The 69539-nt window shown below is 53.6% G+C and overlaps 2 protein-coding genes across 6 annotated transcripts; one reads left to right on the top strand and one right to left on the bottom strand.

The window, feature by feature from the left end:
• The first annotated feature begins 15876 nt into the window (after positions 1–15876).
• On the top strand, positions 15877–46309 carry Brd3 (bromodomain containing 3). Of its 5 annotated transcripts, XM_078048616.1 has the most exons (14): positions 15881–16032; positions 22489–22565; positions 23159–23238; positions 26832–27157; positions 28123–28260; positions 29329–29476; positions 30178–30392; positions 32152–32523; positions 34447–34575; positions 36662–36853; positions 37968–38200; positions 41109–41401; positions 42340–42465; positions 43365–46309. In XM_078048616.1, exons 4-14 carry the CDS (start codon positions 26945–26947, stop codon positions 43478–43480), a joined length of 2175 nt encoding a protein of 724 aa, XP_077904742.1. In that variant the 5' UTR covers positions 15881–16032; positions 22489–22565; positions 23159–23238; positions 26832–26944; the 3' UTR covers positions 43481–46309. The 5 variants fall into 5 exon arrangements, with proteins under 5 accessions (XP_077904744.1, XP_077904741.1, XP_077904742.1 ...); XM_078048617.1 differs by lacking the exon at positions 23159–23238; XM_078048618.1 differs by lacking the exons at positions 22489–22565; positions 23159–23238 and having other exon boundaries at positions 15877–16032; positions 29383–29476.
• A 1451-nt stretch (positions 46310–47760) lies between these two features.
• Positions 47761–49492, bottom strand: Brd3os (BRD3 opposite strand). The gene has a single exon (XM_040286591.2). The coding sequence runs from the start codon at positions 48915–48917 to the stop codon at positions 48663–48665; it is 255 nt and encodes an 84-aa protein (XP_040142525.1). The 5' UTR covers positions 48918–49492; the 3' UTR covers positions 47761–48662.
• Between the last annotated feature and the right edge of the window lie 20047 nt (positions 49493–69539).

Here is a 69539-nt window from a genome sequence, read left to right as displayed (position 1 = left end):
ACCCCAAAGAAAAGTTAATGGAACCCAGGAAACAGCCCCCAACAGATTTGGAGATAGCCCATCCCAAGAAGTGATAATGAAGTCCTTCCTGCCCAGACTACTTGTTTGGCCCACCTGTGTCCCACCCCTGGGGCCTTCCAACCTACATTCCATCACCAAAACTACAAAAAGGGGAGACAACCGCACTTCCACGGATTCCACCTCTTGGGTCCCCTTCTTCCTCCGGGAGAAGTCTTTTCTGCTGTCCTTTAATAAACTTCTAATTTCTACTCTGACCTTGCCCCAGCATGCTTCTTTGGTGTTATTCTTCAACATCGGGGAAGCAAGGACTCCTCACCGGTCAACAGCGGTAACAATGTCACATTCCTCGTGATAAAAACACTCAGGATCACTCCAGGGGAACTGGGCTGTGCGAAATAACCACACAAGAGACAGAGAGACCTTTTTTTTTTTGGGGGGGGGGGTCCTGTGACGGCTCCTCTGACCTTAAGGGTCCACAGGAAGAGAGAAAGCGAGAGCACCCGCTGACCCCTTTTATTGAGGAGAAGCTACTCAAATGAGGCAAGGGGTCAGGTTCAGGGGGCTGAGTCTATCCTCATGATGTCCACTGTCAGCAGGTTGACTGACACCTGGGTAGGCCACACCCAAGGGCACAGTAAGAGAAGGGGACACACACAAGGCACTTCCATGGAAGATTCTGTCCTAAACAGGGCAAGGGGTTATATCACAAAGGAACAGGTGAGTGTAGCTTGATCCATTGGCTGCAGGAAGGCGCACCTACGCATGAAGACACATTCTGCTACTTCGAGGATTAAGGCAGCCATCTAGGGCCACTGTGAAAGTGACCAACAGAGTCTCTACCAATCCCAGGAAGGAAAACGCTGGTCACTCAGCACAAAGACCCCCACTCCTTGACTTAATTAGGGGCCTTATAAGGAGCCTGAAGCCGGGGCGGGGTGTAGCTCAGTGGCAGAGGCCCTGTCTAGCGTGGCAAGGCCCTGTGCTGGATGCCAACGCTGCCAAAGAAGAGAGGGCCCGTGGCTGCTTCATAGTGCATGAAATCCAAACACTAATAAAACAGGATTATAGCTGGGCACGGTAGTGCGCGCCCGTTATCCCAGAGGCACAGGTGCCTGAGACCGGAGGATCTCGAGTTCAAAGCCAGCCTCAGCAAAAGTGAGGTGCTAAGCAACTCAGTGAGACCCTGTCTCTAAATAAAATAGAAAATAGGGCTGAGGTGTGGCTCAGTGGTTGAGTGCCCCTGAGTTCAATGCCTGATACCCTCCCCACAAAACTGGATTATTAATGCCTTAAGTGGCTGGTGGGTAGATGGAAGCAGGTAGCTAGTGGATGGGTGAGTAGATGAGTGGATGTGGGTGAATGGAGCAGCAGGGGACCCCAGACCTGCAGTGGCTGTGACACAGGCAGCAGCTACTGAGCCCTTCCCGTCTGCAGACGCTGGGGCAATATTCCACCACAAGATCAGGTTCAACCCCAGGGGAGGAAGCTGAGGGGCAGAGAGACACACTGCCCAGGGGATCCAAGCCCAGAGCCCTCGGAGTGGACCAAAGGTCCACAGCTCTCTGTCACTCAGCCACCCGGTAGTGCAGTGGAAGCTGGGAGCCAGTGGCCAAAGGCAGAGCACCCTGGGCACTCGTCGGACGAGCACATGCTGGATCAATGCACCTGGCAAGTGCTACTCGAGGGCTTGCTTTTTGCAGAGTCTCATGCCAGGTGCCAGGTGCCCAGGGGTCAGTAGTCTTGAGCAGCAGGACAGACAGACACCAAGGGGTGTGAATCTCCCTCCCTACCCTGGCCTCAGGGAGGACACAGAGTCGGCTTCTGTTGTTCTGATGTTCCACCCTACAACCCACCCTACACTCAGCCCTTGGTCCTCAAGATTCAGTCAGTAGTGACAGATAGCAGAGTGGACACTGGTCACAGGAGGGGAGGAAGCGGGGAAGATGCCCAGGGTCTGGGGGTGTCAGCTCTGGTCACAGTCTCAGGCCAGCAGGGAGGAAGGGCCCCTCCCACGTGGCCCGCCTGCCTATGTGCTTGCAGGGTACAGTCATGTCCCCAGCAGGCTCAGTTGCCACCAGACTGGCATTCAGCTCTTCTGCGGGTCCTCAGACTGCCTGAGCCCCCTCCCTCGGTTTCCCCAGCTCTCAGTAAAGATGTATGCTCACACCTTCACATTCCCCACCTCTCCCACCCCCTGGCATGGTGCACTCGAAGGCCACATTGCTTCTGTGGCCTGAGGCCCCAGAGTCCTCCATCTGTTGGGGTGGGGGGACGGGCAAACCTGTCCTGCCCCATGTGACCCAGACTCCCCATGCGTGGACACCGGGAGCCCAGGCACTGCCCTGCCTGGCACAGATACTAGCCTCCCTCACTGCTGGCTCTGCTGACCTGTCCCTACTGCCACTCAGGCTCTGGAGGTTGGGCCACTTGCAGCCCAGGGCTGTTGAGGAGGCTGGTTGCCATGGTTACACCCATCTGGCTGCCGAGCCAGCCTGTGCCTGGGAAGTTGACTGCAGCAGATGCACACACAGGCTCCCTCTACCTCAGTGTGCGTGTGGCCACACAGAGAGCACCCACCGAGCGCCTACTGTGTGCCAGAGCCCAGGGTGCCCTGCACCAAGCCCACCATCTGGCCGGTCTCCAAGTCAGCCTGAGAGTCTGACTGCACTGGCACAGGGATGCTGGCCAGCTCATGTCAACTGGAGGTGTGTCTGGGGTCGGGAATGACACCTGCTCTGACCCCCATGGTCATCGCCATTCCCTGCGCCAGGGCTGCTGACCCCCTGCCTTTCTGCCTGGAAACCTGGACCCAGGCCCCCCCCAGAAGAGGGCCAAGGGCACTGAGGTCCTGGACACAGCCTCTGTGTCCCCAGGGGTGTGATGTGGGGAGAGATGCCCCGCTCCCACCCTGGCCGCTGCAGAATGAGAGAACTTTCTGGGCAGGTGGTCTGCACACCATCAAGTGCCTTGCAGCCACCCAGAAGACGCCAACAGCAGCTCCAAAGGTTCAGGCACAGCTGAAGTTTCCTGGCTCTGTCTACCTCAAAAGGCTCAGAGCCCCTGACTCCCTCCTGGTAGGCCTCCTCAGGACACTGACCACACAGCTCTTCAGTTAGGTCTTCTGGTTCGGCCCCCTTGGGCGTGCCTTATGTGGAGGCCAGTGACGGTCCGTCACGTTCTCCAGAATTCCAAGCCTGGTAGGATCCTGGGGACACAGGGAGCACTTAGGGAATTGTTGGGGGTTTTGTTTCTATTTTTTTGAAGAGATGGCTCTCACTATGCTGCCCAGGATGGGCAATCCTGGGTTCCAGCAATCCTCCTGCCTCAGCCTCCTGAGGAGCTGGGACCACAGCTGTGCACTACACCCCCCACCCCCGGCCTTGGCTGGACGGAGAACGGTGGCGGCTTGCCTGAGAATCGCTGGCTGTGTGCCCAGTGACATTATGGGACCTCGCTGCTGTGGCCGGGTGTGGCTCGTCCCCTCTGCAGCTCTGTTGAAATTTGGTCCTTAGTGTACTTGTGCTGAAAGGCAGTGGGACCTTGAAGGGAACAGGTATTAAGAGGGATTCAAGCCGCTCGCATGCAGCTGAGCAGTTGCTGCCTGTCAGAGCAGGTTGCTAGGAGGCAGGGCTGCCCCTGGTGCTCCTCCTGCATGCTGCCTCTTGCCCTCTCTCTTTCCACTGAGAGCTGAAGTGGCAGGAACCCCCAGCCAGATGTGACCACCTGACCCTGGACGTCCAGCCTCCAGAACCATGAGCCAGATGAACTTCAGTCCTCTCCGCCTCTGTAACTAGGTGGACACAATGCCTTTATTTTTATTTATTTATTTTTCTGTGGTGCTGAGGATCAAACCCAGTGCCTCACCCATGCTAGGTAAGTGCTCCACCACTAGCCACAGCCCTAGCCCCTAATTTTTTTTTTAACTGGGGATTGAACCCAGGGGTACTCTCTCACTGGGCTACACACTCAGCCCTTTATATTTTTCTTTATTTTGAGACAGGGTCTCAGTTGCTGAAACTGGCCTGGAACTTGTGACCCCCTGCCTCAGCCCCCAGGGTCGCTGGGGTCACAGGCTTACGCATGGTGCCCAGTTTTACATTTCCTTTTATAGATACGGCAAACTGACTAGTACGCCGCCCCACGGGGATGCTCGGCAGAGATCACCACAGAATGGCGCGAATTGGCAGGGGAGTTGGTGTGACAGTGATCAATGCAGCCTAGAGCATCACGCAGTGAAGCAAGGAATCCTCAGAATCCACGGAGGAGAGCAAGTCACAGGGACCCCGGAGCCAGCCTCAAGAGCACCCAGCAGCCAAGGCTGGACCCGTCTAAGCAAAGATGAAATAAATAACAGAATTGGGTTACGACCCTAAGTAACAAAGAGATTAGTCCCTGCTGAAGGAAACAGAAATGGCTCAACATGTGAGGGAGGAAGGACAAATCTTCCTCGGAGAGGGTCCCAGAGAGCATGTGTGGTCACTGTCCCCCTTCCAGGAGGTGGCCCAAGCCCTCTCCCCTGGGGTGGAGTGGGAAGAGTTCTGCCAAACCCCGTCTCCAGAATGCCTCGCCAGCACCTCTCAAAGCTGACAGTCTGGATGACAAGATAGGTGAGCAGCACTGATGGGGTTGTGACCAGAGGACGCCGCCCAGGGACAGTGGTGCAGTCCTGATGCACTCCAAGCTTAGTTAGTGGCAACATACCGATGCCAGTCTTTTTTAAAAAGTGATTGAACACATGCTGTTTAATATATACCTAATACCTACTATTTAAGGTGTATAACTCTATTTTTAGAAATATTGTTTAGAATGTTAACTGATGCATAGTAATTGCACATATCAATGAGACACAGTGTGACATTTCAATACAAGTACACAGTGACCAGACCAGGGGACTGGGGTGTCCGCCACCTCAAGCATTCATTATCTGTAACCTTGGGAGCCTTCAAACCCCCTGCACTGCCTGTTTGAAGTGTAGATAAACTGCCGACCCTGACTGCTCCACCAGGCTACAAATGTTACAAGTAGCCCCTCTTGCCCGCTGGGCAGTGCACACCTGTGTTCCCCGGCTGGGGAGGCGGAGGCCGAAGGATTGCAAGTTCAGCAATTTAGCAAAACTGGGGACATGGATCAGTGGTTAAGCGCCCCTGGGTTCAATCCCTGGTACAAGAAAAGAAGAAGTTGCTCCTGCTGTCCAGCTGCGCCCGTGCCTGCAGCCATCGCCTCTCGGCTGGCACGTGCGGCGTTTGGGACCAGTGAGATGGACACTAGCCAAGCACATTGGCCATCATCATGCAGCTGCCCCCTTCCTTGCATGGCAGGGCCTCAAGTGGCTCCTGGCAGTTTCCAGCAGGTGACGTGCCCTTGTTAGCTGCAGTCCTCATGCTGCTCCTAGCCCTAGACTCCCTCAGCTGCTCACCTATAGCTCTGTTTCCTGGGCCTGCATCCCTCCCATGTCCCTGGCCCTGGCCATGTGGTCCTATACCTGCTCCTGGGTGTGCTTCTGATTTTTCTTTTTAGGATGCCACACACAAGTGAGGCCATCCAGTGTCTTTCTGTGCCTCTCAAAGCTGACAGTCTGGATGACAAGACAGGTGACACTCCCCCAGGCTCACCCATGCTGTCACAAGAGGCGGGGTTGAGTGATACTCCAGGACCTACTCACACACTCCTGAGTCTCATCACCACAGGTGGACGCCAGGGGACTCCAGGAGTAGCCCTGCTCCAGCAGAAGTGCAGGTGTCTCTCCAGGCGCTGGCCCCGGTCCACCTGGATGTGTCCCAAGAGGTGGCTGCTGGATGGTAGCGCATGTCTATTTCTTTCTTTTTTCATTTTTTAGTTGTTGATGAACCTTGATTTATTTATTTGTTTCTATGTGGTGCTGAGAATCGAACCCAGTGCCTCACACAAACTAGGCAAGCCCAGCCCCAGGCCCACCCCGGGCAGGTCTGGGATTTTTTTTTTTTAATATTTATTTTTCAAATATCTTTATTTATTTATTTTTATGTGGTGCTGAGGATCGAACCCATGGCCTTGCACATGCTAGGCGAGAGCCCTACCGCTGAGCCACAACCCCAGCCCCCACTCTAGGTGGGTATTTTTGGTTTGTTTGTTTCACTTTTTGTGCTGGGGACGGAACCAGGGTGCTCTACCACTGAGCCTCACCCCAGCTCTTTTTATTTTATTTTTAGATAGGGCCTCCTAAGTAACCTAGGCTGGCCTCAGACTTGCTATCCTCCTTCCTCAGCCTCCCAAGTCTCTGGGGTCATAGGCTTGGCCCTAGTGACAGATTCCCTTAAACCTGTACATGGCCACACATCTCTTTGGGGAGAATGGCTCTCACGACTTGATCACCCTGGCAACCCCATTTCTAATTCTGTCACCTGGGGCACCAGGTTAGTGATGGGGTTACCTCTCACACACCTGTTGGCCATTTTGTAAAAAATATTTTTTGGTTGTAGTCGGACACACCACCTTCATTTATTTATTTATTTTTATGTGGTGCTGAGGATGGATCCCAGTGCGTCACCCGTGCTAGGTGAGTGCTCTACCGCTGAGCCCCAGCCCCAGCCCCTGTTGGCCATTCTTACATCTTCCCTGGAGAAATGCCCATTCAGGTCTTTTGCTCACTTTTTAATCCGATTTTTTTGGTAAGTTTGTACTTATTTTTTATTTTTTGTGGTGCTGGGGAAGATTCTTTGGTTTTATTTGATATCGAGTTAGGTGAGTTCTTTCTGTATTTTGGGTATCACTCTTTTGCCAACTATGGTGTTTTTGAATATTCCCTCCAGTCTGCAGGCGGCTCTCGGTCTTGTTGACGGTCTTCTCTGGTGGGCAGCAGCCTTTGAGTCTGACCTCTCGCTTGCTTACTTTTGTCTTTGTGGCTGACCTTTTGTCCTTGCTGGGACTAAACCTGGCCTCAGCCAGGCAGCAGCCCTGCCACCACCACCACCTCGGCTCTTGGGGCCTGAGCTCTTGGGGCAACATCCACAAGATCATTGCCAAGGCCAATGTCAGGAGGCTTTCTTCCTTTCTAGGATTTTAATAGTTTCAAGTCTTACATTTGAGTCGAGTTTGTGTATGTGTTAGATGACAGTCCAATTTCATTCACGAGATGTGGAATCTACCTTTCCCATCATTTGTTGATACCCCTGTTGAAAATCAGTGGACTGTACAGGTTTGGGCTTATTTCTCAGTTTGCTATTCTGTTCCCTTACTCTGTGTGTCTCTTATTATGCCAGGACCACCCTGCTCTAATTATAATAGTTTTATAATATAATTTGAAATCAGGTCACACATCATGGCCAAGGGAGATTTATCCCTGAGATGCAAGGTTGGTCCAAATATCTACAGACCAATCACTGTTATATATGACACTAATGTGATGAAAGATAAAAACCACATGATTACCCCATAAGTGCAGAAGAGGTGTTTGACAGAGTTTAACCATCCTTTCTTGTTAAAAAGTGTCAACAATTCAGGTGTGGAACACAGTCTCGTAAACATGATAAAGCCCATAGTCAGCAAGGAGAAAAACAGAAAGCTTTTTCACTAAAACAAGAATAAGAAAAGGATGTCCACTCTCATCACTTCCATCCACTATAGTCAGTTCTAGAAGGATTAGCAAAAGCAATCATCTAAGAAAAAGAAACAGAGAGCATTCAATTGAAAATAAAAATTTTCTTTCAGTGTGTGTGTGTGTGTAGTGCACACGCACCAGACAAATGCACTACCACCGAGCCACATCCCCAGCCCGCACCATCCAAATTGGAAAGGAAGACGTCACGTTATTCTGTTGCATATAATATGACCCTATATGTAGAAAACCTTAACTCCAGAAAGAAAAAAAAAAAACAACTATTAGAACCGGTAAGTGAATTCAGTAAGTTTGCAGGATACAAAATAAACATACAAAAAATCAGTTGTATTTCTTTACAATAATGAAAAACCAAAAAAGGAATAAAGAAAATCTCATTTACAAAAAAGCATCAAAACCAATAAAATTCTTAGGAGTAAATTTAACTGAGGACATGAAAGACCTATACACTGAAAACTAGAAAACATGGAAGAAAAAGAAAAGATGTACAAATAAATAAAAAGTATTCCTTGTTCATGGACTAAAAGATTTAATATTGTTTAAATGCCCGTCCTACCCAGGGTGATCTACCGATTGAACACCATCCCTATCAAATGGCATTTTCCACAGAAACAAAAAAGCTCTAAAATTCATACGAAGCACAAAGGACTCAGACTAGGCAGAGCCGTCTTGTGAAGGCAGAGCAGGTGGAGACCCCACCCGCCCCGGGTCCAGCACAGGGGCTTGTTGGGCCCAGGTCGGAGCTGTCACTAGGGAGGAGGCTGGGTGAAGAGGGTCTACAGGAACTTCCCTAATACCTTTGTAACTTTCCTGTAAATATAAAATCATTTCTAAATAAAAAAGAATTGAGAGCCTGACCCGTGTGTGGCCAGGAGAGATCTTGAAGGACTTTTGCTCATTGAAAGACGGAAGCACATCCACCCTCAGTCCTCTGTCACAGCTGACATCACTGCCTGGCTGGCTCTGGGCACAGGTGGGGACTGAGGGGGCCAGGCTCCCAGGAAGACCAGCAGGGCTGCAGCTCCCTCTGCTACGTGGCCCGGCCTGTGAAGTTATAGGATCCCTGTGGCTATGCCTGGTCTCCACTGTGATCTGTTCCTGATCCCAGGGGTCTAAGCACCTTCCTGCCGTGTGGGCCCAAAGCAGGGGAACCTAACGGCAACCCCACAGATGTTGGTGTCAGCCTGCGGTCGATCCCAGCTCTGATGCTGACTGCCACACGTCTCCTCTCAGCTCCCTTCCTCGTGTAAGGGTGGGACTGTGACACTGCCACCATGTTGAAGGCACACGTCCAGGTGGCCAGGCCAGCAGGCCAGGGCATGGTGCTCTGGGCCTATGTGCAAGGAGGGAATAGGAATGGGGGCCCTGGGAAGGGGAGCCAGATACGAGGCCTCACCCCTTCACCCTCCCTCCCCGCACGTCTGCACTGTGTTCTATCCCAGGGCTGCAAGAAGCAGCACCCGGGCGCATCTCTCTCTCTTTGCACACACAATCTCATCTTCCTGATAATTTCAGAGACTCGTCAATTCATTGTCATTCCCTCCATCCCGAAAATACAGATACACTGACGGGGTATAAAGCAATGTGAGCAATGATGTCTTTTCCCACTAAGGAAAGGTATGGATAACTGTTTGACCAACACTTAAGGCATCAATTCCAAGTATTGGAAGTCTCCTAAAATTGGCAGTTAAAGTGAAAGACCCGTGCCTTCACACCACCCTGGACTCCATCTGCTCCCGGACCAACCTGGCCTGGCACTCCCACGGGCAGGTGGAAAGCCCTGTTGCCTCTGGACCTGGAGGGTTGGCCCCTGGCCTGTGCTGAGCACGGGGAGGGAGAGGCCGACTCAGCGAAGAGCCAGCCACAGCCCGCGGAGCTGAGCACGGGGCAGTGTAGACTCCTGCCCAGGGACAGGTGTGCAGCGGGCCATCCTGCGAGGGGTGGTGCAGCTGTGCCCGTGGAGCTGCAGTGGGAGGGACTGGGCCTCCCCTAATCCCCAGGGGATGTGAGCAGCAAGAGCCAGCAAGAGCAGGGCGTTTTCTGTGTCCTTTAATGACTTCAAAGTCACCCATTCTGTTACCGTATTCTTTAAAACTTTAAAGGCATACTTCCTTAAAGATGAAAGTGACTCTCCTATTTCCCTGAGCGTAGAGAGTATTTAGAATGTGAAACTGTCACCTCTTCCCTACCCCCTCGTACTTGTTAGACCAGTTGGGGTTAATATCAGCTTCAGCAGAAAGCCAAAATAACAAAATGAATCTTTATCTCGTCCATGGAAACAAAGTCCTAGGGAAGGAGCTGGCCAATGGGTCCTTCTGTCCAGGTGATGAGCATTGTTCCAAGATGGTGGCCCTCTGGCCCACTCAGCAGCACAAGGAGAAAATGAAGAACACTTCCCAGAAGGCACCGGGCCTTCTCCCACCCTTTTGGACACTTCTAGTTGCAAGGGAGGCTGAGAAATGTGATCGTCATCTGGGGAGGCCTCATGCCCAGTGCAGATAAATCAGGGATTCCATGACCAAGGAGGGGGACCATGAGTATTTGGGGTTGTGTTAGTCAGTTCTTCATTACTGTAATGAAATGCCTGAGATCATTGGTTCACAGATAGGAAAGGTTTATTTTGGTTCATGGTTTTGGAGTTGCAGTCCATGGTTTGTTGGTGCATAGTTTTGGGGGCCCTGGCAAGGCAGCACATCACAGCAGGAAGCAGATGGTGGAACAGGCCGCTTGCCTCACAGAGGCCGGGAAGCAGAAGCGGGAAGAGAAGGGGCCAGGGTTCCAGCGTCCCTTCAAGGCATGTGCTAGTGACCCAACTCCTGCCCACCAGGCCCCACCTACCTCATGAAGGTTCCTACCACCCAACAGTACCAAGCCAGACAAAGCCTTTAGCGTGGGCCTCTGAGGACATTCAGACCAGACCCATGTCACTGAAGGGTCCACCTGCAGTGCACCTGGCACAGGCAGATGGGCCACTCAGCTGCAGAAGCCTTGGGGTTTCTGATTCCCCGGCTCATCACGCCTTCTCGTTCTGTTTTTGTTTTTTTTTTTTTTTCTTTTTGGTTCTGGGGATTGAGCCCAGGTGCACTAAACCCTGAGCCATGTCCCCAGCCCTTTTTATTTTGAGGCAGGGTCTTGCTAAGTTGCTGAAGCTGGCCTTGAATTTGTGCCTCTCTGCCTCAGCTTCTTGAGACTCTGGGATCACTCTGAGGGCACTATGCCTGACTGCCATGCACATCCACGTGCCAGTGTTTGAAGGCCTGCCTCGGCCTCTTATGTGTCCACCCGGACGGGGCTGCTGGGTCAAGCAGTACCTCACTGCTGGACTCTTCAGAATTGCCCCCTTCCATTCCTCAGCAGCTGTCCTGCTACTGACATGCAGGGTCCCTGTTCGTCCCCAATCTTGCCAACACTTGCTCTTTTCCCTTCCTTTAAATTACAGCCACTCTGCAGAGGTGAAGTGGTGCCCCTGCGTGGCTCCTCTGCCCATGGTGTGCGATGACACTGAACCTCCCTGTCTACCCAAGTCCTTCCCGTTCTTAAATCAGCCTGCTCCTCTCGTTTGCCACTGAGTTGTGTGATGTTTTTACATGTTCTGGATACTACATCTTTACTTATCCACTTATTTACTTTTCCATGCTGGGGTTGAACCAGGGCCCCCACACGTGCCTGGCCAGTGCTCTGCCTTCCTGGTCCAAGTTTCTCGATACTGTCTTTTGATGTACAAAGGTATTAATTTTGATGAAGTTGAATTTCAGCCCTTTTTCCTTACGATTTAAGGATCCACTGCTAAAACCAAAGTCTTATAGGTTTATCCCTATGTTTTCTTATCTTTAGGATCCAATCCATTTTGTATATGGTATGAGGTTGGGGTGCACTGTTTTGGGGTTGAATCCAGGGCCTGGTGCATGCTAAGAGTGAGCACTCTCCTACTGAACTCTCCTACCCTCCTGAGGACAGCCCCTACCCCCAGGACATTCTTTTGCACGGGGATATCCTTTTGCTCCAGTACCACCTGTTGAAATGACCCCCTTCCCCCTTGCTGAAGTCGACCCACAACTGCTGATTCAAGGTTTCTTAGGAATCCCCACTTCTGTCCTGTACCTGCACCCGATCTTCATGCCTGTACCTGCACCTGAACCTCACTGTTCTGCTCACAATAACTGCAATTTTGAGACCAGGAAGAGTGATGGGTCTAGTCACTTCCCTATGAACTTTAGGATCAGTTTGTGTCTTTAGAAAAGCACCTGGAGTTTTTATAGAAATTGCATCAAGTCTGTGGGTGAGGCTGGGTGGTGTTGCCACATCAATCACATTGAGACTTCCAATCCAGGAACACAGAATGCCTTTCCACTTATTTAGCTCATTTCTGATTCTCATTACTATGTTTTGTAATCTTCAGTGTTCAAATCTTGCATTTTCTTGGTTAAATTTATTCCTAAGTATTTTATTCTCTTGTAAAATGGAGTTGCTTTCTTATTTTCAATTTTGGAGTCTCTACTGCTAGCGTACCAATTACAGCCTTTGTTTTTCTTTTGTGGTACTGGTCTTGAACCTAGGGACTCACACATGCTAGGTAAGTGCTCTACCATAGAGCTATACCCCAGCCCCTGCCCCCAGCCCTTTTTAAACTTAATTTTGAGACAGGTTCTCACTAAGTTGCCCAGGCTGGTCTTGAACTTGAGATCCTCCTGTCTTGGCCTCCCAGGATGCTAGGATCACAGGTGCACCGTGTCGCCTAGTTTTTTTTTTTTTTTTTTGGCATCTGCAAACCACTGACTACTTTTCAGAGTTTCTGCTATAGAAAAAATGGAAAATACTCATAATCAAAAAAGAAACATAAATGACAATGGATCACAGTTCTATTGCCCATGTTTGGCTGCCCTGACTCACCAGCCTCACCTGGCTGCCCCCCTGCTTGATTCCCACTATAAGATATTCTGTCTTGCTGATTTATGAATGTCGGGCTGTCCCTGGGAGTGTGTGGGCTCTGTGGCGGCTGAGGGTCAAGTTCATAGCAGGTCCCCCAGCATCAGGAGGGTGGTGCATGTGTGCTGCAGGGGGTGATTAGAGGGAAGGCTGCCTGAGGGCCTCCAACTACTCAGGCCTCACAAGTGACCTTCGAGGCAGGGCCTTACTGTTCTAGTCCCACAGGTTGGACACTGAGACACCTGTCTTCCAGCGACCAGCTTCTCCCAGCTGTGGTATGGCTCACTCTATGTTCACCTGAGCCCCAGGCTGAGCCAGAGAGAGGCCTTCCCACTCAGGGCTTTTAGGGGCTTCTGCACAAACAGGCTTCCACTGGGGGGCAGAGAGAACTGGGGTGTGAGACAGCTCATCAAGTTCTGTCCCTAGCTCCATGGCTCCCACCCTGCTGTTTTGTTTTGCCATGCCGAGGCTGCAACCCAGGGCCTTGCGTGTGCAAGGAAAGTGCTCTGTCACGGAACCACGCCACACCCGCCCTCTTCTAAGAGAACCAAGTTATATGTTCTGGATACTATAACGTGTCTCCCCCAGGAGAAAGGTGAGCCCACATCTGGCTCAAGTCTCAGCCAAGGTTTGCAAGGCCACCTTCATTTTCACCTGGACCGTGGGTGTAACAGTTCCTATCTTGGAGGACTTCTCAGGGATTCAGCAAACTGACAGTGCCTGGCACCCAGAAGCTAGTCTTTAATTATATACATAGAAACCTCTGCTCCCTGAGCCCTCCAGTTTTCCATAGCCCAGGCTTTGCTTGATGGATAGAAATTTATTACTAATTACTATTATGAGTGATCAGTTTCCTGGGGCAAGGCTCATGATAACTGAACTTTCAAGAAACTGAGGTATAAACTGTAATGTCACTGCTGTGTGTCTCAAGAGGCACTGTATATGAAGCTGGGGGAGTCAGGTGAGGGCCTGGGCCTTGTACTGGCCAAAGCATGGCTATGTGGCCTCCAGGAGGGTCTCAACAGCAGGAGGACAGGGTGGTGTCTTAGCTGGTGGAGGTCTGGCTGCAGTGAAGTCTACAGATGGAGGCCGGAGGCACAACCATCAACCAAGGGCTCTGCTTGCATGGAGCCGTCATAGAGGTTGAGGGGAGACAGTATATACTTCCAGGGGAGGGGTGAGTGACATAGAAGGAGGGGATGTCACAAGCCTGGCTTGGGCGTATGGCCCAATCCCTTCCCAGAGCTGCCCTTTGACAGAGGAAGAAACCAGGCTGCGGAGGTTAAGTGGCTTCACTTGGGGCATTTGTCCCTTTAAAGTGGCCCTGGAAGCCTGACTTCAAGCCTGTGGTGGTGGAACTCCAAGAATTGGAGCCTGGGAAGGAAGGAGGGTCATGGCTGCAGAGGCCATCACACTAGCCAAGGTATCAGCACTGGGCCTAGATGCTCAGATGAATTTCTGAACCACCCCCTTACAGATGTGGCCTCCTGGGGACTGCTGGCCTCAGGAAAGGACCTGAGCCACCCAGGTCACACGTGAATGGGAGGCATTGGAAGGGAGAGCCAGGCCCTATGGAGGAGAGGGGTCCTGCCCTGGGGGTTTCTGTCAATGGGAGGCCTAGGATGGCATCAGGGTTGTTGGTGTTTGGACAGCAGCCTTGACATCCTGGCTGGTCAGAGTGGCCTACCCTGTGCCCTTTGCCCTTTACCCAAGCCCTAGGAGGGTAAGACCAGGTTCAGGACCTATTTGTTTTAGCTTTGGGGGAATGGCACTGGCATCTCTTAAAGTGCTATGACAGCCTGTCCTAGTGACTAAAGAGCCCCGAGAGTCCCTTCTACAGCAGGAAGAGGGTAGCCGCCAAGCAGGTTGGGATACAGGCATGTACTTCTGCAAAGCATTACATCAGGCTGGGGTACCAGGGATGATGATTTTAAGTGACTTGCCTAGGGTCCCTTTTTCCTAACTCTCCTGCTTCCAGGATGTTCTCCCTCCACTCTGCAAACTAAAAAGGCAAAGCCCCCCTCACTGGCCTCCCCCTTGCACACAATGCCTCCCACCTCGCTGAGAAGCTCCAGAGCTCCCAGCACAGGGAGGAAGGGCTGGGAGTTTTCTCCACAGAAGGGTTTTCAAAGCCTGAGGCTTTAGAGTCTCAGCTCTCCTGCACACTGGCTCTGTGATCTGGGGTTAAGTCCCTTCACCAGCTTGAGCCTCCGTTTCCTTACCTGCAAGCCTGGGACAGAACGCCTCGCCGCCTGCCTCTGGATGCGTGGGAGAGCTCGGCTCAGTGCGCTAGCGCGCTTCAGTATTGTGAAGATCTATTTCCTCGGCCAAACTCCTGCTCAACCTGAACCAAACTCAGTGACCCCAAGGGCGTGGGGTGGGTCCTGCCCACACCAGGAAACGCGAACCCTGCAGGTGGCAGGCAGAGGGCCTCGAGGGAAAGCTTTTGTTTTTGACGTTTTGTATTAGGGTCTGACATACGTAACATGTACCTTCAGGTACAGCTGGATAAAAACTGACTTACATACATGCCCGAGTAATCTTCACACAGAACAAGTTTCGAAACATGTCGGTGAACTGAGCCTTTCAAAACTCGGAGAAGGAGCTAGCAGTCCTTGTTTTCATCTCGGTGGCCCTATCCCAGAATCTTAGGCTGAGAATTCTCTCGCGCCTGTCTCTCGGTGGAGAGATAGGGAAACTGAGGCTCAAGAAAGAGAAGGTCCCCAGACAGAGCCAGACCCTCCCGTGCTCCTCCCCAGCGGAGGACTTGGCGCCCTTTCCGCCGCCAGCGAACTCGGGTCGGGGCCCCCGCCCAGCCGCCGGGACTTTGCCCGCGCAGCGCGCGGGGTGGAGGCGAGGGCGCGGCCGAGCGCGGCTCCTCCCCCGCAGGCCCGCCCGCCCGCGCGCCCCCGCCGGACTAATTAGGCGCGCGGTTTGTTTACAAACACGGGCTGCCGGCAGGTGCGCGCTGGCCTCCTGAGCGCGGCTGGGGTTCGAGGGCAGCCCTTGCGGGCTCTAGGGCGGGGCGGGGCCGCAGCGCTCCCGCCTTTTCCACGCCTCCCTGGGGCGCCTGGAAATCTGCCCACGGGCACACGTCCTCTGCGCGCGGACTGGAGGGCGGCGCGGGCCCGCGCGGGGGAGGCCCCAGAGGGTCCCCGTGCTGCCACCAGGTCGGGGCGGGCGGGCGCCGAGCCCCGCCCCGCGCGCCCCCCGGGCCGGGCCCGCTCGCGGCCGGGTCGGCGGGGCGGGCGGGGGCGCGCGGGGCGGGGCGGCGCCGGCGGGGCCGGGACATGTAGTCCGCGCGCCTCGGCCTCCCCTGGGCGGCCCCGGCGCGGGCCCGGGCGCGGACTACGACTCCCGCCAGGCGCCGCGGCGCAGCGCATGAGCCCTGCTCGGCTCCGGCGCGTCTATTATGCTGCCGGGGCCGGCGAGCCAAAGAGGAGCCGGCCGCGCGGGCCGGGAGGGGACGGCTCCGGAGCCGCCGAGGCCAAGTACGCCTTTTTCTTGATTCCTTGCGCGCGCGGGGCGGCGGGCGGCGCGGGCGGCGGCGGCGGACCAGGCTAGGCAGCGCGTCCCCGAGCGCCCCGCTCAGGCCGTTGGCGCGTCCGGGGAGCCCGGCGCCCGGGGCCGCCGCCGCCGCCGCCTTTGTGCGCGGCCACGAAGCAACAAAGCGCGGCGGCCGCCCGGGGTCGCGGCGGAGGCTCGGGTCCCGCTCCTCTCCGCCCTGCGCCGCGCCGCTCCGGCCGCCTCTGCCCGGGGCTCGGGGGCGTCGCCGCGGCCGAGGCGCGCATCCTGGACTTGGCACGGCCCGCGCGCCCCGCGCCAGCCCGGCCTCCGCGCGCCCTCCCTCGCGGAAGGGATTTTTTTCCCTTTCCTCTGCCCGCCATCTTCGGAAGGGGGGAACCCGGGCGGACGCGGTGGGGGAAGGTGTGTGCGGCTGCTCGGGCCGCAGCAGTGCGTTCCGGCACCAGTTCGCCCGTGCCCGACTGGGGACCTTAGTGGCCAGGGCGGGGGGCCGGGCCTGTTCTCTGCGCGGCCGCCCAGAGGAGCGGCGGCCAGGCCTTGGGGGCGACCTCCTCTCAGAGTTGTGGGCCCGGAGTCGACTTCGCTCCCCTACCAGTTGCTGGATTACTTTAGCAAGGCCAGGAGAAGACCGAGTTCCCGTTTTGAAATCAGCCTGAAGAGCTCTTAATCCGGCCCAGGTCGAGTTGGATCGGAGGGGTGGGGGCGCTTCCCTCCTTCCTACTTGGGGTGGGCACCGGCGTGGCAACACGGTGCAAGCCCATCTGCGGAGTAGTGCGCACCAAACCTTCTCCTACGTGGGCTTTGGAGGCTCCCTGTGAATAAAGCTGGGGGCCTGGGGACGTCCTTTCTCCACCGCTTGCGGTGTCCGGGGCAGGGCCGCAGTGAGGGCCAGGGGCAGCGCGCTTGGTTCGCCAGGACCCACTTGAAGCGGACCAATGGTCCACCGTGAGTTCCTGCTGTTGTACCCAATCCCGAAGTGTGTGCGGTCCAGAATTTTGGTTGAGATTCTGCTCAGAAACGCACAGTTGGTGTCCCCCGCCCCTCTAAGTTAAACTTATTGTCTACAGAAGTTAATGGTAATGGGGGGGGGCATGCATTTCTAGACCCGCCAACAGGGCTGGACGCCTGGAGAAACCTAAGCTAGGGAGTCTCCCGAGTTCTCTTTGTGCCCTGCTCTCCTCTCAGGAGGAGGTAAGTTTTCTTCCCCTGCTGTTTCAGACCTTTTCTTACTCTTTCCTTTACTATGGAAATTCTTCCTGAGTCTATGCCCCGTTAGCATTTTGAGTGAGTTTTTTTTTTTTTTTTTTACTGGCATTGCAGGGGGTCTAGGAAAGGGTGGGCCTCAGGTTAGGGACCTTCTAGGTGTGTGTATGGGGGGGGGCAGGCTGCCTTTCTTCCCCAGGGGCCCCAATGAGGCTTTTCATTTGCAAATAAAGGTCTGTTTGCCTTATGTCGGGCCTTGATGTGTGCTGGTGGTTACAGATCAGGAGAGATAAGGCACAGCCCAGACGGTGTCCGGAGGTGGGGGCATTTTTGACCTTCCTGGTAATGGCAGGGCACTGAGTGTCTGCAGAGACAGTCCAAGCAGCTGCAGAGATCTGGTGCTTGCCCTGTCACTGAGAAGTTCAGGGAGGAGGGATTTGAAAAGCTTTCTTAGGGTGGACAGTAAGCACCATTTTGACTTTTGGTTTTAGAAAGTAGAGCGATTGCTTTCCTTCAGCAGTCCTGCGCTTGCTTTGGAAGTGAGATTTGAATAGAGGACAGATTTGTAAAACTTCTCCCTTGATAGACTCCAGGCAGTCTTCCACAGAAAGTGAAAGTGGGGGAGTGTCTCAAGGGAAGGCCAAGGCCCCTTGGCAGGGGCTCCTGCCTGCCTGAAGCCCTGTGTCCTGGGCCTCCCAGGGTTGCCTTGTGTTTCTCCTGGTTTACTGTGGCAGAGCTCTCCTTGAGAGCTGGGGGCCCAGATCCTTCCAAGCGGAGTGATTGGTACAGGATGGTCAGCCCATCAGGTACATTTGCCCTGGGGATATGTCAGAAACCAGTCGCCCTCCCCAAGTCCCTGCAGCTGGGGGAACTTGCCTTGACTGCTCTGCAAGTCTTGATTTTGGAAACCATGAAGGTATTTGGCTCAGTGGTGAGGCTGGTCAGCAGTGGAGCCCTCTTGCCCTCTGGACTGGTCATTGGTATAGGCAGACTTATCATACCTGCAGAGGAAGCCAGTATGTAGTTGTGTCTGATCCTTGCTTCAAATGAGAAACTGTGGCAGCCAGCAGCATTCCATCCCCTAAGAAAGTCTCTGGGTTTTGTGGGGTTCTGCTGACCTGGGTGAGCCTGGGGCTCTGCCCCTTGCTGGAGCACAGGAGATCAGGCCACTGCTGCCACACATAGGTCCCCAAGGCTGGAGCATATATCCTCAGCATCCTCTTTTCTGTGAAACCTGGGCAGCTGAGGAGTCCTTGTCCTCTGCTGCCTGGAGTGGTGGGGCTCTTATCAAAGGAGGCATCCCATTTTGATCATGTATGTGTTGGTGGCTTTGAGTGTGAGTCTTTCAGCCAGTTCAGGTCTGAATTCACAGTGGAGCTGGGAGCCCCCCCCTCCTTTGTGTGTGTGTGTGTGTGTGTGTAGCTGTTGGCTGTCTCTGGCCAGTGCTGTCTCATGAGGCATTCAGTTCTTAGGTACTTCCTCTGCAGGACCCTGTAGCCTGGAATTGGAGGTGCATTTTGGAGAAGGTTCTCCTTTCCTCAGAAGGCTCAAAGTCCTGCAGAATCCGCAGAAGCTAATGAGCTGTTGGGAGGGCACTTCAGCTTCTTGGGACGTGTCATATGAGTGCAGTAACATCTAGGTGTCCCTGGTCAGGTGTCTCCTAGTGTGTTTGGAAGTTGGGCATGACAATGAATGTCTCAGGCATCTCCATATCCATTGGATTCCCAGCGTGATCTGCAGAGGAGGGACCTGTGGAATTGGAATCTGGGGCAGAGGGGACCTCCATGTCACAAGGAGCTTGGAGTCTGTCGCTGGGAGCTCTGGGTCCTGGGGGCAGAATGTCCTCAGCTTTTTCACAAGGACTGAGAGAGGTCTGGTGTGCACGTTTCTACCTGCAACGCCCACCTGCACATGAAGGCTGCTGCCCTCGTGGTGGTCACTGTGTGTCTCTGGTGGCACGGCAGAAGGAAGAGGAGTGAGCTGGGCAGTGCAGTGGGTTCCCTTCCTGGATAGTGCTGCCTGACCATCTGGGACAGATCTAGGGGATATAGTGTGGCATGCAAAAGGTCCGGGCCTGGTTGTCTTCCAGACAGGAGCCGGGTGCTGCCTGGCCCCAAGATGCTTACCACCTACTTGCACCACATGACGGGGCCCTTGATTGTGCCCGCCCCACACTAGGGTGGGTATGGACCACTGTGACTTCGGGAGCTGCGGACTTGAAATGAGGCATGTACCTTTGCTGGAGTTCCTAGCTCCGCCTCACTTTGGCCTGCACCCTGTCTTGAGGGGTGGCTAGACTGAGGGCAGGGCAGGCCGGCTGCCCCTGAGTATCAGTGCAGGGCAAGGTGGCAATCCTGAGCTCCTGGCCCTCCTACCACTGCTATTCTTCTTGTTCCCAAGTCTTCCCAGCCTGTGACTTCAGTCTGCCTCACTTCCCGTCTGTTAAATGGGATGGTGGAGCTGGCTCCTTCTTAGGGCCATTGCCCAGGGCCAGCAGGTGGGGAGGGCTGGGGTGGGGGTTGCTCTTGAGCAAACAGCTGGTGTGCATGGCACCTCCCCTGCTCTGGCCAGCACCTGCATCAGGTGCTGGTGGGAAGGTGTTCAGGTCAGTGGTTCTGAGCCAAGGGCGGGCAGCATGGGATCTCCCAGCAGTCCTGGCGGCTGATCTTGCTGGAGTCGGTTGAGGGGCAGGTTAGAGAGGCAGGGCCTGCACCCAGCCAGGCAGGGTCCTTTCCTAGCTTTCTTTTACTATATGAGTGGGGCTCTTCAGGCCACCCTAGAGGGGAGTGATTGTAGTGATTATTCTTTGATCCCACAGACCAGGGTGCTGGGTAGACTCCAGCCTTGCTCCCGAAAGTGCTGAGTGAGGGGAGTGTTGGTCCATCTGAGCCTCAGTGCTCACCACGCCACTGCAGTGTTGCTGGGCCACCTGACTGGGGACAGTACCCCCTTCCCTCTCCAGGGCGAGTGTCTTCCTCTGTGTCCTTCTGGGGAGAATATCCTTCTGGGCTGTGGCTCTGTGGTCACCCCCACCCATGCAGGGGCCCTTGAGTGCAGCAGGTGGCCGGGTGCATGGCCACTGAGCTCTCCAGAGGGACGGCCCTGGGCCTGGCCTGCTGGGCCCCTGGCCAGGAGTCCTGGTTTCTCAGCACGAGTGTGAAGGGACTCAAGTGTAAGGTGTCTGCCTGTCCTTGATGTTGTGGCTATGGTGGGGGGTCAGGGTCTGTGTTGAGGTGGACGTCCCTGCAGCAAAGGAACCTTCAAAGGCTGGCTCTCAGGTGGGCTGCTGTGGCCTGAGGAAAAAACCTGGATTCAGAAAGTGGGGGGGGGGGTTGGAGGAGAAGCAGGGACCGCAGCTGCTGCCTGGGGAGTGCCTGCATGCCTGGCCGTGGGACAGCCCCGTGGGTCCAGTGGAGTAGGGCACATAGGATGGGGCCAGGGCTGCCAGACAGGGCTGGGCAGCTGTTGCAGGGCAGGTGTGATATGGACCCGACAAGCATGGGGCGCTGGCCAGGGGCGCCTAGACAGCAAGGGCCCTGCGCCTCTTACATGGGAGAGTCTGTCCTGGACAGGGAGGCCCCGCCCATGCTGACTGCCCGCCCTGGGGCCGCCTGGAGGCCCCTGGCCCTGGTTCCTGCCCTGGCTTGTGGAAGCAGTTGGCTCCGTCTGTCACTGAAGCTGGCCGTCTCTTATGGATCCAGTTTCCCGCAGCCTGAGGGCTGGCCCCAGGGTGGCCGCTCCAGGGGCACTCATTCTGTCTGCCAGGGCAGAAGGCAGCAGTGCCTGTAGCATGGCTGTGGAATTCCCCGGAGATGGCATGGGCCTGGCGTCCTGGCTGGGTCGGCCTCACCCTTTGGCTCTCCCCACCCTGAGCCCCCCTTACCTGGAACCCCATGGGTGCCACACTAGGATGGAGCAGCAAGGACACTAGGCTGTGTACAGCTGCATCGGTCACTCGGGGTACAGGAAGCCATCAGTATGGGGTCCCCAGGGCTGCCCCAGGGGTGTGAGATACTGTGACAGGAGTCCTCGGGAATGATGACCCCAGGTAGATGGAGAGAGCGGGCCACCCTCCCGTTGGAGGAGCTGGCCTCCTTGAAGGCTGTTTTGTGGCCACTGGGGACAGTGGATCTGAGCAATAGGGGAGACTAGGGCCACTGAGATCCAGAGGAACCACCCCACCCAGCTTCCTTCCCACTCTGCTGCCCATGCAGCCTGCCCTTCTGGAGCTCTGACTGCTGCCCTCTGGGGTGTGTGCACCCCTGGAGTGACTGGGGACACGTGCCCCTCCTCTGCACCCATTGTCACATCCACCCGTTCCTGAACACGCCCAGAGCTGTGTCTCTGCAGATCCTCCAGTGCCCCAGGTGGGAGCCCCATGAGCATGCCCCCTGCCTGGCCCTGTAGGGTCCCTGCTCCCCAACCCCCACATGGCTCTTGCAGCCTTCCCATCTGTCTGCTGAAACACCCCAAAAGGGTTCCTGCTCTGGGGCCAGGTGAGGCTAGAGATGCCACCTGATGTCCTCCAGCTGGCCCAACCAGGGCCAGGGAGGTGCCCTCTATGTTGGGTGAGTGGACATTGTCCTTGGGCTGTGGTGCTGGCCCTCAGTACCTGCTGCCCATCAGTGTCCAACTCCAAGAGGGGATCCTGAGCTTACGGCAGGCAGCGTGGCAGGAGGAGGCCAGTGGGACTACTACTGAGTTTTCGAGGGGTCTTCCGTGGGGTGATCCCTGCTCCCGCTCCATCTGTCCAGGCCCTGAAACAGCACTGGCCTCATAGCTTTGCCGCTGGCCCTCTGCGAGCTCAGGGGGGCTGAATTTCTACTCGAGGTTCAGTCTTCAGCTCCTTTGGAGGAGGAAGGCAGAGCCTGGGTGTGGGGGCCCCACCCTTGCTGCTGGCTCCTGTGGCGTCCTGGCCCTGGGCCTGCCTGGTGCCCTCTGACCTGGGCTTTCTCTTGTGTTGGAGGACTTGTGGTCTGTCTGTTTCCGCTCTGTGGTTTCAGATCCTCTGTCAAGACTCTGCCTCTTGCGGACTTTCACCCACAGTCCCCGTTGGCCCTGGCGGGAGCACCAGGGGACCCTTACTATAGACTGCAGAGGAGGCCTGGGACAGATGGGCCTCAGGAAGGGCCCCAGAGCCTCAGTTTCCCACTCTGAGATGGGGTCCACCCCTGCTTCACCATGCCTGGCCAGAGCAGGCATACCTCATTTGCTTCTAGGTCCTGGCCTGCGAGGACCGTGGAGGACGGACCGTGGAGGATGGGAGGGCCGCTGCTCCTGCTGGTACTGTTGGCAGGTACAGAGCCGGGGCTGCATGGAGGGCACGGCGCACCCAGCCCCTCTACGGGGTAGGTTTAGGCCATGTCAGGAAGGCTGGCATCCAGCCCTGCCACCACAGTTCCAGCTGGACCCTCTGCTCCCCCAGGAAAAGGGGCGTTTACCTAGAAGACTAGATCTCCCCCTGCTGCCCATTCCCCAGTGGGCAGGTGGAATACAGGGGATAGTGGGCCTTAAGTGTGCCACTTGTGTCTGGGGTTCCTTTGGCGCCCTCTCCAGCACACCCCTGGCCATGCCACATAAGTCCCTCCCATTTGCTCCAGCTGCTTGCAGGGAGCAAGGTTGAGGTCCCCAGGTCACCTAGTGGGTGCAGGAGGCTGAGCACGTGTGCCAGGCAGGGGCAAGGAGAAGGCGCATCATCTTCCACAGGGTGCAGACCAGGATGTAGAGGGTGCTCAGCCTCCAGAGCAGGAGAGCTCACGGCCTCTCCTGCTTTGTCCAGATCCTGCTTGTTTTTAGCCCCCACCATGCAGCAAATCCCAGACACATCCCACTCACACACCTTCTACCATGAGTCTCTGAAAGGGCCTTTGAAAAACCAAAACCTTACAGGTGGCCGTGGCCCGTGTCTGTAATCTCAACAACTCGGGAACTGAGGCAGGAGGATCGCACGTTCTAGGCCAGCCTCGCAAGTAAGTTAGGCCCTAAGCAACGGGGTGAGACTCTTGTCTCAAAATAAAAAAATAAAAAGCACTAGGGATGTGGCTCTGTGGTCAAGGCCCCCTGGGTTCAGTCTCTGGTATTAAAGAAAATCATAACCTCAGTACCTTCACCCGAATCTATCAGCACCAGTTCCAAAAGATGGTCAGGTACTTGGTCAGCATGGGGGTCACTTCCTCGGCTTGCTCTCCAGCAAGCATTTCTAGCAAATTAGCGCCAGACTCGGGCTCCAGAAGCCCACATGCTTCCCCGCATCACCCCTTGGCCCCGGGCTCCAGGCCTCCTCTTGGTCACACTGGCCTGGTTTCTGGACTGTACAATGGAGCCTGCCAGCCACCTGCCCTCACTCCCTCCCAGGGATTCCCAGCTCTTCAGAGAAGCCCGCCCCAGCCACGGTGGCCTTCCTTGCCACTAGGTCACTTGTAGGTCCCAAAGCTCTGGGATGAAGTTTTCCCCCCTCATTGTTCTGCAGTAAAACTTGTCCCCTCAGCAGAGGGAAGGGTAACTTTAGAGTGTTTGTTTTCCTGCTGAGGACTGTCTGGGATGGGAGGTGACCTCGGCCTGGGGGAGGTGTGCGTACAGGAGGGACACCCCTGCCCCAAGGAGTGCAGAACTGGCTGGGGAGGCTGAGGAGAGGCAGGCCAGCCAGGGCTTGGGCTGGGGAGGGGGCGAGGGCTGAGGGCTGACCTGGTCCACTGAGTGCAATTCTGACCTCCCTCTTTCCAGAGCTGGCTTGGGACCAGCATGCCAAAAGTCTGTGGGTGTCAGATAGGACCCCAGATGTCACTTTGGTAGGCTTCATGGAACCCCTGGGGTGACTGGGGACACATTCCCTGTACCCATGGGCACATCCAGCTGTAGCATTTGCCAGGTGGCTCCTTGCCCCCCAAAAGTCACTTCCTCATAGGTGGGGAGCTGTGGCCCTGGGGCTCCCTGCCTGCCTGGAGAGCTCTTGGGGTGACGGCCAGGAGCTGAGAGCTTTTAGGGTTAGGGGGCCTGACTCTGGATCCCAAAAGGTGAGCTACTCTGTTGGAGATGTGCTGCTCACTCGGCCAGCGGTCCACCCTCTGTCCACCCAATCTGGGGCTTGGCATGGCCTTGTGACCACACCTTCCTGGACTGCCTGGTGTCTTGCTCGTCACCTTGCCGTGGTTCTCTAGCTCTGCAGTGATCTCATTCCAGGAGCACAGGATGGAGAGACACAGGGCCTGGACCTGATGCCCATCCTGCGTGCTCCACGGTCTGTCTGGTGGGTCACAGTTGTGACACGCAGCTCCGTTGTGAACATGTGTGCATGGTCTGGGCAAGGAGGCTGCTGGCATAGCCCCTCACGTCCCTGGTATTTCCATCAGTCCTCCCACGGGCACTGGTGACTGAGAGCCAACGAGGCACCCCAGCAGGGCTGAAGGTCCTGCCTGGGTGCCCTGTGCCCACCTTACCACTGCCCAGCCTGGCCTCGCAATGTGCCGTCCCAGGGTCTGTCTCAGGTCATTTCTTTCTGGAAGCCTCCTGGCCCTGGGCCTGCTGGGCAGTGGCTTGGGCCACTGGGTGATGGCACCCCTCAAGGCTCTGCTGTCCCCAGGTTGTCCTGGCAGTTTCTGGGCCTCCCTCATTCTTGTGGGCTCAGCGCTGGTGTGGTGTGGCGTGGCGTGGCGTGGCGTGGCGTGGCGTGGTGTGGCATGGTATGGTATAGCATAGCACAGCGTGTGCCGACGCCTGGTTCATGCAGCTCTGGTCTGGTGGAGGGTGGTGAGGTGGCAGGATGGCAGAGTAGAGCCAGGACTCTACTGGCTGTTGGTGGCTTTCCCCAGACCTGCCACTCTTCCAGGCTCAGCTTGAGGTGTGCCTGGAAGAGCAGGTGCTGCCTGGGGCTTTTGGGAACCACCAGGACCCCGTCTCAGAGCCCCTTCCCACCTCCCCTCCCCCTCCCCTGGAGGCTGGGCTCCCTGTGGCAGTCCTAGCTGCCCAAATGCCACAGGCTCGGCTCTACATCCAGGGGATTCCAGAAGGTTCCGAGAGGCCTGGGAAAAGTGAGGACTAGCATGGCTGCAGCAGCTACATATCCCAAAGCCCTGTCACTTTGAGCCCTGCTGGCCAGTGTGGTGTCAGGGGAGGCCTAGAGGGTTTTGAACCAGTGAGTGCCTGGACCTGGCTTCTGGTGAGCAGGGTCTTGACCAGAGTGCTGCTGCTAAGCAGAAATGTCCTGGTAGGCTGGGGGTAGGAGGAGCCCCCGAGGGTGACCCAGGCTTGTGCCTAGCTGCTGTCTCAGGTCATTTCTTTATGGAAGCTTCCTGGAGGTGAGGACACAGCCTTGTGGTGATTGGCCCATACAAGTGGGGCTGCCTTCCCCGCTGAGCCACCGCAAGGGGCGGTGCCCAGTTGGCCAGATGTAGGACCTTGAGGCGCCCCAGAATGGCGCCCTGGGAGCTGCTGTGCAGCACAGCTTCTGATGGCCAGGGGCCCTTCTCTGAAGAGGGACAAGCAGGGTGGGGGCCTGGTGGGCAAGGAGTGGCTGGGCTGGGAGGGAGCAGACGTTCTGTTGACAACCAGTGTTCTGGGGGCGGAGCCCTGGGTTGTGGCCCTTGGCAACTGTGGTGTAAATACGCCCGCTGTGGCATTGGACGGGGCCAGCAGGGCATCAGCCGGCTCCCAGCCCACCTTCACTCTGGAGAGACTTGCCAGTGGCTGTCTGGCACCCAGTAGAATCTGGCTCCTCTCCAACATGGGCATTACCTGGAAAACCTAGAGGGCAGGGGTGCAGCACCAGCCCTGGCCTGGAGTGAAGGGCACACAGTGAAGCTGCCCAGCTTCCTGCTCCGGAGAGTGAGGGTGGGTGCGGGTGCCCAGCACATGCTGCCAGGGCTCCTGCTTTCCCCACGGTTCCCGCTGTCCCAGCCATTGGTAGGGCTGCCAGGGCCTCGGCTCTGGTAGGGCCAGTGTTCCCAGCAGCTCCAGCCCCTTGTTTGCCCTGAGGAGCAGAGGAGGCAGACTGCAGGGTCGGAGCCGCCTCCCTCGCTGTCCTGATTGGCCGAGGGTCAGGCCGTGTCACAGCCAGCCGCCATCACAAACCCCAGAGCTGTTCTCCTGGTTACGTTAGAACTCGCACCGCACCACGCTTGTAGTAGACACGTGTCGGTCACTGCTGATCCCGCCGGCCCTGGCTCTCCTGGGGCTTCGTTGTAGTTCTCTGCACTTTCTCTGCTTGTGGATTGTCCTTAAAACCTTGCCACAGCCAAGAAAAGTGCAAGGTTTGGGGAAAGCAAATCAGCCCTGGCAAGTGGTGGTTTGGTGGGCGGCGAGCCAAGTGGCTTCGTCCTCGGCACACCCGTCTTTAGCCGTGTTCCCACCTGCAAGCAGGTGGCCTGTGCTGTCTTACCCCACCATCCGGCACTACTCCTCCCCCAGGTTGACAGACAGTGGCTAGAGAGGCCCTGTGTACAGGTGACAGCTACATATCAGGGCAGGTGGGAAGGCCAGTGGCCTTGTTGGGACCAGGCGGTGTCTTCATTGAGGTGGCAGAGGTGGGGACTCTGGGGTGACGGGTTCTGTCCTTGGTCCCCTGCAGGTGTTGCCTGGTTGGGCCCAGAAATGGGATGCCAAGCCTCTTCGGGGAGCACAGAAGGCGCAGGGGCCTTTTGGAGCTGTAGCTGTGACGGCAAGTGAGCCAGCTGCTGGAGGATGTCCACAACCACCACGGCCGCCCCCGCGGGGATCCCGGCGGCTCCGGGCCCTGTGAACCCACCCCCGCCCGAGGTCTCCAACCCCAGCAAGCCCGGCCGCAAGACCAACCAGCTGCAGTACATGCAGAACGTGGTGGTGAAGACGCTCTGGAAGCATCAGTTTGCCTGGCCCTTCTACCAGCCCGTGGACGCAATCAAACTCAATCTGCCTGTGAGTAGCCCTGCACCCGAAGGCCCTCTGCCCACCCTGGGCTCCCAGCTTTGCCCCTGTGACTTGGCCAGGTGGTGCTGGAGATGTGGCAGGTGCTATTAAGCCAAGGACAACCTGTGCCTCCAGTAGCCCACAGCCCCAGGGTAATGGCCTGTGACCCCCAGTAGGAAGGAGCAGCAGGGCTACGGGCTTATGGGAGAGTGGGTGGCCAGTCTTGGGTGCAGGAGTTGGGGAGCAGGCAGGAGGTGCCGACATTGTTGGGGCTCAGGAGCAGATCTGTGCAATTGAGGCCTCACTTGGGGCCGTGTGCATGTCCGCCTGTCACACCCACTTGTCTTCCGATGTCAGCTGCGCACCAAGACCTGAGCTCTAGGCGATGGTGCCCCCAGCACCTGTTCAGTATTGATCTGGACCCAAATAGAGAAACCCTGAGAATTGCCAGGAGAATCCCCTGCCCTGTACTTGGTGGTGTGGATTTTTGGCCCAGCTTGGCCCCTGGCCACTGGTGGGTTTAGAGTGCCTAGAATGGGCCAGGCACAGTGGTGCTTGCCTGTAATCCCAGCAGCTCAGGAGGCTGAGGCAGGAGGATCCCAAGTTCAAAGCTAGCCTCAGCAGCTCAGTGAGGCCTTGTCTCTAATAAAATATAAAAAAAGGCTGGGATGTGGCTCAATGGTTAAGCAATCCTGGGTTCAATCCCTGATACAAAAAAAAAAAAAAAAAAAAAGGTTGCCTGGATGGGGCTTGGCCCCTTCTGTAGCACGTAGATCAGCTCAGGGTCTGCAATAGCTCCAGGTAGGAGTTTTGGACTGGCTGTAGATGGCCTCAGACCCAGTGCTCACCTGCCCTCGGTGGCCCAGCTCTAGCACCCAGCCTGAGGACCTCATTATGACCCCTTGCTACACTTGGGAAGTGAGAAAATGGTCATGCAGAATTTCTTGTGATACCTCTGAAAATCTCTTTTCTAGGATTATCATAAAATAATAAAAAACCCGATGGATATGGGGACTATTAAGAAGAGACTAGAAAATAATTATTATTGGAGCGCAAGTGAATGTATGCAGGACTTCAACACCATGTTTACAAATTGTTATATTTACAACAAGGTAAGAAGACACCAAGTGTGGCTCCAGATGCTGGTTTGGGCCCAGGATGGCCTAGTCCCTGGGTGGCCTTGGCTGGGTTGGCCCCAAGGGCTGGTTCCCCATAAGTCAGGGGGCTGTGGAGGCACCCAGGCTCAGAGCACAGCCGTCCCTGACCACCCACAGCCTTGACCTCCTTACCTGGGCCTAGACATCTTACCCCAGCAACCTTGGAGCAGTGTAGCCTGAGCTTGACCCGCCTGGCGGCTGCCTGGACAGCAGAAAGTACTTCTGCTGAGCAGAGCTGCCTGCAGAGTGGTTTCAGGGAGGGGGCAGTTTAGGGAAGTTGCCTGGGGTCCTGGTTTTGTGGGGTTTTTTTTTGTTGTTTTATTTTTTGGGGTACCAGAGATTGAATAGAGTGGCACTTGATCACTGAGCCACGTCCGTAGCCCTGTTTTATATTTTATTTAGAGACAAGGTCTCACTGCGTTGCTTAGTATCTTGCTTTTGCCGAGGCTGGCTTTGAACTCACGATCCTTTTTTTTTTTTTTTTTGATAGTACATACCTTAAGTAGAGATGAAGGGTACTGGGCTGTTTGCGGCTCTTTGTCCCCATGGGATGGGATGAAGGCTATGGTTTTCTTATTTTTCTTTTTGGTTGTGTTGGGGATGGAATCCGGGCCTCGGGCATGCTGGGCATGCTGGGCAAGCACTCTGCCCCATGATACCCCCATGGCGGCTGTTTCTAATTTATTTTTTTGAGATACTTGGGATTGAACTCAGGGCTGCTCTACCACTGGGTCACAACCCCAGCCTTTTAAAATTTTTTATCCCGAGGCAGGGTCTGCTGAGGCTGACCTAAAGCTTGCCACTTTCCTGCCTTAGCCTCCCTGAGCCACTGGGGTTGTGGGTGCATGCCACCGCACCTGGGTGGCTCTAGGAGTTTCCGCACTGAAATGTGTTTGTCTAGTGTTCTCTCCACCAGATCTCTTAACAGATTCTACATAAAGGCTTCGTTGAGCCACAACCCACAGTGTGATTTGCAGGATCATGCTCCTTTCCCAGCAAGTGACCCGGGCTCTCTGTCTTTAGCCCACAGATGACATAGTGCTAATGGCCCAAGCCTTAGAGAAAATTTTTCTGCAGAAAGTGGCCCAGATGCCCCAGGAGGAAGTTGAGTTATTACCCCCTGCTCCAAAGGGCAAAGGCCGGAAGCCGGCTGCGGGGACCCAGAGTGCAGGTAAAGGGGAGGGGGATGGGGGATATTCTGTCCATGGCCCACAGGTAGATGGGCTGGGGTGCCAGGCCTGTGGCCCTCGGGGCCATTTCCCTGTCCACTGGGTGGGATGGGTGGGATGAGCCTGCAGGCACCAGTTTGTGCTGGAGAGGTGGCTAGCCTGGGGGCAAGGAGGACATTGACATTGTTGCTGGCACGTGTCCCTGTTCTCCCAAATCTTTCTCTGCTGTCTAATTGGTAACCTGAGCGTCACTGTCATCTGTCTTGCTCCTTGTTGGGGAGCCTGGTGGTAGAGTAGCATAAGCGCTGGGGTCGGGCTGACCAGGCGGGTTATGGAGGAGAGGAGCCAGGTAGAGGAAGACGGCCATGCAGCCGCCTGCTCGGCTGGTTACCGATGATGGCCAAGTTCTGTCCCAGGTCCCCTGACCCCACAGCTGGTTCTTGGTGCCAGGCCGCGGGGCTTCTCTTGGTCTCCTCCCTCAGCCTCCTCTGGTTTCTGGCCAGGGTGCTGCTGTCACAGTGAGCACTCAGCCAAGGTGAGCCAGCCCAGCTTCTGCCCCAAGGTGCAGAGCTGGGCTCTTGGCCAGGTCGGGCTCTGCTCTCACAGCCGGCCCCTGATGCACTCTGGCTAGAAGGCATGGTCCTGGGTGCTTCTGGAGATAAGCAGAAGCCTCCTGTGCTGAGTGTCTGTCCTTGTCTTGAAGGTACGCAGCAAGTGGCGGCCGTGTCCTCAGTCTCCCCAGCGACCCCCTTCCAGAATGTGCCCCCCACTGTCTCCCAGACGCCTGTCATTGCTGCCACCCCCGTACCAACCATCACTGCGAATGTCACATCAGTCCCTGTTCCCCCTGCTGCTGCACCGCCTCCTCCCACAACGCCCATCGTCCCTGTGGTCCCTCCCACGCCGCCTGTTGTCAAGGTGAGCATCTGGGGCCTGAGGTGGTCATCGTGAGGTGGCTGGGGCCGGCTTGTTGGGCTCCTGCAGTGGGCAGGTCCAGGGTGGGAGGGGAGCTCTGCACCTCCCGGGGCTATTGGCTGTTTGGAGATGTTCTCTCTGCACAGACGAGGAGACCGAGGCTCAGGGGCTGGAGGTCACACGGCTGGTGAGGGCTGGGCTGGACTTGAACCCCAGCTTCTCTGGCCAGGCAGCCCTGGCCTTACAGCCCATTGGTCAAGGTGGGAAGGTGTGGGAGAGCAGCATGGGGGGCAGCCCTCTCCTGCTCATGCCTGGGGAGAGAGGTGGCCAGTGAGTGGCACTGCTGGGTGTTGAGGGCCTCCGTCCACCCTGCTTGCTGGGAGCTCTTCACCATGGGCACCGCCCCGTCCTGGCTAGGCCTGGCTCTCCCGCAGGACGCGGCTCACGAGGCCCATGCAGCCACTGACACGTGTTGTCTTCTTCGATTTGATCCTCACAGCTACCCTCTGGGGCAGACACTAGTCCCCCCTCTTACAGATGAGGAAGCGGGCGTCAGGGTTTAATGGCTCTCCCAAGGTAAAACGCCACCCCCGTCGCTTTCCCTTCCCCGTGGCCTTCACTGCCTGCACTTCTGGGTGGCGCCTGGCCAGGCCACTTTCCATGGCGCGGGGCTGTTTTGGAGCAAGTCCCGTTTGCCAGAGCCAGACGAGCCTGTCCCCCTCCCCGGGGCCCTCGGGGCACGCGCTTTGTGCTTGGCATCCTGTGGGTGCCTGTTAACTGTCTGTGGAAGCCGGCTCATGCCCCCGTCAGCCTGAGGGCAGCAGCTTAGCTGGGCATCGATGTGGGCCACTCTGACAGCAGACCCCTGGGCAGCTGGCAGCCTGCTGGGGAGCTGTGGCTCCCTTTGGCTTCTCTTCCCACCTCATCTGAGCTGACGGCTCCACCAAGCTGGTCTCGGAGCACGTCAAGCCCTGCCCCTGACTCACCGGTGATGCCCGGGGCCCTCTGCCCCTGCAGGCTGTGGGAGAGACCCTCACACCTGGGCTGCCTGAGTGTCAGAGCTGCTTGTGATGGAGGCCCTGTGTGCTGCCACCGGCTCTGCTTCAGGCCCAGCCACACAGCACTCTGCTGCATCAGGCTCCTGGCCTAGAACAGCCAGTGGTGGCTGCCCATGCCTCTGGACAGTCCAGACGTGCCAACCCCACAGTTCTTGGAGTCCCTTGGCCTCAAACCTGCTGTGGCTGCTTCATGTCCCCTGGTCGGGCTGTCCCCACCTGTCTAGCCCAGAATGCTCCTGCCGCCCCCCTCATCCTGCACCAACCACTGTGTCTGTTCTTGAAGTCCAGCTCGGGGTCCCCTTCTGGCGCTCTCTGTTGGTCTTTAAAAGCAGGGAGACCCCATTGTGCAGCCCCTAGTGCTGGGCCTGGGCTGAGGTGGGCCTCAGGTGTTGGGTGGGTGGCGTGTGGCTCCTCATGCCACCCAGGGTGGTATTGAGCGAGCCCACCTGGATGGCGGGGCCCTCAGGGCCCAGGGAGAGAGGTGAGGCCCTCAGGTCCGTCAAGGGCAGGCTTCAGAGTCCTAGCCTCACCACTGCCAGCTGTGTGACCATGGCCAGCAGCTGGCCACTCTGAGCCTCGGTGTCCTCGGTAGGGAGGACGCAGCAAGACTGCGTGAGGTCTGCGCTCCAGAAGTATGTGCCTCGAGACACGTGCCCACGCCAGGGCCTTACCTTGGGTGCTCACTGGTCACTTTGGTCTCACAGAAAAAGGGCGTGAAGCGGAAAGCAGACACAACCACGCCCACCACAGCGGCTATCACCGCCAGCCGCAGTGAGTCGCCCCCGCCGCTGGCAGACCCCAAGCAGGCCAAGGTGGTGGCCCGGCGCGAGAGCGGGGGTCGCCCCATCAAGCCACCCAAGAAGGACCTGGAGGATGGTGAGGTGCCTCAGCACGCGGGCAAGAAGGGCAAGCTGTCCGAGCACTTGCGGCACTGCGACAGCATCCTCAGAGAGATGCTGTCCAAGAAGCACGCGGCCTACGCTTGGCCCTTCTACAAGCCGGTGGACGCCGAGGCGCTGGAGCTGCATGACTACCACGACATCATCAAGCACCCCATGGACCTCAGCACCGTCAAGGTGGGCGGGGTGCCCCGCCAGCTGGCCCACGCCTATGGCTGCCCATCCCTCGGGCAGGGAGGCCTTCAGATGGCCCACCTTGTGGCAGGCATGACTTAGAGCTCCCGGTGCTGCCCTCAAGCCTCAGGTGTAGGTCCTTAGCAGGGACCAGAGCTGGGTGGCCACCGCTGGAGGTGAACCCAAGCTCCCGTCCCCAGACAGGGTCTCTCCAGACCCTGCCTTTTGCTGGGCTGTGTGTCTTCTGCCAGGTGGAGCCAGGCGAGTCTCAGCCGAGTGGGCCTCAGTGGGCCATGACGTAGAGACAGGGTGCAGCCTGGGCTGGGCCGAGGTCCCCATAGTGCTCTGCCCTCCTGGGCAGGGCAGCTCTGGCAGGCGTGGCCCACCTCTTGGGCCCTGGAAGGATTTCCACGTGTGGGTAGTGGTCCTGTCTGTTGTTGCCATTTGGTCTGTGGAGGCTGATTCAGCCCTCAGCCTCCGTTCGCAGTAATGACAGCCCAGGGCAGTCCGGTGGGGACATCCTGCCCAGTGGTCAGTGGATGTCTGGAAGGCCTGTGCTCACTTGGATAAAGTGCCCTGGGTGTGACACTGAGGGCAGAGCCTCAGCCCAGAGGTGCCAGGAGCCTCTGCTCGCTGTGGTTGGGCTCCTGTGTCTGCACAGGCTGCAGTGGCAGCTTCCGGAGTGAGGCTGGGGGTCTTGGCATGTGGGCTGCTTCAAGACCTGACCTGCCGTGCTGGTTTGCTCTCCTCCAGAGTAAAGCCATTTTGCAAGCTTGGTCCACTTTGAAGTCATAGCATGCTTTGGGCCTCCCGGGCCCCTCACGCTGAGCAGAGCAGGTTTGCCTAGATGCACTATCCACAGCTGAGCCCGGCTTCACTACCACTGCCATGTCCTTCACGAGCAGGTGGTAGTAGAAAAGAGCACAAGGCAGCCACAGCTCTTAACATCACCTGACAGTAACAGGCCTTGCCCCACACCACAGGGGCGTGGCCCCTACCACAGGTTCCGAAAATAGAGCTCTGGGCGTGTCTCATCCTGGCACTGTTGAAATTGGATGTGAGGTTTTCCCCCTGATATCAGAAGGTTTTCTGGTTCCCCCATGACCCCAGACAGTCCTCTGCAGAGGGTGCGTGACCAGAGGCACCGGGTGGCTCCTGGAGATGGCTGCTCTGACCCCTGGGAGTTGGTGCCCAGCCATTCCATCTCACTGGCACCTGGACTGATGGCCTCCTGGGCCACCCCTCGTCTGCTCTCCCTTCAAGGCCCCGAGTCCTGGCCTCCACAGTCAGTTTGTCCTCATGGCGACCTTGAGATGTCCCCTTGTGGGTGGTCCCATTCCTGTCTTCCCCTGCCCAGCTGCCCCTCCCTAGCTTTGTGCTTCCAGCCCCACCCACCGGGGTCCTCGGGCCTCAGGGGCTCTGTGGCTCCCTGCTGGCTCCAGGCTCCCTGGAGGGGGCATGAGCTGCCTTTGGGCTCTGAGATGCTGCTTCTGTAAGCCACAACCTGGGTGACAGTGACCAAATCCCCATGAAAAAGATACGATGTTTTGTTCTGTAGCTGAGCAGGCTTCCTGTGGTCTGCAGGGTGGGACCTCACAGGGGAGCCTTCTGTGTGGGGTGCTGACTGCTGCAAGGAATCAGGAACTCTGGACAAGGGAGGGGTGGGTGGTGGTGAGGACCGCGACTCCTGGCAGAGTGCCTCTTCCAGCCAGGGACTCTGTCTCCACATTCCACTTGCCCTTCTAAGCCATGAGTCCCTTCCCCTCCCTCCCTGTAGGCGCCCACACTTGAAGTTCCAGAGAGCTGGGGTGTCTGGCTGGTGCTGCGTTGGGCTTGTGGTGACCCTGAGTCCAACTTGTAGGGTTTGCTTGGGAGCGTGTGGTCACCAGACCCTGCTCACTCATGCCCACTGCTTGTGTGTTGCAGAGGAAGATGGACAGCCGCGAGTACCCAGACGCGCAGGGCTTCGCCGCCGACGTCCGGTTAATGTTCTCAAATTGTTATAAGTACAACCCTCCAGACCATGAGGTGGTGGCCATGGCCAGGAAGCTCCAGGTAACCTGAGGCTGGGCATAGGAGCAGTTAGAGCTGACTTGGCACTGGGGGCACCCAGACCCTAGATACAGGATGGGCACCCAGGAGGGACACAAGTGTCTCAGAGATACCGAGCTAGGAAGTCTTGGGAGCATCATTCAAAACCCATTTTCCATGGGTGCTGGCTTGAGGCAGGCTTTGAGCCTGGTGTTCAGATGCTGTGGTGGACAGGCTAGCCTCCACCTCCAGGAGCCGCGGGCTGCTGGGGACATGGCAGCGAGCAAGCAGTGTCTTCATGGCTGCAGGATCTTGTGCCCACCTGCAGGCCTCGCAGGGTGTTGCTGCCAGAGGGCCTGTCCCTCCAGGGCTGACTGGGGTGCAGCTGTCCTGCTACTGAGGCTCAACTGTCAGGCCAGGGCCACCTTACTGTACCTCCCCTGGCGACAGCCACAGCTCTGGAGTGAGCATGGGAGCTGCAGACCGCCTGGGGGGGGGGGCGCGCGAGCAGTGGGCTCAGCCTCTGCCAGGAGCATGTGCCTGGGCCTCGCCCTGAGGCCTGTGCCTGGGCCGGACCTGCCCTATTGACCTCTCAGGCTTGGCTGCAGGTTGTTTGCCTTTTTAAGGAACAGTCCCAGTTGTGTGCACATATGGACCTGTGACAGTGAATCCCATTGTACACGATCATAATGTAGCAGTAAAAATATGGAAAAAAATAAAGAAGAGTCTCAGTTTCAAGTTTATATGATCAACAGCCCTTTTGGTGGGGAAAACAAATCATGGCTGATATTTGTACAGAACGTCCTGATAGCCGTTCTGACTCCCTGGCTTAGGCCCATCCTGGCGCCCCGTGGGGGAGCTCCAGGTGGCATCCTGGGTTATGCTGCCGGCAAGCTGTCTGGGCCCTCTGTGCGGTGGCCCGGTGAGGCCCTTCCCCACAGGGCTGTGCCTGCTGGAGCACAGGGCAGAGCCACCCCAGAGGTCCCTGTAGACCCCAGAACTATGCCGAGACCCTACTCACTCTTTTGGACCCTGAGGCTCTGCCAGACACTGTGCTCCTTACCAGGGTCGCTTCTGGGCTCCAGCCAGCTGTGCTTGTGCTCAGCAGAGGCTGCAGCTCTGCCGCTGTGCCCCGAATCTGGCTGTCAGCAGCACAGCCCCGGAGGCTGAGGGTCTTCCTGGCTGCACCTGTTTAGTGCTTGCTGAAGGGAGCTGTTCAGTCAGGCCATGGGTTGGAGCCCAGCACCTTTAACAAGCTGCCCGCCTGGAATGGCCTCTGAGGCTGGTTGTCTCGCCAGGTCAGGGCTCTGAGGGCAGCCTACTCTGGGGACGGCTCCCCCTGAAGAGAAGGTCTGGGAGGCAGAATTCAGAATGGGCTGCTGAGGAAGCTAGACCCAGCTGGTGGGGCCATCTTGTGTGAGCCAGCCTGGGGCGGTGTGCACTCGGCAGGGGGCTCTCACTTCACTGTGGGACACCAATCTGGGTGGGGCCCTTCACCACAAGGGGCTTGCAAAGGCCTAGGTCCTCCTGTAGGAGCTACTGAGGAGCTTTCCAAAGCTTCCCCCACCTTTTTCTTCTGCGGAGCTGGGCCTAGCATGTGCTAGGCAAGTGCTCTACCACACGCCCCGGCCTGCCCTCAAAGCCAAGTTTGAAAGGACAAGGTTCTTGCTCTTGAGTCAGTTTTTGGAGCTAATTGTTAGGAGACAAGGCCCTGCACTGACACCAGGGGAAGAGGCAGGAGGCCCCAGATCCCTGTGACTAGAGGGCCTCAGTCAGAGTTCAAGGAAGGCACTCTCCCTGATCCACAGTGGGTCAGCTTGGTGGTTCTGGGACCTGATCACAGAGCCTTGCAGATTTATTTAACCAGGAGAGCTGTGTGCCCCACTCTGGAAAGCTGGCTCTGGCTCTGCTCCCAGGCCTGCATTCAGAAACCACCTGGGAAGGAGGACGGTGAGCTGGGAGCTAACGCAGCACTCTAGGCAAGCAGACCCTGACCCTCATCCCAAGCCACCAGGCAGCTCTGTGTGTACGGGGGCCTCCAGAATGGTGGCCATGGCGAGGTGCTGCCTCTGGGCGCCAGATACTCAAGGTGGCCCCTGTTCTTTCCCAGGACGTGTTTGAGATGAGGTTTGCCAAGATGCCAGATGAGCCGGTGGAGGCACCAGCACTGCCCACACCCACGGCCCCCGTGGTCAGCAAGGGCACAGAGAGCAGCCGCAGCAGCGAGGAGAGCTCTTCCGACTCGGGCAGTTCTGACTCGGAGGAGGAGCGAGCCACGAGGCTGGCAGAGCTGCAGGAGCAGGTGAGGCTGTCCTGCGCTCACTGTAGGCTCAGGCCTGTCTGCCCAGGGTCTGCTGCGGTCATAGCTTCCCCTCCCACCCACTGGGCGTCCATCAGTGCAGCCCAGTGGTCCTTCAGTGGGCTTTGCTGGAGACTTGGTTGGGGGGCCAGGCGCCTTCCACTTGTGCGAAGCTAGAGCCTGGCCACAAGAGCACGTGGCACTGCATGGGCACATGTGCCCTGGACATTCTCAGAGATCTGATGGGCCTTGGGGTGGGGTCTCTGACTCTGAGCAGAAAGGTTGCTACCCCTGAGTGTCTGACCAGCTCTGCCCTGCTTCCCCTCCCAGCCCTGCCTCCCCTGCCCTGCACAGCCAGCCCTGTGGGCGGGGCATTGCGTCAGAGGGAACACTGTCTGTGAGCACAGGGCTGCTCCCCAGAACTGGGCTGGACATTTGATTTGGCATGAAGAGAGGCCATGGGACAGGCCATCTGCTCACCTGCAGGGCGTGGACCTGGTGCCCCTCTTCCCTGGCTTAGAGGAGGCTGCTGACATGAGGGTGCAGCTCCCAGCTCTGCGGGCTGCAGGGCAGCTACAGGGAATGTAAGCTGCAGGCCCTGGATCTCGCCCCTCCTGCATGCCTCCTGCACCAGTGGTCTTGGGGTGCATCATTCTCACCTGAAGGCAGTAATAGTCTTTGGGTGTGCTGGCACACACCAGTAATCCCAGCCACTCGGGAACCCGAGGCAGGAGGATGGCAAGTTCCAGGCCAGCCTGGGAAACTCAGACCCTGCCTTAAAATAAAGAATAGCAAGGTGGGCTTGGGTGTCGCCCAGTGGCAGAGCACCCTGGGGTTCCATCCCTAGTACCATACTCACCCACACAAAATGAAAACAGGTAGCAATAACACCACCTGCTGTTGCTGAGGACTCTTGCATCCCGCCTGCTCTGGGCAATGGTGCCCTATGCCCTGTAGGTGAAGAAATGGCCTCAGAGGGGTAGTGACTGCCAGCAGCCTCCTGGAGGCAGGAAGAGGGTCCGAACAGCTTCCTGCCCTGCCTGGCTATCCCCGCTGCACAGCCAGCCTTTGCCCAGGGCCTGCAGAGAGCCCTACTCAGCCACCCACTCTCTTCCAGCTGAAGGCCGTGCATGAGCAGCTGGCCGCCCTCTCTCAGGCCCCTGTGAACAAACCAAAGAAGAAAAAGGAGAAGAAGGAAAAGGAGAAAAAGAAGAAGGACAAGGACAGGGAGAAGGAGAAGCACAAGGCCAAGCCCGAGGAGGAGAAGAAGGCCAAGGGCATCCCGCCAGCCAAGCAGGCTCCGCAGAAGAAGGCCCCGGCCAAGAAGGCCAGCAGCACCACGGCCGGCAGGTGGGCCCTGAGGCCCAGGGGGTGGGGGCGGGGGCGGAGGCGGGGGCTTGGGCTCGGCTGCCTGGGAATGCACGCAGGGCTCCTGGACACGCAGCTCCGGGCTGCATCCACCTCCACCTGTCAAGAACCTGGGGCCTTTTCCTGATCTGGGCTAGGGATCTTTTCTGGGGGTCTTGAGTTCTCGGATTCTGGCCCACCCAGTAGGGCAGGGGTCAGTGTGATGGGTGGTGCCTCAGCACCCAGCCTTCTGATGAGCTCTTGCCATGGCCGCCCTGAGGAGCTGCAGGATGCTCACCCTGTGGCGGGAGTGGGGGATGGGCAACCCCTGCTGGGCAGCACCTGGAGGCCAGCAGGTGTGTTCCTTTGGGAGTGAGGGCAGAATTGTCCTGCTGAGGAAGCTGAGAAGGGGGTTGGGCCGAGAGCAAGGACTGAGGTGGCCAGACCCTGGCACCTCACTGGAACTGGTTATGGGTGAGGGCAGCAGCTGGTGTAGCAGTTGCCAGGTGTTGGGAGTCCGAGCGACAGGCCTTGGTGTGGATGCAGGGCTGTGGATCCCGGGGTCAGGCTTTGGTGGCTCAGGGGAGATGGAGCTGGTGAGTGGGAGAGTCTGGGGTATGCTTTCCTGTCTCCAACTTCCCCTCCTGCCGCAGTCTGGCTGGGCACAAATCACCAAGTCGCCACAAAGCACTTGTATGTTCAAACAGGAAACTTTATTGCCTGAACTCCCACAGCACTCCACGCACACTCCCCGGGAACTCTCCCGAACGCCACCCACGCGGCCCCTCTCCCGCACACCACACCAACCAGAACTCCCTCCACTGGAACTTCACCCACCAACACAAACTCCCCAGGAATTCCCCGGGAGAACTCCAAAGTAGCGGGCTCCAGAGTCGGTCAGCAGGGGTCTATGTACAATTGAATCAATCCAGCATCATCTTTTTTTTTTTTTAAAGAGAGAGTGAGAGAGGAGAGAGAGTGAGAGAGAGAGAGAATTTTTTTTTAATATTTATTTTTTAGTTCTTGGCGGACACAACATCTTTGTTGGTATGTGGTGCTGAGGATCGAACCCGGGCCGCACGCATGCCAGGCAAGCGTGCTACCGCTTGAGCCACATCCCCAGCCCCAATCCAGCATCATCTTAATGGCTCGCCTCTCCTCATTATTTCTGGCAAAATGCCAGGGGCCATTCCGACTCAGCTGTGGCTCTCAACACCCTCCCTCCCTCCCTCTCTCCTTCCCTTCCTCTCTTCAGGAAGGGGTTGCAGATTCTGGCTTTCTTTGCTTTCTGGGTTTGGTGCCAGTATTATGCCAGCTGCAAAAATGGTGGCATACAAAAGCCAGGCGTGGTGCTGTGCACCTAGAATCCCAGCACCTCCAGAGGCTGAGACGGGAGGATCCCAAGTTCAAGGCCAGCCTTAGCAACTGAGTTAGGCCCTGTCTCAAAATTAAAAAAAAAAAAAAAAAAACCGGTTGGGGATGTGGCTCAGTGGTTAAGTGCCTGTGGGTTACATCCCTAGTACCCAAGGAAAAAAGTGGACTGTAACACTCAGAGTGGTCAGGGACTACGAAAACGAGAGCAACCCCCTCTTCTCTTTTCTGGGGTAGATTTGTAGGATTGGTATAAATTCTTAAACCTTTGGTAGAATTCACCAGCAAAACCATCTGGACCTAAAGGTTTTGATTGTTGAAAAGTCTGTGAGCACAAATTCAAGTGTTTTCATGATCTGGGATATGAATCGTGTGAGCTCACTAGGCCCATGTGTATCTTCCCATGTTCCCTTTGGGACGTGTCTGCATGCAGGCTGTGTGTCGTGTTCCCCTGGCACCTGCAGACCAGGCGTGATGCGCCTCTCCGTCCCTGTGTTGGAGTCTGCATAGACACTGTGGGTGTCACTACTCGGGCCAAGGTTCCTTCAGCTGTTCTCCTGCCCTCACCTCTGGCCTTTGCTGTTGCTCTGTCTTTTAGACTTGGTCCGCTCTCCTTGCAGGCTCTTAGGACTGGGCCTTGCTGATGGGCGCTCCTGGCAGTCTGACCTTGCATGAGCACCGTCCGCTTGGCTGCAGGCTACTGAAGAACTCTGGTTGCATCATTCTGTCAAAGACGCCGTCTTTGACCACTGGGTCATTTGGAGTTGGGTCGTCTAACTTCTGAACGTTTGGGGATTTTTCCTGCTGTGTTTGGGTTCTTGTTTAAGTCCGTTAGGTCCCGGGACCTGCTCTGTGACTCCGACACTTTTTGGGTTTGCTAGGGTTTATTTCACATGGCATGTCTCTGAGGGCAGATGTCCTCCTAGGGTGGGTGATCTCCGAGCTCCAAGTGGGCACAGTGTGCCCATCTGGGTGGCTGGCGGCTGGTTCCCATGTCACTCCTGGCCTGCGGGAACTGTGCAAGTCTGATGTCGTGTGGGGCCTGCCTCCCTTGTTGCCTAGCTTGGCTTCATGTCTTGAGGCCTGGCTCCTGGACACCCCTTAGTCAGCAGACCCCTGGTCACGACCCTTTCCCTGAGGCTCTCCCTCATTCTGAAGCCCACTTCTGAGGCAGGTGTGGCCGTGGGCTTCCTCGGAGCCTGCTCCTGTGGCACTCGGGACAGGCCTGCTCTTGTCCTCCTCCCCGCTGCAGGCCGTGTCTGGGCCATGCGTGGTCCTGCAGTTGATGGCAGGTCTGGATGCCCCCAACCCTCTTGTTCCCCTCCCTGCCTTCTTTTGAATGGTTTGGCCGTGGACACCTGCTTTGAGTGTTGGTTGAGAGTGCTGTGGGGTGCTGAGGGGAGCGGGCTGTAGGCCAGGCCAGCTGTCTGACCATGACCGAGACCCTGAAGCAGGGTCTGCCCAGCAGCTCTGCCCCCAGGGGTCATCCAGCCTGTGGTGGCTGGGAACTGGAGGCCATGCTGTCTGTCTTGTGCCTTAGACAGCTGAAGAAGGGCAGCAAGCAGGCGTCTGCGTCTTACGACTCCGAAGAGGAGGAGGAGGGCCTGCCCATGAGCTACGATGAGAAGCGCCAGCTCAGCCTGGACATCAACCGGCTGCCGGGGGAGAAGCTGGGCCGCGTGGTGCACATCATCCAGTCGCGGGAGCCCTCCCTCAGGGACTCCAACCCCGACGAGATCGAGATCGACTTTGAGACTCTGAAACCCACCACCTTAAGGGAACTGGAGAGATATGTCAAGTCTTGCTTACAGAAGAAGCAGAGAAAGCCCTTCTGTAAGTCACCTGGAAGGTCACAGCCCCTTCCCTCTTCCCTCCTCTGTCCTCATGGCCCCCCACGCTGTGCCCTGAGAGCATCTGTCAGGGGCTGAGCCTCTGCAGCCCTCTTGCCTTGCTCTGAGGCCTCAGCCTTGCCTAGGGAAGGCAGAATCCCAGGTGGCCCGCCACCACTCACTCAGCGTCTGGCTGGGGTCATCACACACCTTCCCGAGGCTCTCTTTGGGGCTGTGTAGCAGCTGCAGGGGCGGATTTCCCTCCTTGGACTGGGGCCCAGTGTCCACAGGGTGGACTCCAGCCCTCCCCCCAGACACCCCTAGAAAGTCAGTGATTTTACTGGGTCTGCAGGTGCTGGAGTCAGGTTGGGGACAGACCCTAGTGGTCACACAGTAGCCCTACAGGCTGTGCAGGGTGGCAGCTCACGTGACCTGCGTGCAGTTGCACAGGCAGCCTCCTTCCCTTGGATGGCCTGTCCATGTGGCCTGTGTGGCCACAGCACATTAGACCAGGTAAGTCACCTGTCCACTTGGAGGCAGTGACATGTCAGGTATGGAGCCCAGACTTCAGAGCACAATAGCCTTGCGGCACAGGCAGGGGATAGGCAGGTGTCGCCATGAGGGAGGGCTGCCTGGGGCTCCGCCTCAGGACTGCCTTGTCCTTCCCACAAGCGGGTGGCATGCCTCTTCGGTGCACCCAGTAGTGGGTGGGAAGGGCCCTTTCCCCTTCAGAATCCTTGAAAAAAGCCTCAAAAACAAGGCTTTGCACATGGCGAGGGCTCAGGGTGTGGTTCCAAGTCATCTGGTCCTTTCTGTGGCTCGGGGTCTGGGCGCAGCTTTGTGCAGGGGCTGCACTGGCCTGGGGTCAGGCAGTGGTGCACAGCATGTGAGGGCTGGCTGCAGCCCCTGGGTGGCTCTCAGTGCTCATCTGTCCCTGCACAGCAACAAGCGGGAAGAAGCAGGCGGCCAAGTCGAAGGAGGAGCTGGCCCAGGAGAAGAAGAAGGAGCTGGAGAAGCGGCTGCAGGACGTCAGTGGGCAGCTAAACAGCAAGAAGCCCACCAAGAAAGGTACCCACGGGGTGGCCCCGTGCCCTTTGTCTGGAGGGCAGTGGTCACCAGGGGTGTGAGCATGCAGTTGGGTTCGCCAGTGAGCTCTGCTCTGAGATGGGGCACTCAGCCCCTGAAGCCTCAGCTTGTCCTTGTGGCTTGTATGGCCACAGCCCAGGCCACAGGGGGTTCCACGTGTGAGGTGTACGTACAAGCCCCACTTTCCCAGAGGCAGAGGCAGATGGCCCTGCTGGCAGGGAGAGCCTAGAGTCTGTTGGGCAGCCTCCCAGCCTCTCTGCAGCCAGCTTCCTGACCACCACAGCTAGGCACCCCCCCTACATGGGGCTGTCCCAGCCGGGCCCTCTGCTTGGTGCACACCCAAGACTTGTGGCTAGGCGAGCGGGTATTTGAGTCCTTGCCTCCCTTTTCTGGGGCCTTGAAGAAAGAGCAACTGTCTTTTTCCCTGAACACCCCAGGAGCAGGCCGCTGAGACACACCTGGGGGATGGTATGGGCTGGGGGCTGATCGCAGGAGCCCAGTCCCTGGCTAGTCTGGTCTGCTTGGACGCCCATCGAGAGCCACAGCCTGGCAGAGGCCTCTCTGCCTCATGTTGGGATGGCCAGTGCCCCTGCCAGCACTGTGGAAGGCAGCAAGGGTGCTCCAGAAGGGCCTGCACCGCTGTCCCTCAGCTGGTGGCTGGGCCCTGACGGGAGGCTTCTCGAGGCGCCCTCCCCAGGCAGTGCCAGCTCCCCTTAGCAGACTGCATTTGTCCTGCCTGGAGCGCGCTGAAGTGGTCTCACTGCCCTTGTGAATTCTTCTCAACGGGTGTTTATTGACCGCTAGGCCAAGAAGGGGGTGAACTGTGACACAACGTGGTTTGCAGTGCCTGTCCCCAGCTCCCTGCCCTGTGTCTCCTGCAGAGAAATCCGGCTCCGCGCCCTCTGGGGGACCATCGCGGCTCAGCAGCAGCAGCTCCTCGGAGTCGGGCAGCAGCAGCTCCAGCGGGTCCAGCTCCGACAGCAGCGACTCCGAGTGACGGGACTGGAAGCAGCAGGCGGAGGATGCCCACAGCGAGCCCTGCGGTGCCCGTGGTTAATACACTGCTTTGTTCCATGGTGTGCAGGTCTTCTTTGATTCAGTGTTATGGTATCTTCCAGTTCTGCTCCAGTAGGTCAGAGGTCCTCCCTGTGCGTGCATCGGACTCCGAGAAGGTGTGGCCCCGCTAGTCTTTTCTTCGTAACTCGGTTCAGTTGCTTGGAGACGACGGCCTCAGATGCTAACCTGACAGCGACCCCTGGACCCCTGCGAGGCAGGATCTGAAGGACCTTGAAGAGTCCCTGTTCCCAGCCCAACCTGGGCTGTCCTTGGAGGGAGACTGACGTGGGTGCTGTATTGAAAGCTTTGCCAGCGTGTGGTATCTTTGCCATTTGGGCTCCAGCCCTCGTGCCACTGCGGTCACCCCTGCCGGGGCCAAGGACAGGTGTGCCTGCCAGTGAGGCCCCGCTGGGCCTAGCGAGGCGCTATGCAGCTCCACAGCCGAGTGTGCTGTGGGGCGGGTGTGCGGGCAGGCGTCTGGTCTCTGGCCACAGCGGCAGCAGCAGGAGCTTCCGGGACGGAACACAGCTACTGCATGTGCGGCGTCCGGGTTTCCAACACTGAAACTTTTACCTCAACTTAAAAAAAAAAAAATTAAAAAAAGAGACTTTTTTGTAAGGTTCAGCGGTTTTCTATAAAAGTCCAGCCCGTGTGTCCCCATCTGGTCAGTGCTGCCCTGGCTGCTGCCACACACTCTGGAACCACTTCCCTAGTTTATGTATATATAAATACTTTATTTATTAACATCATTGGTCATTTTTTTTAAAAAAAAAAAAAAAGAAAAAAGAAAAGAAAAACAAAACCGTGAAAGAAGTGCATTAGGAGAAGTCACAGAGACGCTGGCCTCCGGGCCCCGGCCTCCGGGCCCCGGCCTCCGGGCCCCTGTCTCCCCGCCTGCCGGGCTGGTGCTCATCTGTCTGTGTGCTCCTCCTGAGTCCGGTGGCTTTTTTGGTTCTTTTCATGGGTTACTTTGTTTCTGCTTTTGTTTTTGTAACATTGGAGACTTACTAAGGGGGACACCTCTCAGCTACAGCACACTTAGGTATTTTCGTTGGTTGAGTTCTCTCATATTCACTTACGGTCTCTTTAAGACTTAAAATCAACTTAGGGAACCCCAGTTCTATAACATAAGCTTTGTAATCTGAGAGAAAAGAAATGTATAGTAAATCAAAGGCTCGATTTTTAACTTTCTATTGTAAAAAGTAATAATATACAGAGTTTAACGGAAGGTTCTGTTTGGTTCTGTTTTTTTGGAGGCTGCCTTCTGGCCCAGCCGAGCTCTGCCCAGCCGAGCTCTGCGTACCATGGCCTTGGCCGGCCTGCCCCTGCTTACCCAAGCCTCCAGGGGCCTGGCCGGTCTGCCTAGGCATGGAGGCCACCCTGGGGTCCACACAGTGCTGCCTGCTGGAGAAACACCTGCCCTAGGTGTCCTCACAGACCCCCAGATGAGGGCCCCAGGGGCTGTGGGGTCCGTGCCTCAGCGGCTTGGTCTGGTGGCCCGTGGTCCCCACAGGCACGCCTGGGTGAATATAGGACTGGTCGTGGGCATCCCTGGGCAGGTGACGTTTCAGTCCCTGGCCCTCCGCGGGTGTGGGAGTGCCTGGTGGGCTGCCGGCAATTCTGCCACTTGGCTTGTTAAACTTTTAAGTCAATTTTGTTTATAGTAAAAATATAAATGGATTTTAAAGTTCCATTTTTAAAAGTTACCCTTGTTTTTCAAAGGTATTTTCTAAATAGATCTTTAATAGAATATTTAAACTGTGATTTTAAGGAATTAACACGAGGTCGACAGGTCTTGGCACAGGATCTGAGTGGTGAAGTTCCAGGAGTGCACTCTTGGGCGAGGCACAGGCCCCGGCCAGGGTCCCTGGGGGAGCTGCAGGTAGTGGGGTGTTGCCCGTGGGAGCTGGCCCGAGAGAAGCAGCTGGAGTCGGTGCAGTGGCCCGCTGTCCACCATGCTTGACGCAACCGCCACCCACCCTTCTCGCAGGGTCCCTGGCTTGGCGGCTCCCGGGCTGTGGCCTCATTGAGCGCACAGCTCTTGGTGCTGTAACTTCAGGCCTTCTGTCCAGACTCAACACTGTTTCTCTTCAGTTTTGGAGGGTCAGCGACTCCCTTGAGACCCTTGGTGTGAGCTGTGGGCGCCTGGCGCCCCACTCACCTATGTGGGGAGGACTGCAGTGGCTCCATTAGATTGTCCCTTGCAGAGAGCCGTAGGGCAGCTCTCGGCAGGCTTCCTTGGGAAGGGCACACGAAGGGCAGGAGGAGCCTTGGAGGCCAGGCCAGGCCTGGGTGGCCCCGGGCCCAGGCCCTCCTGCTGGCCCGCCCCAGGCTTGCTCACAGACCCAGATGCGCGTTTTCTTGTTCGTTTGGTTTTGTTCTTTTCAGTGTCCCGCCTTTTACTGTCACTGGGAAAAGCAATGCCACCTCAAGGCTGTCACACCCACTGTGTACCGCTGTTCCCTGATGACACTAACACTTACAGGACATTTTCCTTTTTATATCTAAAATGTTACTTTTCTGTATGATGTGCATGCAAGTTTACCGTAACTTTTCTTAACTTTTTAGTGCCGTTTCTAGTATATTCCTGTAAATGTCAGTTACTGAAAAAGAGTCCGGTGTAAGTAGTTTAGCTTGTTTATTGCAATGCTGGCCTCAACACCACAGAATAAAAATGGTAGAGAGTACTCTGATGTTTCTGGTAATCATGGACCCTTCTCCTGGGGCATTTGTTTTGTTTTCATAATAAAAAGAAGAAGAAAAAGGCCAACTGTGTGCTGTCCTGTGCTTTCTGCGGCTGCATGGTGAAGCTCTTAGCAGAAGCACCCAGAGCATCCCACAGCTCCCGCCCTCCCCCTGGCCGAGGCACTGGGGTTTGGGGTGCTGCCTGGCCTCCCTGAGAGCTCCACCCTCCTTCCTAGTACCGTCTTCTGGGACAGGCTGCTGTGTGTGAGGGGGAGAAACTGGGACCTCGAGTGTGCCAGGTTCCCGTCTCCTGCGCCCCTGTCCCCACCCCAGGCTGCCTTCAGAGATGCGGGCACTCCCCCTGCTGGGCCTCCCCTAGCACTTGCCCCTCGGGCCTCGGCTACACTGAGGCCATTGCCTGTGGTGCAGGCATCCAGCCCTCTTTTTGGGTCCAGCCGGCCAGGCATGATCGGAGTGCACCAAGAACAGGTCTGGACAAGGTCCCAACACTGCTCAAGATAGCCATGGAGAATGGTCCCAGATCTTCCTGGAGAGGAGGTACTCATGTGACTGGCCCCAGCACAGGCCAGGGAGCATGTCCACCCCCACCCCAGCTGAGTCAGGCTGATTGTCACTCCTACTGACACTGATCCTTCACATTCAGACCAGCCTTCTCCAGCGTAGCACTGGCCTGTCCACCTCAGGCAGATGGCACCTTCCTGCAGCCTAAGCAGCTTAGCACCAGCTGTCCTATGTATGGGTGGAGGCCTGTTTGTCACCTGCATCCGCTGACCCCTCCAGAGACTGGCCCAGTGAGTCTTATCCTCCCTGTGCTGATGTATCCTCAGACCCCAACCCATTTAAGTGTTGTCTCATGCTGACCTGACCTTGACCTGTCCTTAGGTTAGTCATAGATGCAGTGAGCAGGTGGCATTCAGGTATTGCAGATAAGTGTGGGCTTGTTTTCTTCCCAAGCAGGGATTACACAGAAGAACTGAAAACCGTTGACAGAAACTACCTAGTAGACTTGGCACAGTTCCCAAGTGCCAGGTCCCCTTGATAGGTGAGTCTTCCTCTAGCAGATGGATAGTCCACCAGCCCTGAGCATCCCCTGTGGGACGGTGGAACTTCAGGAAGTCTCACTTTAAGCCTTGTTTGGGGCAGCCAGCAGGCCAGGGGCCTAGCAGAAAGGCCCAGGCTGCAGCTGACCTGTGGTGTTGGCCATCGCACCAGCACGCTGCAGGGGGCCAGCGCAGCAAGCACGCTGTGCTCAGGACAGGCTGCGTGCAATGGGGACGAGCTGGGCACTACCGCTGGCCACCTGCCAGGTGTCACAGGCAGAAACAGGCCCCGTCTGAACAGCTGAGTGGAAGGAATGCATGGGCGGAGGATGCCCTCAAAGTAGGAGCATGGAGACGTGCACCCCGCTGCGACAGCGATGCTCTCTGGGGCACTAGGGCTTTAGCAGTCCTCAGGTAGCACCAAGAAACCAAAAGCCAAGTAAGATCAAGAACACATTAAAAAATGAGAGGGAAGGAGAATCCTAAAGGATGTTTATTTAGATGAGAGAATCCACGGACAAAGCACACCTGACATCTGCACCGCCATGGTGATGGTCATGACAGCAGGGGGCAAGTTCTTCCAAAATGACTTGAGGAAACTGCCCACAGAGGTGGGCTCTGTTGCCCGTGTGCAGAGATGACAAGTCAAATGTTGGGCAGCTGCAGCTCAGAGTACAAAGACCAAAATACTCCATCCAGGGAGGGACCTGCCTTTCTCAACCACGGGACTATGTTTGAAAGCACTGTAGGCAACTCCTGTGGAGCTTAAAATTTGGGATTTTGCTTAAGGGGTTCAGGATGTACTTGCCTGTGGGCCAGTGAGGATTGTGCTGGACTATGGCTACTGAGCTGCCACCTCTGCTGGGCTGGCCACTGGCCACTACATGCACGCTGATGGATCTCACCTGTTCTTCACCAAGCAGAAGTTACCACTCAAAACAACCTGTAAGACCTTGAGGGCTGAGGACATAGCTCCGTGGTAGAGCACTTGCTTATCACATGAGGCCTGGTTCCATCCCAGCAAAGCAAACCAGCAAACGAAAACTTGAAGAAAGGTTGCAAGGTGGGAGCCACTCTTGTTGGTCTTGTCTGGAAACAGAAACACAGCGACCAGCAGTGCCCAGGCCCTCCATTCCCTGCAGCGCCTGGTGCAGCGGCATGTCATAATGTTGGGCTACAAAGGTCCCCAGCAATCTCTGGGTACCAGTTGCACTGATCTGTGCTAAAGGGCTCGGAGCTGGGCTTCTTGGGTTCTTACACAGGAGCTCAATCTTCGTGGTCTTTAAGATCTCCGACAAGAAATGAACAGGACCACGGAACAAATTAGTCTCTCTTTCCTCAAGGCTTGGCACTTGAGTGCAGCTTTCCACACTGGAATTACATAATTATGCAAAACTTGGATTGTCCTGTGTCTCGGGAGACCTCAAGCTTGTTTCTGTCTCTGACTAAAATGGCCTCGTTTCCATACTGTGAGTACCACATGCTTCGGCTCCTGCTCAGGTATGTCCCAGGTGGCACAAATTCCAACTTCTGCTGCTGCTGTTGCCAGATGAGCAAGGAAGTGTCCCTGTACCTTAGGCGGGCGTAGCCTTCCGACAGGGCCTTCTCTGCCAGCGGGACTCGGCTGCTCATCCCAGCGCGGGCTCCTGCACCGGCCGCCCTCGCGTGCGGAGGGCTGCTGGCTGCTCCACTCTGGACTAACGAACAACTCTCGCAGCAGCCAGGTTTGAGGATGCCTTGTCAAACGCACTGGGGGAGGTTAGGGGTTCGGACTGTTTGCAGGACACATCCTTAGCAGGGCGGCGTGGCGAAGAAAGGAGATGTGCCTCTGGGAGTTGGTGAGCCACCTGCAGCGCCATTCGGGATGGCCCACGGGTCACGGCTGCAGGGCACGGTGGTGTGCCCACACGGACAGGCCTAGGCACCACTCTGGGGCCTGTGGAGCGTCGTGCCTCCGCGCCACGGCCTGGACAGCTGGGCGGGAGACACCTCCAGGCCCGGGCACAAGCGCGCGGTGCAGCCAGACCCGCGGGGAGAGGCGGCGTGTGCAGGCCGCGCACTGACCAGTCCTCCCGGCCCGGGATGAGCCGCCGCGCGCCCATACGCTGGAGTTCGGGCCCCGCGCCCCGCCGCTCCCCGCGCGGCCAGGCTAGAGGCCAGAGGCTGTGGGCGCCGCCCGCCCGAGGCCGCAGGGGCAGGCTCCACGGCCGCGCATCGGGGCCGCCCTGGCCGGGGGCCGAACCCGCCGGCCACGCTCCGCACCGCCTCGCGCTCCCCGGAGGTGCGGCGGCCGAGCCCGGGTCGCGGGGCTGGGCGGACGGCCGGGCGGGACCCCCACGCCGCCCCGCAGGCGCGCGCCCGGCTGGCCCCCTGCGCCTCGACGCCTCGCCTGCGCTCGGACAGCGGCCGGAGGCGGGGCCGCGACCGCGTCGCCACGGCAACGCGCAGGCACGGCAAGCCGAGCGCGGAGAGCGAGCAGGCGCGCACGAGCTCGGACCATCGATCCCTCCGCGGGGCGGAGACCAGCCAGGAGACCGCGCGTGCGCCTCTGGGTGCGGAGGAGGGGGCCGGGCTAGAGGAGGGGCTGGGGAGGATGGCTGGACGGGGAGCAGGAGGAGCCGCGGAGGAGCCCGGGAGGATCCAGGGACGAGGAGCGGCCGGACAGGAGGGAGAAGGACTTGGGTCGGATGCCGGGGAGGAGAAACCAGGGAAGGGGAGGAGCCGGGGAGGAGCAGCGGACTGGGAGGAGAAGCCAGAGGAGGAGGAGCTGGGGAAGGAGGAGTAATGGAGGAGAAAGAAGAGGAGCTGGGGAAAACCGCAGACGGGGAGGGAAAGGCTGAGAGGAGCGGCTGGGGAGGGGAGGAGGAGCCCGGAAGGAGGAGCAGCTGGGGAGGGGAGGAGGAGCTGGGGAAGGAGGAGCAGCTGGGGAGGGGAGGAGGAGCTGGGGAAGGAGGAGCAGCTGGGGAGGGGAGGAGGAGCTGGGGAAGGAGGAGCAGCTGGGGAGGGGAGGAGGAGCTGGGGAAGGAGGAGGAGAAGACTAGAAGAAGAGGAGCCGCTGGCGGGGAGGAGGAGAGAGCAAGAGGAGGAGCTGGGAGAGAGCAGAAAGTCGAGCTGGGGAGGAGCCCAGAGCCACCGCCACCCTAGGTCCTGTCATTTTTCTGGTAGTGTTTTTGTATCGCTGCTCGCATACTTTTGTCAGAAATATTGTATTTCTCTTTTTTAAATTTTTATTTATTTTTTTAGTCATACATGACAGTAGAATGCATTTTGACATATAGAAATATTGTATTCCTATTATCCTCTCGCCTCTAGTAATGGTTCAGGCATTTTTGATTTATTAAATGTGTGAGGCATACTGTTTCAAAAAAGGGTGTCAGCCGGGCGCGGAGGCACAGGCCTGTGATCTCAGCCTTTCGGGAGCTGAGGCAGGAGGATCAGAAGTTCAAAGCCAGCCTCAGCAATTTAGGCCGTAAGCGACTTAGAGAGACCCTGTGTTTAAATAAATAAAAAAGACTGGAGATGCGGCTCAGTGGTTAAGCTCCTCTGGATTCAATACGCAGTACCAAAACCCACAAAAAAGTGGCAAAACCATCCATCACCCAGCCAGCCCGCCCGCATGCTGCTTGTTGGAAGTGCTGCTGAAAATCAGCTTGTTCCTTCTGCACAAGCCTCCAGTTGGAACCTGGTGAGGCTCTCCTTTCCTTCTTGAAGATCAATTGATTCATTGGTACCAGAGGTTGAACTCAGGGGCACTCCACCACTGAGCCACATCCCCAGCCCTATTTTGTATTTTATTTAGAGACAGGGTCTCACTGAGTTGCTTATTGCCTCGCTTTTGGTGAGGCTGCTTTGAACTCGTAATCCTCCTGCCTCAGCCTCCTGAGAGGCTGAGATTACAGGCGTGGCCACCGTGGCCAGCTTATTAGGATTTCCAACACCAATTAAGAAAACGTAGCAGACGCCCACAGAACATCAAGCCTGCAACTGTAAATGCACGTTCTTCACAACTACCCAAGACCTTGACCAAAACTGACCATGCACTGCACCACACAGAAGTTTGAACAAGCAAGAGAGCAGGTGCTGGGAGGCTTGGCCGGAGGACTGGCACCTTCAGCTCTGAGTAAGCACTGAAGAAGAACCGGCAGAAGCAGGGCAACAGCACACCCTAGGCTTGCAATGGGCTGAGAGGAGGTCTGCGTGGGGCGCTCTTCTCTCTCTCTCTCTCTCTCTCTCTCTCTCTCTCTCTCTCTCTCTCTCTCTCTCTCTCTCTCACACACACACACACACACACACACACACACACACACGGAGGCTGTGGGGCAGGGGTATGGGGGTCAGCGTGAGTGTGGAACACTATTCATACATATATGGAAACATTGCATTATACTCTTTTGACAGTGAAACCTCAATAACCTCAGAGGAAAAAAATTATATTTCCACTCTCTCATGGGTCAAAGACTCAATAGAAAATGTTTAGTGGTTTTTAAATTTTCACTTACTTTTGTTCATATTTTACGTTTTTTAAATCTGAAGGAAAATAGATTGTTTCTTGAGTCTTGAATCCAGAATACATCTGGGTAATTTTTTCTTTCTTTTATTTTCTGTGTCTGGAGCAAAGGTTTCTGAGAATCACGTTTCCAGTGTTTCCATGTTCCTGGAGGGCTGGGGAGGTAGCTGAGAGGTAGAGTGCTTGCTTACCTGCCTGAGGTCCTGGATGAATTCCCAACAGGTGCAGAGGTTCAGGCCACAGCTGGGGGACACCATGGCTCTGGGCCCAAGGAGAGGCAGAGCATCATGGAGGAAGGGCCTCCAGAGGGAAGCGGCTCAGGATGTGATGCCAAGGAGGAAGTGACTGTAGGTTGGTTGTTTTTTCTTTTTTTGTACTGGGAATTGAACCCAGGGGCACTTAACCACTGAGCCACACCCCCAGCCCTTTTTAGAAATTTTTTTTAGGGCTGGGGCTATGGCTCACTGGTGGAGCACTTGCCTAGCACCTGTGAGACACTGGGTTAGATCCCTAGCACCACATTAAAAAAAAAAAAAAAAACTAAACAAAATAAAGGTATTTAGAGACAGGGTCTGGCTAAGTTGCTGAGTCTGGCTTTGAACTCAGGATCCTCTTGCCTCAGCTTCTGAGCCTCTAGGGTCACAGGCGTGCTTGACTCAGCCCGGCTGAGACTATTGATTTTGAGATAGGGTCCCAGTATGTTGCCCAGTCCAGCCTCCAACTCCTGAGCTCAAGTGGTCCTCATGATTCAGCCTCCCCGGTAGCTGGGAATACAGGTGCACACTACCACAATCACTAAATATTTTATTGAATTATAATAGCACATATCAAAACTTATAGGGTGTGATTAATATTGGCCCCTGAAGACCATCATTCTGCTTCTTGTTGCTATGAGCTTACTTTTTTAGGTTCTGCAAACCAACGAAGTCATGCAGTGTTTGTCTTTCTGTGTCTGGTTTGATTGGCTGAGCATAATGTCTTCTTTTTTTCCTGTTTATTTGTTTTGCTTTTTCAATGAGCATGTCTCAAGGTTTCTCTATGTTGTTTCAAATGCCAGGATTTAAAAATCTTTTTGAAAACAGTTGTAGATGGACAAAATGCCTTTATTTTATTTTATTTTATATTTTTATGCGGTGCTAAGGATCTAACCTGGGATTGGGCAGGGCTGACCCTAGACCTAGAAACCCCTAGACCACAGCACCCACTGGCAACCTTGAGGCTCCCCTCCAGCCACAGGAGCTTGAGGCCACTTTAATAAATTCTCATCCTGTTCTCTCACCTTCTGCTGTCTTCGAATCTCATTCTTGAATTTGCAAGACAAAAAACCCACCTGACTCCACGCCCCTCCACATGTGGCCACTTGCACATAAACTGTCTTTTGCAAAACTAATTTCAGTGCATGGCCACCTGTGCAGGGGCAGAACCAGCCTGGCCCAGCAACACCCTTACTCAACCTCCTTGAAGATGCTCCATGACAGTGTTCCCATGGGAGCCCTGTCCAGCGTGGGCTACACCGGGGTCACTCGGGTGAATTTGAGGTGACACAAAATGACCACACAGACATGGAAATACCTTTTTCTGGGTATCAGGCTGGCTTCCCTGCCTCCATCTGCAAGCTCCCACAAAGGGGGGCAGGAGGAAAACACGAGATGCTGGGGTGGGGAGAGAAGAAGTGGGGGCACGTTCTGAGGCTCAACTGTTGTTATTGGGGAAAGCTGTTTCATGGACTATTCTATCCAAAAAAGAGCAAAAGGGTAGGATTACAACAAACAGGTGGGTGTCACATTAAACCACGAGGCAAAGAAAAGACCGCCAACAGCAATTTTAAATCAAATTAAAGCAAGCTTGTAATTCCAGCCGGTTGGGACTGTCTCTCCCCAAATCTGTGGGTTAGAGGACAATCCCCCATCTCTCTAGGAGCATGGTTTATAGCACAAAAAGTTGCAAACAGGGGTGTCTTGAGCCCTTACAGATACAGGATTTGACAAGCATAATACAAAGGCAGAGAGTAGGTGATGATCTAAATGGTTCAACACTTCAAGGTAGGGAGTAAATTTAGATCCCACACCAGAATGTATGAGGCGCCGCAGAGGTTTCAGAGAGGGTTGCTCTGGTCAGGGAAAGCCAGGCATTCCAAGCAAGTTTAGAAATCGCGGTCACTTATAGTAAAACAGAAATCAGCTTTTCATGACTTTGTGACGAGACGGCTCCCACTCTTCAGAGGGAATCAGGCTGGGTTCATCAGTCAGCCAGCCACACCAGGTGATGTCCACTCCCAGAGCTGCATCTTTCCTGTCCCAGCAGAGGTGAAGACCATTTGCATTGAAGGGTGCAATGCCAGTCCAGTACCTGGCCGCCCCCGACACTCTTTGAGAAATCTTTCTCTGTATGTTGCTTTGGCCAATAAATTCACAACCTTTCCTCAGAAAACACCAGGTGCTGATGTGACACTAGGGAATGCCACCAAATAGTTAAGGAAGGAGTAACACAGTTTTCTGGCATTAGCAAAAGAGGGAATAACTTCTTTTATGACCTTCATACTAACCCTCACGGGACATTGTAGGGAAGGGAGATTACTGGTTGACCTCACTAAAAACATGAGTATGAAAGTCCTATACAAAATAATGCATCTAACTTAGAAATACTTTCTCCACAGAAGTATGTAGTGCCTTGGGGCTGTTGCCCTGCCCTGGCCCTAGTGGCAGAGTGGCCCAGCTGAAGTTACCCCTCCCAAGTCTTGCTTGTCTTTGAGGACAGAAGATTCCAAGTCCAAAGTTCCTCTCCAGGCAGGCTACATAACACTAGTTAGACCTAAATTGACACCAAAGTGACCTCTGGGGACCTCTGAGTTCATCATATTATAGACACGTGTGTCCTCCCCTTTCTGAGTCCTCCTTTCCCCTTCTTGCTCACCCACATCCATAGTCTCCCACTGCCCAAGGGGGAGCTCGACTTGCCCTCTTCTCTCCCACTTCTATTCTTCAACAAGAATAAAATGTCCAGCTCCACTTGGCCAGTGCTCAGTCCTATCAGTTCCACAATTCCAAGAGGGAAAAAGGACCCAGGCTTTGGGGTCAAAAATGAGTAACAGAGCCAGGTGTGGTGGTTCATGCTTGTAATCCCAGCCACTTGGAGGCTGAGACAGGAGGGTGGCAAGTTTGAGGCCAGCTTCAGGAAATTAGCAAGGACTTAAGCAATTTAGTAAGACCTTGACTCAAAAAATTAAAAGGGCTGGGGATGTGACTCAGGGGTAAAGCACTCCTGGGTTAAATCCTCAGTACCAAAAAAAAAAAAAAGGTACCATATTTAACAACGCAAATGGGGTGTGGTCTGATGAGCACACTGGCCACTGGAAAGCCCATTCTGTGAATAAGAAAGCTAGTGACCACCAGTGAAGGAAACCCCGGGGGTCGGCGGTCCCTTCTCTGGGAGAAGGGAGAAATCTTCGACCTTCTGGAAGGTGGAGAGACTATCTCTCCTGTTGCAAACCTGCGATCTTGATGAGGACTGGGAGGTGTAGTCTGTGGGGACCTTCTGGGACACCTCTGACGTGGGGGCTGGGCCTGGACCGAGCATTGTATCCCACGTTAACTGCAGTGTTTTGACGCTATCAGTGAATAAGATAGGCTAGTAGGAGCACGCAGACTGTTAAGGAAGTGGGCCCCCACAAAAGAGGCTTCTCTAATTGAACAGGCCACTGCATGAAATCAACCTGTAGCAACATCTCACAGCTGACTCCTGCCCCAGAGTGGAAGGAGAAGGGAAGGGCGGCAGACCCACGGGCTAAGAGGGCACAGCCAATCAGAAGGTCACAGGCTGAGCCCGCGGCCTGGGTGCTTTCCCAGGACCTGTTTAGCACAGATAGTGGTCAGTGGCCCTCCCTGTCAGCTGTCCCAACCCTGACTGGGACACTTAGATGGCCGTGGCCGACAGGCCCCTCTCACCTGCCGAGAACTCTGCTTCTCTTCTCACTTGAAAAACTCTAGAGCTTCACCGTCGCCCGCAGTTGTCTGTGGGTCTCACTCTTCGAATGCACAGACAAGAGCCTGAAAGGAAGCCCCCGGCTGGCCACTGGGGTCTGCTGCGTCCCTGAGAGCCACAGCGGAGGTCCTGCCCACTGATTGGCCTGCCAGTCAGGTTCTGCCTGCTGCAGGGATGGGGCTGGGGGCTCCCAGGGCCCAGCAGGGAACCCGACTTCCCCTCTAAACTGGCTTCACAGAGCTCGCAGAGAACCTTCTTGCCGCCCATCTGATCCCCCTTCTCTGACCTGACGCAGGTCCCTTTGGCAGCCTCCGCAACTGGTTCCTGGGCCGCGGGACCATCCCGCCCTCTTTACAGACCGCTGCCGCCTTGCCAACCTATTCTGAGGCCACCGGTTATCGGTGACGAGTCCTGCTCCCCCACATGTTGAAGTTTGAACAGTGGAGAAGCACACCGAGGCCAGCATATACAGCAGGTTTATTAACAAGGGGTAGCGGACTTCTCCCTCCCCGGGGAGAAGGGGCCATAGCTGGTATCTGGTATCCCACCAAGCGAGGGGTCTGCTCTTTTTATGTGTCCTAGGCTTCCTTTGTTCTCCTGCTCTCTTCCCCTATTTCTCTCCTTCCTGCTGGGATGAGGCCCCGGAGTGCTGGTGGGGTGGCCAAGAGGTGGGAAACAGGTGGGCTGGGGTATTGAGAGCCACAGCCAGTCTGGACGGTGCCTAGCATTTTGCCAGAAGGAGTGGTTGAGAGGTGATGCCAGCGAGCCATTAAGATGATGATAATTAAGTTAAGCTGTGTATAATTGCTGTGACTGGATGATGCTGGATTGAAACAGGCTGTGTGTTCAGTTGTAGAGAGACCCCAGCTGTCCGGCAATAGGGCAGCTCAGGCAATAGGGGGGCTCCAGCAATAGGGCAGCCCCTGCAATAGGGCGGCTCCTGCTGCCTCAGGGGCCCACTAGTTCTTGCCGAGTTCCCCATTGAGTTGGGTGGAGGGAGAGAGAGTTCCTGGGAAGCACGCGTGGAGTGCGGCTGAGAGTTGGGGCAATAAAGTAGTTCCTGTTTGAACCTACAAGTGCCTCGTGGTGGCTGGGTTATTTTGTGCCCAGCCAGACTGCGGCATTTGGTGGCCTGTGCAGGGGATGCCTGAAGTTTGGAGGTAAGTGAAATTGCTCGCCCCTGAGGGAGGGTGAGAGAATGGGTGACCATTTCAAAAAACAATGTGTTCTTGTTTTGATTGGTTTTGTTTTTGTTTCAAGCTGCCTGTCCCTAGAACTTTCTCATGCAAAGGGGAAAACGGTTGGCTCAAGGTTTGAAGTTGTTCGCCCCTGAGGAAGATATAGAGATAGACCACAAATACACATGTCAAGAAAATAGAAAAACTGATACAACAATTTTTTGTTCCGTTTTTTGTTTTGTTTTGCTTCGGTTTTGTTTTGTGTAATCTTGTTGTGTTGCGTTATTTTTATAGCAGAAATATGGAATTAAAAATTAGTAAAAAACAAACCGAAAGAGTGTTAAGTAAATTGTTAGAGGAAGGAGGCACCCCAGTAAAATCAAGAACAGTTAGGGCATACGTTAAGATGATACAAAGGGGTAGCCCATGGTTCATTAAAAAAGGGTTATTAAATATACCACAATGGAACCATTCATGGTGAAGATTTAAAAAGGATAGAAAAGGAAAGCCCAGGAACTCTGCCACTTGGCACATTACCATTATGGAGATTGGTACAATCTTGTTTGCTTAGTCAAGGGGAAGACATTTTAGATCAAATAAAAGAGAAGGTCTCTCGAGCTAGTCAGACAGGGGAAGAAAATTTAAAGGAGGAAGGGCTATCAAGGGAAAAGTTACAAAAAGGAGGTTGCTACTAACACCTTTCTATCACCAGAGGGCGTAAGTGTCCAACCAACAGCGCCACCTATGGGGACAATATATGCTGGGGAGCCCCCAATCCCCGTATTTGATAGATGGGATCCTGAGACAGGACCTCAAAGATTAGCATGCTCTGTATTTGAGCAGGCAGGAGGGCAGCGAATTCACCATGCTTTAGATTTCAAAACAGTGAAGCAGCTAAAGGAGGTTGTAACAACCTATGGTCCTCAAGCACCCTTCACGGTAAACATGGTCAAATCCATTACCAACTTGGACATTACGCCAGCAGACTGGGCTAGCATGTGTAAATCTGTGCTAAATGGAGGACAATATTTGTTATGGAAGGTTGCCAATGAGGAATTTTGCATGGAGATGGCTAGGCGAAATGCAGCAGCCGGTTATCCTCAGAGAAATCTAGATATGTTGTTAGGAAAGGGACCTTATGAGGATCAGCAGCAACAAATTGGATATGATCCTGCCATATATTCACAAATTGCTGCAGATGCGGTTAGGGCATGGAAGGCTTTAGAAGGACATGGAGATTTACAAGGTCAATTATCTAAGGTAATACAAGGAGCTAATGAGCCTTACGCTGAATTTGTAGATAGGCTTATTTAAACAGCTACCAGAGATTTTGGGGATACAGAACAAGAAATGCCATTAATTAAACAGCTAGCCTATGAATAAGCAAACAGATGGTGCAAGGAGGCCATTAGACCATGGAAACATGGAGATTTAAACACATATATTAAATTATGTAGAGACATTAACGAACAAGGGCAAGTCTTTTTTTTTTTTTTAGAGAGAATGGGAGAGAGAGAGAGAGAGAGAAAGAATTTTTTAATATTTATTTTTTAGTTATCGGCGGACACAACATCTTTGTATGTGGTGCTGAGGATCGAACCCAGGCCACACGCATGCCAGGCGAGTGCGCTACCGCTTGAGCCACATCCCCAGCCCACATGGGCAAGTCTTGGCAGCTGCAGTACAATAAGTTTAGGTGCCAGGCCAAAAACATGCTACAATTGTGGACAAATAGGACATTTTAGAAGGAATTGCCCCATAGGAGGAGGGTTTAACAAAACTGGATATGATCAAAGGGGTAGAATACAGGGTATTTGCCCACGAGGCTACAGAGGGAGACATTGGGCTAATGAATACAGTTCTCAAACCAGCATAGAGGGTACTCTGTTATCAAAAAACGGACAAGGACCAGGAGTTTACCCACGATATCATGGAGAAAAGCATTGGGCTACATTGCCAAAAAATGGATAGGGGGGCCCAATGTTCCGGGGTCCATGACCACAAATATACGGGGCAGTGGAGGAACCCAGCAACACCATCAGGGTAGTGCCCAGGACACATTATCCATTAGATCCCTCATCAGACAAACCAGAGGGAGCGCAGGGTTGGACATCTGCGCCTCTGCCAGATCAGTACTAACTCCAGAGATGGGAGTTCAAATCATTCCCACAGGGGTAAAAGGGCCTCTTCCCCAAGGAACAGTAGGCTTATTATTGGGACGCAGTTCTTCTATTCTAAAAAGACTTATGATAAGTCCTGGGTTACCTCGATTATGAAGGTGAAATAAAAACTATAGCCAGTTCTCCAAGGGGTATATCAGTAATTTTACCAGGAGATAGAATAGCACAGTTATTAATAATACCCACCTACATGATAAATTTTCCAGTAGTAGTATAGAAAGAGGTTCCAAGGGATTAGGCTCCACAGGTGTAGATTGGGCTATGCTGTCTTTAAATTTAGATTCTCGCCCAATGCTAAAACTAAATATTCAAGGACATGAATTTAATGGGCTACTGGATACAGGTGCAGACCTTAGCATCATATCTCGTCAAGAATAGCTAAAACATTGGCCATTACAACAAGCCACTCAAACGCTTCAAGGCCTAGGAGTGGCAACTAATCCCCACAGAAGTGCAATGGTATTAGATTGGAAGGATCCTGAAGGATGTGAAGGAACTATACAACCATATGTATTGCTTCATCTTCCTATAAATTTATGGGGACAAGATGTCCTAGATCAATTAGGACTAACATTAACAAATAACATCAATCCAAATGCGCCCACTATTATGGCTGGACAAGGTTTTAGGAAAGAAAAAAGATTAGGAGAAAAAGGACAAAGTATAGTGGCACCAATACAATAGATCAAGAAATAGATAAACATGGATTGGGTTTTTAGGAGGGGTCACTGAGACAATAAAAATTACTTGGAAATCAGAAAGACCAGTATGGGTTCCTCAGTGGCCCCTGACTAAAGAAAAGATACAAGCAGCCCATGACCTGGTCAAACAACAATTAGTGGAGGGACATATACAACCTTCCATATCTCTCTATAATACTCCCATTTTTGTCATTAAAAAGAAATCTGGTAAATGGAGATTATTGCAAGATTTAAGAGCCATTAATAATGAGATGGTTATTATGGGACCTGCTCAATCAGGGATTCCTCAATTGTCTGCTTTGCCAAAAACCTGGTATGTTTTAGTTATAGATATTAAAGATTTTTTTTTTCAATTCCAATTCATCCTGAGGATAGTCCACGTTTTGCATTTACTATCCCTGCACTGAATCATGAAGGTCCTGATCAGAGATATGAATGGAAAGTACTCCCTCAAGGGATGGCTAACAGCCCAACTATGTGTCAAATTTATGTTAACCAAGCAATACAGCCACTTAGAAATCAAAATCCTGAACTACAAATATTTCACTATATGGATGATGTATTGTTAGCACACAAAGATAAAAACACATTGCTAGAATGTTATGCCACACTTACAAACTTATTAAAAAATTATAATCTAGAGATAGCAATAGATAAAGTACAATTAAATTTTCTAATTAATTATTTAGGAGTTCTATTATCCTTAACCATGTTCCATCCACCAAAAATTCAAATACAAGTAGATCAACTCAAATCACTTAACGACTTTCAAAAGTTATTAGGAGACATAAATTGGATAAGGCCTTATCTAGGCATACCAACAGGAGAGTTGGGATCTTTATTTGATATCCTAAAAGGTCCATCAGATCCAAATTCACCCTGCATGTTAATGCCTGAAGCAAGAAAGACATTAAAAATCATTGAAACATATATGGAAAATATGCATTTGGATAGAATTGATATAAGTTTGCCTTTATTATTTATTGTACTACCAACAAAAAATATTCCTACAGGAGTATTTTGGCAAGAAGTTCCATTATTGTGGATACATTTATCTTATTCTCCTAACACTATTCTTACTAGGTATCCTGAGGCTGTAGGACAATTAATACTCAAAGGAATAAAAGCAGCGAAGGGAGTGTTTTGAATTTCTCCAAATAAAATTATTACTCCATATACCATGGATCAAATTGATGAGTTAGCTAATGAGTTAAATACTTGGGCAATAATCATGTGCAAATCTAATGTTTCATTTGATAACCACTTATCATCTAACCCTTTGTTGTCTTTTTGGTCTTCGCATCCTGTAGTTTTTCCAAAAATGACAAGAAAAACACCTATCATGAATGCTCCAAATATATTCACTTATGGGTCAAATAATGGTACAACAGCAGTAGTTACCCCTGATCAAACTTTTACATTTTAGTACCCAAACAATCAGCTCAAAATGTAGAGCTTAATGCAGTTTTATAAGCTTTTGTGATGTTTAAAGATTCTGTATTTAATTTATTTTCTGATAGTCAGTATATAGTTAATGCTATAGTATCCCTTGAAGATGCTGGTAGGATTTCCCCTTCCTCTACTGTTTTCCCTTTGTTTTCCACTATACAAAGTCTAATCTGGGACAGAAAAGATCCATTCTTTATAGGACATATCAGGGCACATACAGGATTGCCTGGAGCCCTTAGTTTGGGCAATGATTTAGCAGATAAAACTACACATGACATAAATATTTTTTCTACGCTAGAAGAAACTACAAATTTTCATAAATCCATCCATGTCAATGCAAATACTTTAAAAAAGCATTTTAAAATAACTAAGGAACAAGCTAGACAAATAATAAAACAGTGTCAAAATTGTGTGACCTTTTTACCACAAGTTAATCTTGGAGTCAATCCTAGAGGTCTGATACCTAACCATATTTGGCAGATGGACGTCACACACTTGCCAGAATTTGGAAAATTAAAATATTTGCATGTTACAATTGATACTTTTTGGGATTTTTGATGGGCTCCCTTCATGCTGGAGAAAAAACTAAAGATGTTATAGTTCATTGCTTACAAAATTTTGCCACTGTGGGCGTTCCAAAACAGTTAAAAACAGATAATGGCCCTGGCTATACTTCTACCTCTTTTAAACAATTTTGCTCATCATTTGGCATTACTCACATAACAGGAATCCCATACAATCCACAGGGACAAGGCATAGTTGAAAGAGCTCATCAAACTATTAAAATGTACTTATTAAAGCAAAAGGAGGGAATTGGAAAGGGGTATATATCCCCCAAAGTTAAACTTAAAATAACCCTTTGTACTCTAAACTTTTAAAATTTGGATTTATCAAGGCTTAGTGCGGCGGAAAGACACATGTGTCCAAAACATGTACATAAGCCCAAGGTACTCTGGAAGGATATTCTAACAGGACAATGGAAAGGTCCTGACCCAGTGATTGTCTGGAGTCGGGTGTTTGTTTGTGTTTCCACAGGGAGAACAGCAGCTGATTTGGATTCCAGAGAGAGTAACTAAAGTGATTTCTCCAGACCAAAAAGAAGATGACTTGGCTCAAATCCATAACAGCTGATATCCAGAACTTCAGTTTAGCTATCCTTACATCTGCGACAGTGGTTCTCCCACAGCTGGAGGCTAATGAATAATGAACACCATTAAAGTCTATTTCAAATGTAAAAACAAAAAACAAAAAACAAAAAAAACCTTGGGGCTTGCTTGTGGGAATACCTTCAGACCCATATGCAAGTTACAGGAAGAAGGATGGTATATCAAAAGAAGAGTCAAACCTAGGTGGTAACCAGGATGCTTTTTTCAATATCTATTTTATTATTGACCTCTCCCACATCATGAAGTTCTATTTTATTTTTTGAGCTCATACAGACCTAGGTTAATGTTTTTCTGATCAGATACATTTTTTGACTGTGGAGTTTTTAAACATTGCAATGGAGATTTCACCTGTGAAAAGCTACAAGGCCTTTACTATTGTCTTATGTGTTGTATGTTATGTGTGCACACTTGTGTTATGTGTTGTATTCTGTATGTGCTTATGTCCATATATCATATATGAGGAGTGCTCATGAAAAAATGGATCTAAATATTTTTTTATTATTCACATGATTTAAATGGTTTAATTTAAATTGGTTAAACAGCTGTTGAGGATTTTTTAATATGTTAAAAAAAGGAGGTTAACAGATCTGTTTGTTTACTTTCACCTTTCCTTTTCATTATATCTAATTCTATTCAGGATACTAAATTGTTTCGAAAATTGCTTTCTTTTAGTGCTTGCTGGAATGTTACATAATTTTTTTTTTAGCCATCATTGCCAGAATTCCTATGTTCATCCCAGTGCCGGTGAAGACAAAGATAAAACCAAACTACAGTTTCTGTGATAGCTATCACAACAAACTGTATAAACTGATGCATCAAAGAATAATGTAACTCAACAAGTAATGCTCAATCAAGAAGTCGATTTGCTTTGGGAGGAAATGGACATATTTATGGGTTCCTCTGCTTTGAACTGCTTGCAGAACTTGCCTGGACTATGTATCACTTGTATGCATTGTGAACTCACTTGTATGCATTGTGAACTATCTGTTGGTGCAGCAACTTGTGGTAGTGTTGAGGTATTTTTGCTGATGGTATCATTGGTGGTACAATTTTTCCAAAAGGAGCCGACAATTGGCTTGTTGTATCCTCCTCCCTTCTGCTTGTGATGGTCGTTCAGCTAAAATTTGGGGGCCAACAGAGGTGGGGCAAAGAACCTCACCCTCCCCACTGGTACAAACACCTATCCACAGGTGTGACTGTATGCTGGACTGGTAGTCAATGATGGGTAAGATCCAATTCCAATGGTACCAACCTAAGACAGGAGGCTGACGCCTTGAGGTCAGCTCATCCGATGACAGGTAAGAACCATATGTAGTATTGGACAGCCTAACAGGACACGGTCCCTAAGCCACATTGATTGTTGTTTAATTAAACAGAAGGGAGGAGATGTTGAGAGCCACAGCTGAGTTGGGATGGTGCCTAGCATTTTGCCAGGAGGAGTGGATGAGAGGTCAAGCCAGGGAGCCATTAAGATGATGATAATTAAGTTAAGCTGTGTATAATTGCTGTGACTGGATGATGCTGGATTGAAACAGGCTGTGTCTTCAGTTGTAGATAGACCCCTTCAGTCTGGCAATAGGGTGGCTCCTGCTGACTCAGGCACCTGCTAGTTCTGTGGAGTCCCCTGTTGAGTTCTCGTGGAGCCCGATGGAGGGAGAGAGAGTTTCCGGGAAGCATGTGTGGAGTGCGGGTGAGAGTTCAGGCAATAAAGTAGTTCCTGTTTGAACCTACAAGTGCCTCATGGCGGCTGGGTTATTTTGTGCCCAGCCAGACTTTGGCACTGGGGGGGAAGGGCAGGAGGGGGCCTCGGGGACACCTTAATTAACAACCTTCTAGCTGGGGGCAATTCCTGGGACAGGCTACCTTAGCCATAGGCTGGAACAGGGGCAGGTTCTTGATAAAGGTGGAGGAAGAGCCCTTAAGGAATTGTCATTTTAGTCCTTCAGGGGACAGTCTCCTCCAACTTGCCAGACTCACTAAAAATCGGCCTCCTTGGTCTAATCTGACTCTGATTACCTACCTAAACTAACTGTCTAATTCTGGCTTCACCCTCACCTGCATCCCCTGGCTCTGACCTTAGCTCTCCTGAGGTCAATTCACCTACCTGTCCTCTCCTCGGTCTCTCCTCCTCTTCTGACTTAAATACAAGGCCTTCTCGATCTCCAGCATCTTCTGGGAACTTTCTCTCCCACGGTTTCCTTCTTACTCTCTGGAAACCATTTCTCAGATCAAAGTGCTCTTCGACTTTCTGACAAAAGAATGGGGGACAGAGGGCGTCCTTGCTGGGCATCTGTGGGATAAGAGCCCACAGTGGACACTGGGGCTGAAGGAGCTGTCTGGTGTCTCTGATCTGCCAGGCCACTCCTGGCTTTAATGTAAGGGACCGGCGAAGCATTGAAGGAAGAGACCACCAAGAGACCACTCATGCAATTTGCAGAATGGGATTTATTGATCCAGCATGCTGGAGCTCCGTGCCCACTCAAGGAGAGAGAGAGCAGTCCAGAGCCCCGGGCAGGGGTTGAGCAGTGCTTAAGTACACTTTTTGGGGAGGGCGGGGACTTTACATATGTCAGAACAAATCATCATGAGGTGCGGGAAAATTGAACAACAACTCTGAGACATGATTAGCACATTCATTGGCGGGAACAGGTCGGGCCGGGTTGATTGGTCACTCCTAAGCGGGGTACACATTTAAACTGATTGGTTTGGGCCCTGAATGCCTACATGCCAGGCTACACAGGGTCCTAGGTTATTAAACAACTAAATGGTCAGTGGGGCATTGTCTTAACTGCCTCAGGAATTTCAGGTTCTGTGTGCAGTTCAGAAACTTTACAATACCTAGTCCTTTACATTTTAACTCAGGCTTTGCAGCTTAGAAACTTTACCCTTTCATTATGTGTTGTCACCCCTTCTCTTTTGGAGCATCTGGTCTCCCTCTACCCGATCTGGAAGTGTGCCCTGCTTTAATGTAATTGTTTTGTGAGTTCTTTGTCTATCACCAGGGTTCTTTTATGATAGAGGTAAGAGATTAAGGTGAGCAATGCAGAAACGGTCCTATTAAAAAATTATCACCCTTAGTCAGGCCCTGAGCAACTTTAGCAAAACCCTGTATCAAAATAAAAAATGAAAAGGCCTTCAGATGTGGCTCAGTGGTTGCATGCCCCTGGGCTCAATCCCTGCTACCAAAAAAAAAAAAAAAAAAAAAGAAAGAAAGAAAGAAAGAAAAAGAAAAGAAATTCATTTCACTAACTCTTGCTCCAGCCACCAGACTAAGCTTTCACATAATGATTCCTGGGAACAGCACTGGGCAAACATAATTGGAAAAGCTTCAAAAGGCTCAAGGGAAGATTTCCCACGTTGGATGGACATAAAAAGTGTTCTTCACCTTCACCTTCTACTCGTTGAAGGGCTACATATAATTAAAAAGCAAATTAGATTAAGAGAGCTAATCAATTAGGTAGTTCTCCAAAGTAGACCTCTGACCCTCATAAGAGGAATTTCCATTTGAGGGCATCTCCCTTGGATTTAGAAAAATAGTGAAAGGTATTAACTTAAATCTACCAAGAAACTACACCTTTAAACCTTTTGGCTTCACTGGGCTTCAGCTTAAGCCTTTCTCCTAGGTGTTCAGGTTAAACTGTGTCTTTGATATGTAAATTTTGTTTCAACTAAGTCATACCTTTGGAAATGCAAATTAGGATTAATGGTTGCTTTGGGCTACAGAGGTAATGAGATCTAATCTAAAGAAAAGCAAACTCTTTAAAAACTGGCAAATGATAAATCTATATAAAAGCTATAGAATCTTTGGGGTTTTTTTGTCCACTTTTATGGATGTTTGTGCGCATGTATTAAATATCATGTCTACATATGGGCTTACAGCTGACATTGTCAAGGAAAGCAACTTCTAGGGTTTTTCTTTAGCAAATGTGAACTAAGAGACACAGCAAAAGCGGGACTTTTCTGAAAGTCTTGCAAGATCGGGCTCCTGGGGGATCCACACACCAGATAAGCTACAGTCAGCATTTATCCCCTGGTACTCGAGGTCCTGCCCCCATTCCTCATTGGCTGAATCCTATGGAGTGCACAATCTTCTGGAACTTCACCTAGGTTTACTGTCTCTTACTGGGTGGTTTAAAGAAATATACCTTCAGCGTCCCCTCCTCCCTTTGTCCTCCTGTGGAGGGAGGCAAATCTGGGATCCAGTGCATTTGGGCCTGTGTGAAGTTCATCTTTATCCGTCAGGCCAGGCGCCTTCTCCCTGGGCTCCTTTTTGTCAAGGGGCTGTCATCTGTCACACTGGGATGGTACCTGCTTGTAACTTTTCACTCTGCTGTCCCCTCTGCCTGCCTTTCTTACATCCAATTTTACATATTCTAAAAATGGACCACTGGACTATTTCTCATGAGTCCCCCTTCTTTTTATACTGTCTGGTCTCATTTCCATTTTTGTTCCGAACCGTCTGGTATTGCCGCTCTCCTAGCCATATACATTTTTTGAGGTGGAAACTGCCTGTGGCAATGAGTCCATCTGCTTTCAGCTGCTGGGAATGCCGTTCCGGTCAGGAGCCTGTGGTAGGGTCTTTTCTGGCTCAGTTGGAACTTATCTTCTTTCCAGGTCTCAATGAAAACCAAGTCACCAGGCTGGAGTTCATGAATGGCAAGCTCCACGGGAGGAGTCTGGGCCAGGAGCCCTTTAGCCTGAGAATGATGAAGAAGAGGGCATGGCCAGTAGATATTCTTTCAGAAGTTGGTAGGGAATTCTGTAGTTTATCCCAAGTAAGGGAGCCCGTACAGCAGCTCATGATGAATATCAGAACGAGATTATCATACCAGAAAAAAACCAGAAATGCAGATCAAGTCCACCCAGGTAGGAGATTAGGAAGATTTGCAGATTTCAAATCGACTCTGAGCAAACTTGTGACTCTGACGGAGATTTGGGGGAGATTTCTCAGGCACACCTGAATAAGAATCCTTTCTTCATAGCCTCCCAGTTTTCCTTACTTTGGGGAGGACTGACACAAATTACATCTCAAGTTACATTAAAGGAAACATTGTCTTTCCTTTTAAATGTTCATGTATGACTGTGGTTTGGTTCTACTTTCCTGCCAGATGTTCAACACCAAAATGGTCAAAATTGACCTTTTCCCTATCTGTTGTTAAGAGCAGTTGATATTTGTCAGGGATCACTCTTGGGAACTTGTGAAAAATCTCTTGGTTCCTTCAGCTTTTACTCTACCAGTTGTGCCATCTGCCAGGATTGGTCAGGGTCTTGATGACCACATGTAGCTTTCTTTGGAAGCATCAGGGACATTTCCTTCTCAATGGCCCTCCTCTTTACTGAATGGGCACTGCTTGGCCTCTTGTTCTCTCGGGTCCTCTAACCTCCAGATCGGAAGATTGGATGACTTACCAGAGTTGCAGGTCCCCAAGAGGGATCCCATCATTCCCTGGAGCCCAACTGACCTTAGAGGGCAAGGGTGAATATATTGACTCCTTTTTCCTTGGCCCTTTTACTTCCTTGACTTTGGTCTCCAAGTTTTGGTTTTAAACAATCATCAGGTTAGTCCGCTGTCTTGAAGTAGGAGTACCCTGTTTTAACTTCAATGTCTATGATTTCATAGTTACCCCTTTCATTTAATTGGGGTCAATATTAGTATTGGATGTCAGCTTATATCCTGTCTGTCCTACACGTGATAGCTAATTGTCTCAAATCAGCTCACGTGGTTCTGTCAGAAGCAGTACCTGTGCAAAACACTAACAGGGAACAGTTATAGAGCCTTACAAGGAAAATGCAAAATGAAATTAACAAGACCAAAAACATATTAAGTTTTTGTAACAGCTTTGAACCAAGGGAAACAATCTCTATAATAAATAGCACTTAAAAGGAAAGCGAGGAACAGGGAGACAGGCAAGTGAGAAATGAAAGTCAGAGTCCAGGCAGAGATACCCACAGAATTTATTTGTCAGAGCTGACAAATAAAGGCACATCTCTCCATAGACAGAGAGAGGCAACACAGGCTTGAGTTCTGGGACTTTTATGGGGCAAGCTCAGGGATTAGAGCCAGATGGGTCCTAATGTGGTGGTTAAGGGCAGGTTTGGTATGAGGCAGTGGTGGGCCTTTCTCAGAAAAGCCCTTGGGTGGGAAAGCAAAATTTTTCTTAAGATGCCACCCAGATGCCCTATGAGTAAGGGAATAAACAAAGAGCTCTCTTGTGTCTGGTGTGCCCTGTTATCAGAATAGACAAACTTTGAATGTTAGGTAAGACATCAATTTCAGGAGTAAGGAAGGCCAAGGTCTAGAAGCTAGACCAAATTTTTGGTAGGCAGGAATAAAGATGAGGCTTGCAAAAGAAAAATGCCTCAGAATTTGGGGGGTGGGCACCAGGGCTATGGGGCTGACACAAATGTTTGTCTTAAGTTCCATTAAAAGAACAATTGTCTTTTCTTTTAAATGCTCAAGTATGGCTGTACTTTGATTATAACTGTTTTTGCTATGTGTTTAAGATGAAGCTGGTCAAATTTTCTTTGTTTCTATCTCTTGTGTACCTGCCAGGATGGGTCAGGGTCTCATTGAACACGTGGCTTCCTTTGGAAGTATTAGGGACATCTCTGTCTCAAATGACCCTCCTTTTTGCAGTATGTGCACTGGTCGGCTTTCTGTTTTCCAGGATCCCATTGATCCCTCTAATTAGGTTGTAATGTGGCCCAGAGTTGCAAAGCCTTTAGAGAAGTCCCTGTCATTCCCTGGGACTGAGCTGAACTCATACGGCAAGAGCCAAATACTGGCTAATTTTTTTTCTTTCTTAGCCCTTTTATTTCCTTAACTTTAGTCTCTAAGCTTGGACTTAAACATCCAGCAAGCCAATTGGGGTCAGTATTACATGTTTGTCTGTCCTATAGGTGATGGACTGTTGTCTCAAATTAACTCAGGTTCTTATATTAGAAGTTGTACTTCTGGGCTGGGGATGTGGCTCAAGAGGTAGTGTGCTCACCTGGCATGCATGCGGCCCGGGTTCGATCCTCAGCACCACATACAAACAAAGATGTTGTGCCCGCCGAAGATAAAAAATAAATATTAAAAATTCTCTCTCT

The sequence above is a fragment of the Ictidomys tridecemlineatus genome, chromosome 4, assembly GCF_052094955.1.
Source record: "Ictidomys tridecemlineatus isolate mIctTri1 chromosome 4, mIctTri1.hap1, whole genome shotgun sequence".
Taxonomy (NCBI): Eukaryota; Metazoa; Chordata; class Mammalia; order Rodentia; family Sciuridae; genus Ictidomys; species Ictidomys tridecemlineatus.
This window is presented reverse-complemented; position numbering and strand designations above follow the sequence as displayed.

Coding starts and splice junctions, on each gene's coding strand:
- Brd3 (XM_078048615.1), top strand. CDS start 26,945: ATGTCCACAACCACCACGGCCGCCCCCGCGGGGATCCCGGCGGCTCCG. Junction 29,477..30,177: donor TGCGGGGACCCAGAGTGCAG/GTAAAGGGGAGG, acceptor CTTGTCTTGAAG/GTACGCAGCAAGTGGCGGCC. Junction 36,854..37,967: donor TGGCAGAGCTGCAGGAGCAG/GTGAGGCTGTCC, acceptor ACTCTCTTCCAG/CTGAAGGCCGTGCATGAGCA.
- Brd3os (XM_040286591.2), bottom strand. CDS start 48,917: ATGAGCAGCCGAGTCCCGCTGGCAGAGAAGGCCCTGTCGGAAGGCTAC.